Genomic DNA, 72,089 nt, shown 5'->3' on the forward strand with positions numbered 1-72,089 from the left:
GTAGGATATGCGGCGGGATACTTAGTGTCCTAGCCGTATCATACGGTAGGAAGAGATTGATCTTAATGGGAGTTCGGATGAGTTCTGAGTCTCTACACTAGAGGTATAGTAGCAGAGAACCTGCTGCTAAGAGAACTTTCCTCGCTAGTATCCCAGTCAAGGAAGAGCTTCTAACTGAATTCTGGTCCGCACCAGGTTTTGTATATTCTTTGAACTTGTTCCTCCGTAGGAACTAGGTTGGGGTCGGTATACTATGAAGGAGTTTCTTGTAACAGAAATGGTACTTCTGAAAGCTCCAACTGACTAGAAAACACTTGATTGATAGATGACAAGTGAACCTTAGTTAGTGGTTCGAAAATTGAATTAGTTCGGAATAGTTCTTCAAGGGTATCTAGGCTGAACGTAGTATCAATGACTTTACTGAAAGTGTGAATTGAACCCATGCACGTGGTAACCGATTAGAGAGCCTTGGTAACAAGGAGATCTAACAATATACTGTTAGGCGGAGACAACTTGATAGACTTCAAGATTGTCTAGGCCAATCGAGATTCGTTTTTGTAGATGGAGATTTTCTAGGAATGCTCGGACTTGGCTCATTTCGTTTATGACTACTAGGAGCAAAGTAAAGTAAGTAAAGTAGGGTAGAATCGTAAAAACAATATTATATTGTTAAGGTCTCTTCTCCGTTGCTTGATAATGTCTAAAGCTTGGAAGGCACTTCGATATTTATATTTCATGTCTGCGTGTTCGCGGACTATATCTATCTATCATACAACTATGTACTTCTTCAATTGTAATTTGCAACGTCGAGTTTTCTTCCAAGGTGCAAACACCTGTGGACCATGAAAACCATCACACACTCTTCGGTAATTACGATATTTCTTCTTAGGAAACGTACTGTCCCCAATAGTAATATACCGATTATCAGAGTCTTTAGACTTATGGCCTAGTTCTTAAGTCGAACTGAGTTGGCTCCAATTGTCTTCGCCATTGATAAAATGATCAATTTTATTCACGGCTATGATCTGCAAAGGTGGTCATTATTACAACCATTGTAGGTCGCCTGACTCCGATCCTTTGTAACTCCATACCCAACTGATAGATTTTCTCTGGATGACTTCCTATTAACTCGCAGGAAGCCACTCCACTAGACTGGTAATTAATCCCTCAGTCGGCAACCCTTGGTTGCTCTCTGGGTAGTAGGTTTCAGTAACTACTGTAGTATTGAGAATCACCCCATGACTACGATGTGTTCCGAAACCCAGTTGCAACACTCCGTGAAGTTCGTTGGCTTCTTTGGTAGTGTCTTTTTGGGGTTCTAGACTCTTCTGGTAGATGTAAATGTATTGGTCTCTAGTAGAGATTCTTTACCATTTGATACCATCTCTTTGTGCAAAATCGTCCTGTTACTTACGGCCCGTGGCAAAGGTATCATGTCTTTGGAGCCAAGTAACTCTCTGAGTAGTTGACGGAATCACTCCATTCTACTTCCCAGATCTAGCCGAAGGTCCCTTCTCATATATCCTGCGAAAAGGATCCAGTCGGACGGACGGCGGCAACGTATACTGTGTTATTCTAACTCCTTCAAATCTGTGGTAATATAGTCACAGGACGCAACTGAGATTGATATATATGATGACGCATGGGCCCTGTAAGGGAGCCGGAGGGGGGTGTTGGAGACCAGAGATTCCGATTCCAAGTGTGGTTACCCTACTTAGGGTGGTTCCTAGGTATCGGATTCTGGTATTCCTAACAATCTGGGAGTATATGAAATCTACTTAAGTATATGTAAGTTCTCCTCTACTCTGGCAATCAACTATATCTCAAAATCAGAACTTAATTGAGTAAAGCTGTGACTTTATGAGATTAAGTTTTACAATTCCTTTTTCTTCAAACTCTACTGCGGAGACTTTGAAATCTTATTATATAGGTTATCAGAAGAATTCATTTCAGTATGGTCGTAACTGCGACATCTATCTTCTCCAAGGGAGTTCCCATTACAGAAGTATTCCTCTTACTGCAGTTTCAATCTTGTGATCTCGCTTGTCAGAGGGAGCCCTCATTATAATACCAGCTTCTTCTCTACCTCTGTGAAAGAGGCCTTAATAGTAGGTGCTGTTTGAGTAGTATCCATTCTCCTAAAGATGGTATGGGGTGTGGAGGTCTTTGAGTAGATAGTGGAATTAGCACCAGATGCTACAGACAGGAAGCGGTACCATGGGGACAACCTACCTTTCAGGGTCTCAATCACCTCCTCCTACTTACTCACAATATATATTAATAAATATACTGCCTTTTTCAGCTAGTGAATCCAAGCTCAGAAGGATGCAGTCCTAGTCGGCCCATGATCATACGTTAAAAACCCATGTATCATCCAAGCCTCGATGTCCTGAATAGTGTCCTCTTCCACTTAGCTTAAGTATCAAAAGTCTGAGGAAGGTAGAGGTAATATCCTTACTGGAGAATTTAGACCGTGTACAGTGGCATATTCTAGCTGCAGGAGGGTTGTAGTCCTAGTTGGTAGAGTAATCTAGCTTAAACTTATATCCTGTGTACATGTCCTTTTCATCATACAACAGATTTGCAAGAAATAAGTGGTTGACAATGGAGCTTAATTCTGTGGATAAGGGTGATATCTTCCAAGGAGAGTGTGACCATTTTATTGGGCTGCAACAGTGCAGGAGGATGTAATGGACCAGGAGCTGGCCTTAAACATGGTGGCAGTCAGGTTGTCCTTGGCTGGAGACAGGAAGGACTTGGAAATAATCATGTGAGAGTCAGCAAGCGGGAAGGAGGAAAGGGATAGGGTGTACTCTAACCTTGGATTGGGGTGGAACAGTATTAGAAGTACAGTAGTTAACGCCTTATCTAAGCTACAGATAGTGGAACAAATCTTCTCAACTTGGCAACTACTGTAACAGGTACTCCACCTGGGAAGATAGATTCTAAGGTTGCGACTGCACCGAGATGAATTCTTATAACAAATATAATAAGATTCCAATGTCTCAGCAATTGAGTTTGAAAAAACAAAACGGTTAAACTGAATATCATTAACCCACAGCTTTACTCAATTAATTCCTGATCTCGAGAGGTAGTTGATTGTCAGAGTTGAGGAGAACTTGTATATACTTAAGTAGATTTTATATACTGTCAGTTACTCCCTATTACTACTCTGCATTCACAAGCACACAACTCCCTTGTATTGTCTAGCCAACCTCCATGGGTCGGACTAAAGATCCTCCATAGCGAACTAGACTACTTTGTAGTTTGCTAATATCTACTTGAGAGTAGTGTTTTAGCTGCTGTATCTACAATGTAACCGCAAAAGTAAAACCTCTTCATATCGTGGACATGTCAGTAGCGAGCTGTTATATCTGAGTGGATACAATACTAATTATGGAACTCTCTACACATATACACTCTGTCTTCTACAAGTATCTGCAATCTCTGAACATCTATCCAGTTCTACTCTATTCCATATTATTCGGGATAATGGTCAAGTAGCTCCCCTGTTGAACTCTTCGGAGGTTGACTACCTATAGGCGCTACCCACAGTCAACCCTTCTAGAAGTAGGTCTCATTGTGACCTCAGACTAGTGTCTCAGAGTACTTAATGATTATCTAATATTATTACACTTTCAGGGCAACTAACTTCGGTTACCTTGCTTATCGACCTCCGGTAACTACACATACTACTTCTTACTTCCAAGTAGTATTACTCCTTTAGTTGTGGTCCGCTTTGCACGAAACTACCTGGAGACTATTCTCTAGGTTTACCTCTATACCATCATATATCCTGCAGACAGCTATAGGTTAGATGGATGGCGAGAGCATATACTGAGTTACAGGAGTGTCTCCTCTTGTAGACTCTTACTAGACTTACAGGAACTCTCCCCACTGTAGTCTATGACATCAGAGACCTATAATGGAGCTGAAAGAGGATGTTAGATATCATACTTCTGAAGTATTTTCCTATATTAGTTTTGATTCAAGATCCTCCTGTTTACAAGAGTCGCCTGCCTGCTTTTTAGGGGTTTAAAGTGTTTGCCCTTCTTGTTGTTTCAGGAACCCCACTCTGGATTGCTGTTTATGCTTTCCTTGAGTATGTGAATGTTTTTTCATTGCTGCCTCATTTTTTTAATAGGCCTGATAGGATGGTCATTGATGTTTTTTCACCTGCTAGATTGTTAAATTATGTCTTTACCAGGTTCAGAACCAACCATGCCTATCCTACTAATAGTACCTCTTCTGATAACAGAACAGTATCTCCTTCTTCTTAATTTGTAGCTTATAACTACTCCTGCTTGGTTGTTGAGGAATTTAAGATTTACCCTATGGGTTCTGACTCTTTTTGCTTCATCTCCTCTAACAAATACTCAATCTTGGCTTTCTCCTTGGACATAGCCAATGACATTGGCTACATTCTTCTTAACACTCTTGGCTCCTATACCTGCTATCCCTTCAATGCTGACCCTAGGCCAGGCATGCTCAATCTTTCCTTTACTAATTCTCTCTGGGTATCCCTTACCTAGGACTGGTCTGCTGGCCTTGAGGCAACTGGCTCAGACCACCTCTTGATTTCAATCTGTTTATCCACACCTCTACTCAGACGAGTGAACTCCCACACCTACTGGGCCAGTACTGACTTGTCTGCCCTCCTTCTCCTCCTGAAGGACTTCTTCCGTCTTTTCTCTGGTTTACACACCACAGACATGCAGCTTGATAGGTGGCTGGAAAAGCACCTTTGCTCTCATACCATCTTCCTACACCATCATATACCCACCAAGAGGAGCTCTCCTTATACTAAGTTATAGTAGAACACTGCATTGTCTGATCTGTGCAGGCTTTTCCATACCTATATCACAGATATAACAGGTTTTGTGTATGACTTAATTATTAGTCATGGATTTCATACATATGACTTAGTATAAGTCATATAATTTGTTTATATTATGATTTATTATGTTTCATACCTGACTTGATTACGAGTGATGGTTCTTGCACATGTGACTCACTTGAGTCATATTGTAACCGGTACGGGTACTTGGTTATTCGTTTTGTTTTATGTTTTATTTTAAATATCACTTTAATACTTGGTTTAGTTTTATATTTTGTTTTAAGTATCGCTTTGATACTTGGTTTATTTTAAGTATTGTTTGATACTTAATTTGTTTTACTGAAGTGTATCGTTTAATACTTTGGAATAGTTTCATTTATGCTAAACATGAATAAATTTGGGTATTTAAAAGACCACCTGATTCCACAATGGAAACGGCAGACTTCAACCAACAGCATTTCAATATACTTGGTTCAATGGTTACTTTATAGTTTTCTCAGTACACTCTTGAAGCCTCCTTTAGTTCTCAGCTTTCACCTTCTTTCTGGAAGAGCAGGCCACCTACTAACTATCTTACCTATTACCGATAACATAAATAGCACGTTGCGAATACGTTATAAATATGACTTGTCTATATTCTGATTTGATATATTTTGCACATGACCCAATAATGAGCCATGGGACTGACACCTTGCATGTATACCTTATGTATACACCTTGCACATATGATTTATAATATTTTACACATGACTCAATTATGAGTTAGGAGTTTCGCGCATGTAACTTACTTGAGTCATATGACTTATTTACAAGTATTTCACAGGACTTATAGTTATAAGCCATCTGGGTTGGCATTGGCGCCAAGAGCTCTATATAAGGAGACTGGTATGCCGAGAGAAATAGACTCTTCATGCTTTGTTTTAAGTAATTTGCTTACTTTTATCTTCACTCTACCTCAGTAACATTGCTGTCATGCTTGCAATAGTCTTCTTTATTTTGGATTCTGCAGGAGATATCTTAGTTTGATTAGTAGTTCCTGGAGTCTTTAATGTTGAGTTCCATCTATATAGGTGGTTGCGTTGTGGCTACATGTTTTCGCCTCCCTATTGTTGTTTGATTCTCATGATAATTTAGCTTCAGGCCTTTACATCTTTAGTGACCGTAAACCTCTGCCGGTAAAACAATCTTCAGTTTCTCTGTCGATCATCTACCAGTAGAGTTTCAAGTTCAGGGGTTAGAGGGATAGAACATCAGTGTGAGGAGAAACACTCATGTTGTACATCGAGCCTACTCATGTTTCTTCATGAGTTTCAGAGTTCTTAGTTTCTTGTGATATAAAAATCCCTTAGGATAGAGTAATAATCTTCCTATACTTCAACATGTGATACCAACTGTATCGATACTCATAGAGGAGGGGCCTCACCAGTCCCTTCCTTTGTCTACCTATCTCTATAGTCGAAACTCTATAATGTTGTTTATAGCTATTCTCGTGATCTCTGTTCAATTGTCATCTATGGTGGTTCAGTCAGGTGTTACTGTTAGGAGGAGACAATCGAATAGACATCAGAATTATCTCGGCCAACCGAAATTTATTTCAGCAGACAGAGATTGTCTCAGAAGGCTCGAGTTCACTCATTTCGTTTATGACTACTAAGAGTGAAGTAAATTTGGTAAAGTAAAATAGAATCGTAAAACAATATTATATTGTTAAGGTCTCTTCTCCATTACTTGATAATGTCTAAAGCTTGGGAGACACTTCAATATTTATATTCTACATCTGAGTGTTCGCGGACTATATCTATTTATTATACAACTATATACCTTTCTGATTATAACTCGTAACGTTGGGTATTCTTGAAAGGTGCAAACACCTGGAGACCCTGAAAATTACTACACCCTCTTTGGTAATTACACTATAACTAACTCACAACCATGCTGTTCCCAATAGTAGTTATCCAATCCTTAGAGTCTTTAGACTTGTGGCCTAGTTCTTAAGTCGAACTAAGTTGGCTCCAATTGTCTCCGGTATTGATAAAATGATCAGTTTCATTTGCAGGTTGCATCTGTCAAGGTAGTCATAATCACAACTTTTTTTCAGGTTGTCTGACTTTAAACATTCATAACTTCTTACACAACTGATAGATATCTTTTGGAGGACTTCCTACTAATTCACAGAAAGCTATTCCACCGGATTGAAAAATATTCCCTCAGTTGGCAACCCTTGGTTTCTCTGGATAACTGGGTTTCAACTACTATTATAGTATTGAAAGTTATCCTTGTAACTACAACATGTTCTGAAACCTAGTTGCATCACTCTGTGAAGTCCAATAGCTTCTATGGTAGTGTCCCTTGGAGTTCTAGACTCTTTTAGATATTGTAGGGTAGATGTGAATATATTGGTCTCTTGCTGAGATTCTTTATCATTCAATATCATCTCTTTGTACGAAAATGTCCTGTTACTTACAGCCTATAACAAAGGTATCACATCTTTAAAGCCTACTGACTTCCTTAGTGGTTGACAGATTTACGCTGTTCTACTTCTTAGACCTAGCCGAAGGTCCTCTCTTATATATCCTGTGAATAGCATCTTGTCGGATGGACGACAGCGATGTATATCGTATTATCCTGACACCTTCAGTTCTTTGGTATTATAGTCGTAGGACGCAACTGAGATTGATATATATAATGACGTACGGGCCCGTCAGGGGGCCGGAGAGGGTGTTGCAGATCAGGCATTCCAATTCTGGGTAGAGTTACTCTACTTAGGATGACTCCTAGGTATCAGATCTCAATATTCCTAATATGAGCTTCTTCCTCTTAACGCTTCGCCCCGAATGCCTTTTTGATACATAAAATAAATATTAAAATAAAATATTAAAACATGAAATCCTCAAACATTAGCTCCTTTAGGATCTGATGAGAGCAGGGTGAAAACCCTTCTGCGTTTGCTTGGCCATGGTAGGAAAACCTTTTCTTCATAGTCCTTCCTCTACCCACCGTGGCATTTCTGAATTATCGTGGTAGAACTATTCCACCCTTTCCTTTGCATTATCCATGCCTGGTGCAGGTTCCCAGGTACTCTCATCTTTGAAACAACCTTGTCATTTAACAAAGTACCATAGTTTGTGTACCTCCTAGTAGCGACCATGTACTCTCTTTTTAATATGAGCATATCTCACTTCTCACGATTGTCTCTATTTCCCATTATAAGTCACTCTCAGTATTCTCAGGCTTCCTGGGAGGTTGTTGTCGGTCCACATGTGCCGACTCCTTGTAAGGTTCTAATAGAGATACATGGAACATTGAGTATATGTTCCATCAATCCAAAATATTGAGCTTGCAGGCACGATTTCCTCTTTTCTCTAAGATCACGAATGGTCCATGTAATCATCGACTGAGTTTCTTTGACTTCCGACATGTACGAATGATCTTTGCATTTAACATTACTTTATCCCCAATTTTGAAGTCTGGTTGTTGCTTGGCCTTCCTGTCATAGTATTTGGCCATGGCTTCTCGTGTCTGATAAAGTGACTGCCTTGCTTGTTTGTGCATCGTTCTTATTCAGTTTGCATAAAGTGTAGCTGCTGAATTTTATGTCTTCCATACCTTCATCCATTCCGTTTGTGGATGAAATCCATAGTTTGGGTAGAAAGAGGTCATTCCATGTGCATTGGTTGCTGAGTTATTGTAGGCATGTTTGGCTAGAGGTAGCAATTGGTACCAGTTATCTTGATCACAGTTGACGAAACTGTACAAGTAACCTTCCAGCACTTGGTTGGTTCGCACAGTTTGTCTGTCCGTTTGTGGGTGGTACACCGTAGATATCATTCTTTTTATGCTTAATATTTTTCACAAGAATTCTCAAAATTCTCCAGCAAACTTCGAGTCCATATTTGAGACAATTTCTGTTGGTAAGCCATGCAGCTTTCAGATTTCTTTTATAAAGGCTGTAGCCACGTCTTTTACAGTGGCTGCCCCTTCTAATCCAAAGAAGTGGGCCATTTTTGTAAACCAGTCTACTGCTACTATAATTTGAGTGCAACCTTGACTTTGGGATAACTGTATAATAAAGTCGATAGAGATTGACACCCAAGCTGCATAGGATATTGACAGCAGTTGTAGTAGACCGTACTTCGCATGTTGTGGAGATTTGTTGTATTGACAATCATCATACAACTGTACGTAATCATTTACCCAATCTGTTAGGCCTTTCCAACAAAAATCCCTCATAATTATTTCAAGGGATTTTTCTTGTCCGAAGTATTCTGCTATTTTGGCATCGTGATACTCTTCAGCTATTGTTGTATAAAGGTCCTCATTTTTTTTGGTATAAATAGTCTTTGTTTATAGTAAAGCAACTCGTCAGATAAGGTCTAGTCTTTCAGCAAAGGTTTGCCATTGTCTCGTAGTTTCTCCAACTTAGTTTTTCTTTTAAGCAATTCTTTATCTCCTGGGATGGCCTTTTGGATTTGCTCCAAAGATTCCAGATTGAATTTCTTTTATTCCTTGTAGGCTAGTATAGCACTAGTCATAAGGGTTTGTTCAGGTATTTCAGCTGTATCATACCAGTATGTATTCTGGTCTATTGATGCATGTAACTGGCTGACTATCAGTTCCAATTCCCTGATAGTAATAGCTCTTATTGCGATGTCTGTGCTGCTGAATCCTGATGAGCCTCCTTCAGTATCTTCTAGGTTGTCTATTTCTATCATTTCAGCAGTGTTAACTTTTTCTACTACCAACTGGGCAATTAGATTGCAGGATTTGATGAGACAATCTGCATCTTGATAGTTAAATAGCAATACTTTGAGTTCTCCGGTATAATCTGTATCAATTACACCGGCACTGGTAGAGATACCGCTTTTGACCGCTAATCCACTTCTTGGGACAATTCTCCCATAAGTTCCAACTGGTAGCTCAATTGCAATACGAGTCCTGACAATTAACTGTCTCCGTGCTGGTATTATATCTTCCTGTATAGCATAAAGATCATGGACTGCTGCCATCCTTGAACCTTTAGCTGGTAACCTTACTCTTATATCATACCATTTTACTCAAATCACAGAGTCCAAGTCGTTCCAACTTTCTATTTCTTGTATATCACCTGTGCTTATCTTCTCTGTTGTGCTGCTCATTATTAGGCATATTTGGATTTCTCCTTCTTCAGTTCTTGTTACTGAACTGACTTGAAAACGTTTAGGTGTCAATATCACTTGTTTACGATGTGCAGCTCCCTCCTCTGATATAACGATCCCTTTCTAGATAGTTAGTTCTTGGCGACGGGGAATGATACTTATCTTTCTGTCTTCTTCTTTCCTTGTCTTACGATAGCTCTGGGCCTCTGCCTACGTTACCGATAGTACAAGACCTTTGTCTTCTATCGGGAACGCCTATCGTAAGCTTTCTCTAACTCGTCTTGTTGAAGGACTTTTCTTGGCGTAACAATAATGTTGTAATAAAGATAAAGATCGTAAAGATGTTTTATATTCGTTAAAGCAATAAGTAGGAAAAGTACTTAGAAGTCAATCTAATTTTATTTAAACTTGTACCGCCAACACTGGCATACGACGAGCCCTCGCCGGCACAGGGATCCTGCTAACCGGTATACCACTAATCCTAAGCTAACAAAGTCTACAGTCCCGCACCTGCCATCCCCGAGTCATGCCCGCACGGAAACTAATTACAAGACCATCAAACAACCAAGCGCCCGCCCCGGTCCAAGTCCGTAGCCCCTCTGGTATGAAGCCAACCAGTACTAAGCGTAGCTGAAGCCGAGCAAAAGACCAACCCAACCAGGTTCCTTGTCCAACAAATATAAAATCACTACCACTCGGTCTAAACACCGTCCCGCAACACCTCCACCACAGTAGAAAACCAACAAAACCAAAACAAATATAAACTACAGGCGACACGATGGCAGAGAGGAGGTGACCAAGATGTCCACCTCTCGCATCTGCATGCCAGGCCGTCGACCCTATGAACCCACTTTGCCAAGTGCCTCCGGAGAGCGTAATGGTGAGGAGGACTTGTACCTGCTGCCCGTCCCCCAAAACAAACACATAAACAAAAGAAATACATAGAGGTAGTGACAGACCTAAATGGTCAGTGGGGCCTATCTCCCATCCATGGTACCTTGCCCCTGCCAGCCATACCCATTGCCAAACCAAAGAAACCAAACAATCCCCACGAAACCCAGCAGGCAAGACCCAAACAAGTCCAACCAGGTGGTCACAACCCGCTATCTGCACAGGTGGCCATCAGTCCAGCGGTCCACCGGGGAGCTTTACAGCACTCAGCAGCTTCGCCCAGCAGCCGAAGCCGGTCCGGAAACACTTAAGTAGACATCGCTTAACCTGACGCATGTCTGACCGGCGCTTGCAGGTGCCTCCCCCCCCCCAATCAGCCCCCCCCAAGCCCCACACACCAGGCGCCACAGAGCCCATCCGGCCCCCTCAGCCCCTCAGACAGATTAACTATCCGACAACCACCGGACAGCTATACCTAACCCCATCAGGCAGCTACTGGTATTGGCCGCACAAACAGAGCCCCAACCCCCAGCACCGTATAGCCGAGGGGGGCCTACCAGCCACAGCCAGGAGCCACAAAGCAGGCAGCACCAATACCCAAAGGTACCAGCACCAGCCACAGCATCCAACCTAGCCGAACCGCAATCCAACCGAGTCGGGAAAGAGTAAGCAGAGCCAGCCAAAGCCAGCCCCACAGGTCCGGCAACAGGCACGGACCGAACAATGGGCAAGAGGCATCCCCAACTGACGCGACAAGAAGGGAGAGGGCGAACAAACAGAAGCAGACAAACAGAAGATAGGCCCCACTTGCAATGGGTGAAGCCGCCAACCACAGACCACAACCGAACCACCCAAACGCACAGACAACGCGAGTGTCCGGCAGCCAATCGTTCCACACCACCCCAGGTAGCAATGAATAACCACACCAGGGGGTAAGATTTTTCAGGGTCAAAGCCATCCCCACCGTAGAAAGGAGGTGACACCTGACTGAACTACCGTATATGCCGCAAGGACAAAACTTCCAAGGAAGCGGTGATAAACAACATCGCAGGATTCCAACCATAGAAACATGTAGTAACGAGGAGGGGGGGGGCCGGCAAGGCCCCCTCCCCAGTGGATTGATGTGGCCAGTACGACGCGTTGACACTTGGGAAGGTCATCAGTCTAACCCAAGGGCGTTTTGTATCGCGAGAACTAAGGACTCCGTTAAAACCCAACAAAAGACATGAGCTGGCCCAAAGAACGACACAGGTGATCCCCCCATACACAATGTTCAATCCCCCCAATCAAACGCGAAACCTGCGAGTAGACGATAGACAGGAAGCCGTAGAAGCTTTACCGAAAGGGGCTCGTATGCGACCGTGATGAAAAGCTCGAAGTGACAGTATCGTGAGAGACCATCAAGCGACGAAACGAGAAGCAAACAAGGAGTCCACCACGCAACACCTAACAGACCTCAACACCAAAGACCCCAGGAACTACTGAGTGAACTCAGATATCTCCCCCAGAATCCAAGGCATCAAGGCCTACCATGATGGCGAAAGAAACGCTCAGGGCGAAGCGACGGCAAGGACAAGGAAAAGTACTTAGAACAAAGCGTGAAGAACCTATCTTCCTCAGCCGCATCGACCTCCTTATATAGTGTTCTTCCCGCCTTTAGTCATGTGACCTAAAGTGGTCACATGTGTGAAACCAAATCATAACAAACTAATCCTATGACCAAAGTGATCCCATGCTCAAAACCCATGACCTCATAGCGAGATCATGTACAAAACTCATAAACCAATCATAACACAATAAACAAGTCATATGACTTGACTGAGTCATATGCGCGAAACCCATGACCTCATAATGAGGTCATGTGTGAAACATAAATCATATGTGCAAGGCTTACCCGCAAGGTACCCTCGCAAGGCATACTCGTCAGGCGCACATCCCATGACTCATACTTGAGCCATGTGTGAAAGCATCACAAATCCCACACATAACAAATTATGTAACCTGAATAGGTCATATGCGCAAAACAATAACATACCTGTGACTCATAACTATGTGTCATGTGAAAACCTTTTTCATGCTAAGCCACGTTCGTAACATCTGAACGGTACTTCAACTGTCAACTGAGTGTATCAGGTTTGCCACCTCTTGTGCCTGGGTGGTAACCAATTTTGAAATTGTAATATACCAACTTCTGCACTGAACAGATTTGGCACCCACTCCAGACCTTTGAGGTGAGGAAATATTGGAGGTTTTGGTAATCGGTGTACACAGTTATTAGTTTTTCAGTTACAACCAGATATTAGCGCCATTCTTTGAATGCTTCCATTATCACTAGCAGTTCTTTGTTATAGATCTCATAATTTTGTTCCCTGGAATTTAGTTTTCAGAAGTGAAAAGCTATAGGATATAGTCCTTTCTCCACAAATTAGGAAAGAATGCAGCCTAACGCGAAGTTACTAGCATCTATTTCCACCACCATTTTTCTTTCTGGGAAGAAATGGTGTAAAATTGTGGCCGAAGTAAACCTTCTCTTAAGCTCCTGAAAAATCTTTTCCTGTTCCGAGCCCTAACGGAACCTTTTTGAATCACCTTTCAATGTTTCTGAAATTGGAACACAAATCTTTGAAAAGTTTTCTATGAAATACCGGTAGAAGTTCACAAATCCTTGGAATATTTGAACTTCCTTAACCGACGTAAATGATTTCCAGTTTAATATGGAATCCACTTTTCAGGTACTCATTGATACTCCATCGACAGCTATCATGTAGCCTAAGAATTCTACCTCTTTGACGTGGAAGAATGATTTCTTTATTGAAATTGCAAGCTTAAAATCTGCCAATCTCGGTAACACTTTTGTTACTAGCTCAGTATGTGTAATGATCCCTCCTCGCATAGTTAGTTCTTGGCAATGGGGAACAATGCTTCTCTTCTTTTACTTCTTCTTCCTTTGTCTTACGATAGTGCTAGGCCTCTACTTACGTTACCAATAGTACAAGACCTGTAATGATCCCCTTTCAGATAGTTAGTTCTTGGCGACAGGGAACAATACTTATCTTTTCCCTTTCTTTCTTTGTCTTATGATAGCTCTGGGCCTCTGCCTATGTTACCGATAGTACAGGAGCTTTGTCTTCTATCGGAAACACCTATCATAAGCTTTCTCTAACTCGTCTTCGTAACGAGCGCTTCTTGGCATAATGATAATGTTGCAATAAGGATAAAGATCATAAAGGTGTTTTATATTCGTTAAAGTAATATGTAGGAAAAGTACTTAGAAGTCAATCTAATTTTTATTTAAACTCGTACCGCCAACACTGGCATATGACGAGCCCCCGCCGGCACAGGGATACCGCTAACCGGCATACCACTAATCCTAGGCTAACTAAGTCTACGGTCCCGCACCTGCCATCCCCGAGTCATGCCCGCACGGAAACTAATTACAAGACCATCAAACAACCCAGCACCCTCCCCGGTCCAAGTCCGTAGCCCCTCTGGTATGAAGCCAACCAGCACCAAGCGTAGTCGAAGCCGAGCAAGAGACCGACCCAACCAGGTTCCTCGTCCAACAAAATTAAAACCACTACCACTCGGTCTAAACACCGTCCCGCAATCACCTCCACCACAGTAGAAAACCAACAACAAACCAAAATATAAACTACAGGCGACACAATGGCAGAGAGGAGGTGACCAACATGTCCGCCTCTCGCATCCGCATGCCAGGCCATCGACTCTATAAACCCTCTTTGCCAAGTGCCTCCGAGGAGCGTAATGGTGAGGAGGACCTGTACCCGCTGCCTGTCCCCCAAAACAAACTCATCAACAAAAAAAATACATAGAGGTGGTGACAGACCGAAAAGGTCAGTGGGGCCTATCTCCCACCCGTAGTGCCTTGCCCCTGCCAGCCATACCCACTGCCAAACCAAAGAAACCAAACAAACTTCCACAACACCCAGTACACAGAACCCAAACAAGTCCAACCAGGTGGTCGCAACCCACTATCCGCACAGGTGGCCATCAGTCCAGCGATCCACCGGGGAGCTTTACAGCACTCAGCAGCTTCGCCCAGCAGCCCAAACCGGTCCGGAAACACTTAATTAGACATCGCCCAACCTGACGCATGCCCGACCGGTACTCGCGGGTGCCTCTCCCCCCCCAATCAGCCCCTCCCAAGCCCCACACACCAGACGCCACAGAGCCCATCCAGCCCCCTCAGCCCCACAGACAGATTAACCATCCGACGGCCATAGGACAGCTTATACCCAGTCCCGCCAGGTAGCCATTGATCTTGGCCACACGAACAGAGCCCCAACCCCCAGCACCATATAGCTGAGGGGAGCCCACCAGCCACAGCCGGGAGCCACAAAGGAGGCAGTACCAACACCCGAAGGTGGTGGCACCAGCCACACCATCCAACCCAGCCGAACCAAAATCCAACCGAGTCGGGAAAGAGTAAGCAGAGCCAGCCAAAGCCAGCCCCACAGGTCCGGCAACAGGCACGGACCGAACAACAGGCAAGAGGCATCCCCAACTGACGCGACAAGAGGGGAAGGGCGAATCGAACAGAAGCAGACAAACGGAAGGTAGGCCCCACTTGCAATGGGTGAAGCCGCCAACCACAGACCACAACTGAACCACCCAGATGCACAGACAACACGAGTGCCTGGCAGCCAATCGTCCCACACCACCCCAGGCAGCAAAGAAAAACCACTCCAGGGGGTAAGGTTTTTCAGGGTCAAAGCCATCCCCACTGTAGCTAGGAGGTGACACCTGACTGAACCACCGTATATGCCACAAGGACAAAACTTCCAAGGGAACGGTGATAAACAACATCGTAGGATTCCGACCATAGAAACATAAAGTAACGAGGCAGGGAGGGGCCGGTGAGGCCCCCTCCCTTAAGGAAATGATGCGGCCGGTACGACGAGTTGATACTTGGGAAGGTCATCAGTCTAACCCAAGGGCGTTTTGTATCGCGAGAACTAAGGACTCCGTTAAAACCCAACAAAAGACATGAACTGGCCCAAAGAACGACACGGGTGATCCCCCCAAACACAATATTCAATCCCCCCAATCGAACGCGAAACCTGCGAGTAGACGATATACAGGAAGCCGTAGACATTTTACCGAAAGGGGCTCGTATGCGACCGTGATGAGTGCTCGAAGTGCCAGTATCGTGAGATAACCAGTCCAACGAAACGAGACGCAAACAAGTTATCCGCCACGCAACGCCTAACAGACCTCAACACTAAAGACCCCAGGAACTACTGAGCGAACTCAGATATCTCCCCCAGAATCAAAGGCATCAAGGCCCGCCATGATGGCGAAAGAAACGCTCGAGGCGAAGCGACGGCAAGGACGAGGAAAAGTACTTAGAACAAAGCGTGAAGAACCTATCTTCCTCGGCCGCATCGGCCTCCTTATATAGAGTTCTTCCCGCCTTTAATCATGTGACCTAAAGTGGTCACATGTGCAAAACCAAATCAAAACAAACTAGTCATGTGACCAAAGTGATCACATACTCAAAACCCATGACCTTATAGCGAGGTCATGTGCAAAACTCATAAACCAATCATAACGCAATAAACAAGTCATATGACTCGACTGAGTCATATGCACGAAGCCCATGACATCATAATGAGGTCATGTGCGAAACATAAATCATATGCGCAAGGCTTGCCCGTAAGGCACACTCGTAAGGCATACTCGTCAGGCGCATGTCCCATGACTCATACTTGAGCCATGTGCGAAAGCATCACAAATCCCACACATAACTAATCATACAACCCGAATAGGTTATATGCGTAATAACATACCTGTGACTCATAACCATGTGTCATGTGAAAACCCTTTCCTCGCTAAGCCACATTCGTGACAAGACCTTTGTCTTCTATCAGAAATGCCTATCGTAAGTTTTCTCTAACTCTTCTTCATGAAGAGCCCTCCTCGGCGTATCAATAACGTTGCAATAAAGATAAAGATCGTAAAGGTGTTTGATATTCGTTTAAAGTAATAAGTAGGAAAACTACTTAGAACAAAGCATGAAGAACCTATCTTCCTCGGCCACATCGGCCTCCTTATATAGTATTCTTCTTACCTGTAGTCATGTGACCTAAAGTGGTCACATGTGCGAAACCAAATCATAACAAACTAGTCATGTAACCAAAGTGATCACATGCTCACAACTCATGACCTCATAGCGAGGTCATGTACAAAAACTCATAAACCAATCATAACCCAATAAACAAGTCATATGACTCAACTGTGTCATGTGTATGAAACCCATGAGCTCATAACAAGGTCATGTGCAAAACATAAGTCATATGCACAAGGCTTACCTGCAAGGCACCCTCGCAAGGCATACTCGCCAGGTGCATGTCCCATGACTCATATTTGAGCCATGTGCGAAAGCATCACAAATCCCACATATAACAAATCATATGACCTGAATGAGTCATATGTGTGAAACAATAACATACCTGTGACCCATAACCGTGTGTCACATGAAAACCTCTTTTATGCTAAGCCATGTTCGTGACAGTATGTTCCTTCTCATTTTTAAAATCGATGAGAATATCGTCCAAATAACATACGACTCCTTAGTCCAAAAATTCTCAATGGACCTAATTGATCGTGTTCTGAAATGTAGCTGGAGTGTTAGCTAATCCAAATGGCATTACTTTATATTCATAATGTCCATATTGTGATCGGAAAGCTGTTTTCCATTCATAACCTTCCTTGATTCTGGTGAGGTTGTAACTATCTTTCAAATCAATTTTAGAAAAGATGCTAGCTCCTGTTACACGATCACATAGTTCTGACATTAGTGGTAGTAGATACTTATTTAGTATAGTTATCTTTTTAGATTTTGGTAGTCCACTACCTGTCGTAGTCTTCCGTCTGCTTTTAGTTTAAAGAGGATCGGAGCACCAAAGGGTAATTGACTTCTTGTGATTTTTCCTTGATGTAACATATCTTCAAGGTATTCCATAACAACTTAAGTTGTTTGCCGAATAGTTGATAGAATTGTCCCCAAGAGGGTTTTGCTTCTTCGACTAATTTAATTTTGTGGTCAAAGGATCTCCTAGGCACCAGTTTTGCTCCTATTTGTGGGAGAAATAGTTTTTTGAATTTCCAATAGTATCTTAAGAGAGAATCGAAGTTGATTTCATTAGGATCTTCTATAGTTCTAATTCTTCCTACTTGGTTCACATTTTCATCCCAAGCAACTATTTTATTGTAATCAAACATATCTACGATTCCTTCAGCTTCTTCTTTCACACAAGATTTGCATTTGTGATCTCTGAATTCCTAGTTTGTATATTCTGCAATGTTTGATAAGAGATGTTCTGAATGCTACCACCTGAAAGGGATTATCATCCCATAATCTCCTGCTGCTGTGATTTTACATACAACTTCAACTTCAGACATGTGTTTGTTTCATCCTATTTCAAGCCAAATAGGGTGTATATAAAACTTTCCTCCAGATGGAGCTGGTACTCCATCAAAGCCTTGAATATTGACTAGATTTGGTCTCCCTGTAAATGGGATTTTTAGTTCCTTTATGAGTTGTTTGTTGATTAGGAACACATTGGATCCTGAATCTCATAGTACTTGTATTTTGTAGCGTGATAGTTTGGGTTTATAATATGAATATAAGCATATCCCTTAGGACAGTTATATCTTGTAGGTTTTGGTATGCTACAAGCACATTTCTTTGAGTAAGGTGTTGAATGGTAGTTTTGTCGTTTCGACATATCTGAGGTTTTAATAACAACTGAGATGTTTGTTACCATACCTGCGCAGTTTCAACCACTTAGGTCTCCTCAGATAAACTTTGTTTCCTTTTTGTATACTGAGCAGCCTACTACTAGTCATCTTTATGCTCAGCCAAGGGGTTCCCATACCTTCCACTTTTTACTACCTGTGGAACCAATCTAGGGGATTTCTTCCATCATCCAGATATCATAGAAACAAAAGCCGGGTACATAGGGCTGGTCGACTGTCTCTTTGATAACCTTCCCAGGCTTTTTCTCTACCCTCGCTTAACCGTAGACAGTGTCCTCACTTTATCAGGCTCTGTTTGGTACCAGCTTGGCACCTAAGAAGTAGTAACTAAAGGTAAGATTTAGAGCTCTTGTACCTATTTCTCGTATAGATCGAAGATGTACTTCGCTTTTCCTTTAAATCCTTTATCTTAGTCCTACTGTCACTCCCTTCAGTATCCTTGGTGCTGTCTGTTTCCTGTCCAGGTTTTGGTCCTTATCGAAGACCTTTCAGTTTCAAGGTCACATGCCTGACTACCCTAGTGGACATGCACCAGGTCCTTAGAGACAAGCTTACAATACTCCATTGAAAGGCATAGAGGCGCCGCCAATGCATACATTGCTTTTTATTGATTACCTTAACCTTGCGGCAAGAAGGACGCGTGTACTCCCACCCAGGTCATAATTGCAAGATTGATTCCTTTGCTTCGCCGTCCCCTGTTTTGAAGTTGATTTCGACTCCTAGAGAGTATGTCTCTTCTAGACTACCCGAACACCATCATTGTTGGTACCAATGAAATGACCTAAGTTATTTCTTCGTCTTCACCTAGTTCCCAGAGGTTGTTGCTTCTTGGAACTTGAACAGTAGAAATCTTTCTAGTATGGTAAACTATAGTTGCCATTCTAGGCCATTGTGTCTTGAATGGGCAGTCGTCTGCCCTTGTTCTAGATACTTGAATTTGTCTCCAACAGGTTTTATACTCGTGGTTTTTCTTTCCGTAATGAGTGCAACAGCCTTCCCACTTTCATTCGTCAATTATTGACTAAGGAATTCCTTCATAGGCTATTTCAACATTGGTATATGTCAACATCGTAGTACCGCTAGATCTCTTTATCAGTTTCTTGGATTCCAGTTCCTGTTTCCTCTTTTTGAATAGACCTCCTTCCTTTATAAAGGATTTCTTCCTTTTTACCTTTGGTTGATTCTTATCCACAGGTTTTTTGTCTGAGAATGTTTTTACAGATTTCAAATTATTCTGGTCTGGTGGTCCTGTTCCTGCTGTTCCTCCTCATCCCTTCCTGCTTCTCAGACTGCTTTTTCCTATTCTCCATCGGTATCGTATTTGTTCAGTAAAAGTCGACATCTAATCTTGGAGGGCAACATTCTATTACATACCATATGCCAGGCTGGTCCTGTTAGTCGAGCGTGAAGATTCAGATTATGCATTTTTCCCATAAACATTTAAATGTCGTTTTTATACTTGACTAATTCCATGTCCCATATGGCTTTGGGTTCTTCTTCGAGTGGGGCGTACCAACTGGTGAACTTGTGTTCAAAGCGAGTCCATAAACTCAATTCCAGGTCTTGTTCCTCTCCATAGATACCATCTATTACATGCCAATACCATACTGCTATCGGGCTGACTTGATCTCATTTTGTCCTCCCCAGGATGTAGATGATACGTTCATAATCATCATCTCAGATCCTGGGATTTCGTTCAAAAAATAATCCAAACGTTGAGTGAACTAATAGTCAACACATTGACTGGTCTTTGCTTCAAAAAATGGGGGTGGGTCTGCTGGTTGGTTAACTGTTTAGGCCAGTGCTTCTGCAAGCACATCAACTGTTCTATGTTGTTTCGGGATTAATCCCCGTTTGCATCTGGATGGTTCTCCTCTACGTTATCCTCCATTTCCATTATCATCCCCATCATCACTCCCATCATCCAGGTCACCACTTAGTATTACAGGAGTTGGAAGTTCTTCCTCTCTCTGCTTCCTCTTACTTCGCGTAGAGATTTTTCGAGGTTTTTCCCTTTCTGCAGCATTTTCCCTTCTTCTGGGACTGACTCCAACATTGCATGCCAATCGCTTGGTTGTCCACTCTCTAGTACCTTAAGTTTTTCAAGCACTAGGGATAAGGTATCAGATATATATGTTAGATCTCTTTGAATGGTGCGGGTAAAGTCACCATAGTAGTCTGCATCTCTTTCTTGTCAGGAGGCCAGATTGGATATCAAGCTTCAAATTACTTGATTCTGTTAGGTCTGTTGTGTTCTAAACTCCTGGAAGGCTCATTCCAGAGTAAGGTCTCACTCAAGAGCTTCTCACTGCAGTTAGGTAGTTACTCTCTAATGATCCTCTCGTCATGCATCTTGTTCTGCCAATTTAGCAGCTATTTCCTTGTTGATTCTTTCTTGGATTTCTTGGACATTTGCCTCCACCACAGTGCACTGATGTAACATAACGGCTATGTCATTGTCATGTATGTCTTGTCCTTCCAGCAATCTTTGCTGTACTTCTATCAGCCCTCACGTGTTGGCTTATAAGTTACCTGACAGAGTTTCGAAGGCAATATTGGCAGTATCGATACTGGTTGAAATATTCTGCCGTATTTGACTTATGACTATTCTGACTCTAGCAGCAAGTCTTGCTAGGTCTACTGCATTTGTGTTTGGACGTGATGTAGAGAATCTTGAAATGAGAGAGAGGGCCCTAGAGGATGGTGGGGCAATAAAGATTTTACCTGCCGGTACTCCAAATGGCTTTCGGAGACCCCAGAGAAGAGAGGACAAATGACTGAGAGTTGTGGAGTGGTGATCTCCAGAGGTATCTATTGGATCTTCCGAGTACAAACTCTCACACTAGGGGACATCTCCCTTGCTCATCTGCAAGCTTCTTTTTCCGTACGAGAGCTAGAAAGCAAACGTTTTTAGAAGTTTTTTGTTTGAGTAGGATATGCTCGCATGACACATAGTGTCCTAGCTGTATCATACAGTAGGAAAAGGTAGGTAGATAGGTAGAGAGTCTTATAGAGTGTTCAGATGATTTCCAAGTCTGCAGGCTAGAGGTATAGTAGCAGAGAATCTACTACTAAGGTAGCCTTCATCACTGGTATCCCAGTCAAGGGAGAGTTTCCAAATGAATTCTGGTCCATACCAGGTTTCGTATAGTTTTTGAAATTGTTCCTCTGTGGGAACTAGGTCTGGATCGGTATACCACGAATGAGCTTCTTGTACCAGAAATGGTATCTCTGGAAGCTCGAATTGACTAGATATCACTTGACTGATTGATGGCAAGTGTACCTTAGTTGGTGGTTCAAAGATTGAATTGGTTCGGAGTAGTTCTTCAAGGGTATCTAGGCCGACCGTAATATCAATAACTTCACTGAAAATGTGAATCAAACGTATGAGCTCATAAAAAGATACAATGTAGTAACCGATTAGACCAGAGAGGCTAGAAAACAAGGAGATCTAACAATATATTGTTAGGCGGAGACAATCTGATAGAATTCAGAATTGTCTAAGCCAATTGAAATTCGTTTCAGTAGATAGAGATTGTTTAGGAGGGCTCAAGTTCACTCTTTTTGTTTATGACTACTAAGAGTGAAGTAAATTCAGTAAAGTAAAATAGACTCTTAAAACAATATTATATTGTTAAGGTTTCTTCTCCATTACTTGATAATGTCTAAAGCTTGGGAGACACTTTAATATTTATATTCTACATCTGAGTATTCACAGACTATATTTATTTATTATACAACTATGTACCTTACTAATTATAACTCATAACGTTGGATATTCTTAAAAGGTACAAATACATGAAGATCCTGAAAATTACCACACCCTCTTTGGTAATTACAATATAACTAACTCAGAACCATGCTGTTCCCAATAGTAGTTATCTGATCCTTAGAGTCTTTAGACTTGTGGCCTAGTTCTCAAGTTGAACTGAGTTGGCTCCAATTGTCTTCGGCATTGATGAAATAATCAGTTTCATTTGCTGTTTGGATCTGCGAAGGTAGTCGTGATCACAACCTTTGTACAGGCCGTCTGACTTTAAACCTCCATAACTCCTTATACAACTAATAGATATCTTCTGGAGAACTTCCTACTAATTCGCAGAAAGCTATTCCACCTGATTGACAAATATTCCCTCAGTCAGCAACTCTTGGTTGCTCTGGATAACAGGGTTTCAACCACTATTGTAGTATTGGAAGTTATTCTCATAACTATAACGTATTTCAAAACCTAGTTGCAACACTCCATGAAGTCCAATAGCATCTATGATAGTATCCCTTGAAGTTCTAGACTCTTTTAAATGTTGTAGGGTGTATGTGAATGTATTGGTCTCTTGCTGAGATCCTTTATCATTCCATGCCATCTCTTTATGCGAAAACATCCTATTACTTACAGCCAATAACAAAGGTATCACACCTTTGAAGCCTAGTAACTTCCTGAGTAGTTGATGGATTTACTCTGTTCCACTTCTCAAGCCTGGCCGAAGGTCCTCTCTCATATATTCTGCGAACAGGATTTGGATGGACAGACAGCGGTAACGTATATAGTGTTATTCTGACACCTTCAATGCTGTAGTATTATAGTCACAGGACGCAACTGAGATTGATATGTATGATGACTTGCGGGCCCTATTAGGGGGCAAGAGAGGGATGTTGGAGATCAGGGATTCTTATTCTGGGTGGTGTTACCCTACTTAGGGTGACTCCTAGGTATCAGATCCCGATATTCCTAACAGTTCTATCCTTTTTCTCCTCTTGCTAGAGAAGTTGGTCCATTCCTTAACAGGCTACGCTTAATTTCACCACTCTCTTCACTGTCAGTTAAGCTGGTAGGATCTTTTCTACTAAGTGACAATATCTCTCATAGAACTAGGGACTAGACAAGAGACTCGGCAGTATAGCATCTTCTATGTCAAGGCTAACTAGAAAGATATAAACCCATTTCCAGTAGTTTTATCACCACAATTCAGTTGACCCCTCCTGCCTTCCTTTCTTTTTGTCTTCCCTTGATTCTATTTGGTTTGTGTCCACTAGTAGCGTAACTACTGCGGAGGTGTAGTGGTAGGGCAGTAAGCAAGATCATTGAGTAGCATACCTGGAAGGATTTCTACTGCAGAGGTGGAGTTGTGAGGTCATATTCAGATAATAGTAGCATTTTATTGTTTTTGTATAGGTAACCTGTTGGTATCGGTCACCTCCTCTGCTTTAGGCTTGGGCCTGAGTCTTGCCTTATTGTCCCTAAGGATAAGTCATCCTTATTGGCATTCTTGTCAGATTTTGCTTGACATTTGGGGAAATGATGCAGGCTTGCAATGTAGGTCACAGTTGGGTTCAAACCAGAGTTCTTATAAGTAACCGATAGTATGGGCTTTCTTTACTGTTGATGGTCTTGTATTTAGCTACTGTGCAGGCAAGACACAGTTTTGTTTGAGATGTAGAACAGGAGGTTTAATTAGTTCAAGGATAGTTGTAGTCCAGTTAGCGCTAACCCTGTGCCAGTAGAGACTTGTCGTATACCAGTATTGGCGGTACAAGTATAAATAAAATTAGATTGAACCACTTAAGCTATTTCCTAACATATATCTTTATGAATACTACTTCATATTCACGCCTCACATATCACCCTTATGAGAAACCCATAATAAGTATAGTGAATAATAGTTAATGTTAGAGTACTTAAGAAAATAAAAGTATTTTCTTAAGTAACAGAAGACAACTACAAGACAGTCACTATATTGAAGAAGAAGGGAGTAATATGTATATTACTTCTACAATAATACTCATTACTTATTGCACGAATATATCTTGGAGCAATTCTTATATCTATTATCAATATATTTAGAAAGTTGAAGCATACTAAATTGAATTTCATTTCAGTACTTCTGAATTTAAGACTTTTTTTATAAAATTTTATAAATTACACTACTGTACCTGTTTCTTAAATGAGGATAACCTTATTTTACTTTCTTTATATCTTATTATAATTATCTGCACTCTCATTCTTTACCTCTTTTGTTTTTTTGTTTTTTTCTCTCTTTCTTCTATTATAATATTATACAAATAAATTAAATTCTTTAATATTATTATTTAATTATTTTTGTCAATTATTAACTAGCAACATTCTATATAAAAACTAACATGGCAAATTACCTCTTTATTATTTATGTGCAAAACCAGTAAACTTCAAGATAATCTCTAATATCTATACTGTTCTACATTAACTCCCACTACTTGACATACTAATGCAATCATAGAGTATCACTCACTGCCTGATCAGCTTACTAAGCATGCACATGAATTAACAAAGCCGTTGATTTTCAGTGTCCGGAACCATACTAGTATCATAGTTAACTTTTATATCCTCTTACTCTAGTATATTCCTTCTAATAAAGCAGGCAGCTATTTAGTCAATTTACTCACCATACTATGATAATACCTTATCTAGATCTTGAAACACCGCACCTACCATTCTTCCGGTTCGCGTATCACATTGTCGCAGTGTTATCATCCCCGTTACCACATTAGCTCGAAAAATCGAAGCATCGCCGTGCAGCGTTCTTATCTCCGTTCTGAAACAAAAACTTCCCGGAAAGCCTACAGTAGCAGTCAACAAAAATGGAACAGGAAATTGCGTTAACCGTTCTCTGCAGTGACTCACACCATCTCCCTATTCCATTTTTGTTGACTACCGGTACTAGGCTTTGCTGGGGCATAGCATGCCCCCGTGCGGAGTTTAGAACCCTGCACGGAGATGCTCAATTTTTCGAGTTAATACGGTACGCTACTAGTATCAAGGTCACTCTTCCCCCATGAAATCGCGGTTTCCCCTCACAAACCAAAAGTCCCCATGCCAATCTTCACAATTACCTGACAATAACGAACCCGAGCGACTAGAGGTCCTGTTTTTATCGTTACACAGGCACAACACACAACTGCATTCCTCGCCCGGGCCAAGCAATCCAGGCAAAATAAAGCCCTAACACAAAGGGCAAGAATGTGTAAGGCAAATTGGAAAATTGTTTCAATGCGCATCTGAGCGCCCATACCAAATTCGGACACAAAGTGTCCCGGTCCACCAGCATGCCTGGAACGGTAGCAGTAGTAAAACTAACGTCACGGCATCCGGATACCTCACACACAAATAGCCGGCCATCTCCTGGGAACCAGAATGAGATAAAGGATAAAAGTGGAAATAAAAATAAAAATGGGTTCGCTGGCAAGGGAAGGTGGAAGGACGGGAGGGGTGTGGGGGGGGGGGTACCGTGCTGTACGAATACAAGTATGTGTCAATGTTTGGTAGGTAGATGGGATAGGCAGTTGATAGTTACTGGTTTTTGCTACCGTACGAAAGTGCTTTCGCTGTCTAAAACAAGTGTGATGGGCAAGGGGGGAGGCGGGGGGAATAGATGAGATGGGGAAGAAGAAGAAGAGGAAGAGGAAGAATAAGGATCACCAACCGTCCAAAACGGAAACCTTCACTTGCCCAAATTTGACATGTCATCCAGTGAATTCTTCTTCCCCCCCCCCTTTCCTTTTTTGCATCCATCCATTCAACTCGTCCGATACCCATTTTGGAAAAAAATATCGATAGGAGAAAAGATGGTTTTATCAAAGGTCATCAATCACCAAAAATGGCAACTTACCACCATTGTACTCGACCTCGTGTATAGTCGGCGACCTCAATTCCCCCCCCCCCCCTACATGACATTCTTACCTACCTACCGGCACGAGTACTCGTACACTTCACTCAACCTTGCGGAGATTGGGTATTTTGCTGCATACAAGCGGAACTTTCAAGGCGAGTTCTCGGGGAAGGTTTATTTTTTCCTTTTTTTTTTCTTAAACCTTCCCCTCTTACCCATCCTTTCCATCCCTCCTCCTGCCCCCCACTTTCATCCCGCCTATTTCTCTTTTGTCCTCTTAGCAAGAGCTATCGAGTACAGTACGTATTTTTATTTATTTTATTTTTCTTTCAATGGTCCGCTAGAAGGCGGCGAGCAAGCAAGTACTGTGCGGGTAGATAGGAATGTATGATATGTATGTATATAATTATAGTTTGGAAGTATATAAAAAAAAGATACCGCATGTGCAGGTTTTCTTCCTATGCACAGTTTTCTCGTTTACCCTCTTCAGCTTGGGCCAGGCTCTGCAATGCATGGGGGTTTCGAGCTTAGATTACTTGAGCCTGTACCAGCAAAAACCTGAGTATCGGACGCCCACCTCCAAAAATTTATTTTGCCTTAGCCATATAGTTCAACATGTAAAGTATATGTACTGTACAGCATCTTAGAAAATATTATATATGAATGCAACATCCTTGGTATGTAACAATGTTTTGCTTACATAATTTATTTTGGCCATCATGAGGTGTTTGATATTAGTAGTTATAATTTACCCTCCACATATTTTAAAGATTGTTGCATATTATTAAAGTTTTTTTTATGTTGGAGTAGTATTAGTTCAAGTGTTGCAAATACAAAATTACCGATATCTCAAAATTTATTTGGTGGGTTACTTGGGTTGCAATGCATTTTTCTCAACACAACACAAATGGCCGATACTCAGGTTTTTGCTGGTACTGTACAGTACAGGCTCACTTTCTTTTTTATTTCTTTATGTTTTATCTTTCTCAATTGCTCACCATTTTCCCCGAAGGTAACAGGACGATTTGATTTGATACGATACGATAGACGAAGACCAATTTGTGAGTGTGTGTGTGGGGCATGGTGGAGCGCCGGTGCTGGTTAGACTGCGTTACTCTCCATCTACGATATGAAAACTACCGTTTTTGGCGATCAATCCAACGAAATTTAATGCTTGATCTTCCTATCCTGGCTTCCCCATTATGTACTGTACCTGTATGATACCTGCCTATTTTCTTATCCCTAGACCAGAATGCTGACTCGGAGCTACGATTGATTAGATTGGAATGGAGGGCGCCCGGTGCTCGATCGAAAATCCCCTAGCTGCAGGGGAGGATGAAGAGCGGAGGAAAGAAGGAAGGGGGGGGGGGCGGTGTGAGAGGGCAAAAAAAAAAAAGAGGAAAGGGAAAGGGAAAATCCCCACCACCATATAGAGACACAAAATGTGCGATATTGTATCACCAAGTCTTCCCCCGTCCCGCCCCCATCCATTCACCCGGTTCTGCCGTGATCGGGGTTGCTCTCAGACACAAGCAGCACAAAGCAGTACGAGTACTGTAAAAGCGCTGTTACTAAGGAGCAGATGAGTCTCAGGGAACATTGAATTACGATACTACGGTAGCCCGCGCACAATTCCCCACCCTCCCTTTTCTCCATCGCTTGACGCCATTTTTGACGGTTCAATATTGACTGAGATGGAGCGGGGTGTTTGAGATTTGAACTCCGCTCTCGCCCACGGGGAGGAAGGGATGTCTCTGGCTGCCGTCAAAAGGAAAAAGGAAAAAAAAGGAAAGAAGAAAAAAGGGCACGCAGCACCTTTTTTAGGAATCGCATCGTGCAGAACCAATGGCGTCTGCTTTGCTTTGCTTCGCTTTCCTTGCTTGCAGGTGGATCAGCTTGCTGTGGCACATCGTACATATCCGGGCACATACTGTACTTCATCTGAGGTGGCGAGAGCCCCCATCATTATCATCATCATCAGCAGCAGCAGCAGCAGCAGCATCAAACATCTGCATCATCATAATCACCATCAGCCGCTTTCTTTTTATATTTACTCCTCCCTTTTTTCTTCTCTTTCGCTTCTTTCTGCACTGTCCCCCCCCCTCTCATCTAGGCTTGGGCTGGCTGAAGGACGGAGGTGAGCGGAGGTGGGATGATGAAGTGGTGGTTGCAAAGGAGGCGATGGTATTTCAAGTGATGTGATTGATGGCGATGGGAGGAGGGGCTGTGCGGTTTGGTGGGCAGGCTCGGGTACAAAGTGCTGTGCCATACATGGCACATACCGGTACAGGTATCTTATCCACATTCCAATTCGGTTCGATGTTTCCCACCATTCCGTAATAATGGGAGATCCGGGAGTTGGTCAGAGATCCCGTGCCCTCGCCAATCGATCCCCTCAGCGACTATCAATATATCCGAAGTGCGGTGCCATGGGAACATTGGTCGCCTATCACAATTTACCGAACACCCCAATCCGAATGTGCGAAGCAAGATTGATGATAATAATAACCCATATTTGTAGCTATAAAGGGTAACTGATGCAATGCAGCGAATCATTGCTACAAGTCCCTGGCATGAACGGAGTGAACATTAGGAGGTCCCGGGTCTGCCGAAGCCCTTTGCCAAGGACACCAAAGTAGTTAGCATAAAAATATTCAAAAGGGTGGGGATTTAATGAAAAAGGGATATTCTTCACATCACTGGAGTAAATAAACTTTAAAATAGATAAATATTAAAAATTATTAAAAATAATGATAAATACAAAATATTAAAAATTAAAAATTATTTAAAATAATGGTAAATACAAAGAATTAAAAATTAAAAATTATCTGTAGTTCACCAGCAAGTGTGGCCTCCAGAAGCAGTAATAATAGCCTGTATTCTTTGTGGCATTGAATTGATAAAGGTTAAAAGATGCTCCTCTAAAACTCTATCCCACTCTTCCCATATTGCCTCCCCTATTTCCTCCAACCCATTTGGCCTAGAATGGCGCTTGTTTAGTTTATCCTTAAGGATAAACCAAATATTCTCAATCAGGTTGAGATCTGGAGAAGCGGGGGGCCAGTTGAGCGTCAAGATACTATACTGCTCTCTAATCTGCCAAGTATAATGTGCTCAATGAGCAGAAGCCCTGTCCTCCATGAGCCAGAGAGGACAAGCAGCCTGCTTACTCTCTCACTCCCAAAAAGGCTGGAGCACTGGGACCAAGACATTATGTACATAACATCTTGATATTATGGTGCCCCAATCCTTATCCCAGAGAACTGGATCGCATTTCTTGGCCACCAAGATTTCACCCTATACCATAATGGTATTGGATTTGGAGAACTTTGAGAGGAGACAATTATTGTAATACTCCACTCCTAGGCGCCGGGTCACCCAAACCTGACTTGTATGGCCTGATAGCCACATATAATACTCATCGGTCCAAATGACCTGGTACCAATCCTCCTCCGTCAAATCGTCGTAAGCTGTTATGTTATGAAGGCTAAGCATAGACATTTCTTTCACTTGTCGAGGAACAGCTTTTTTCGGGCAACCCTCTGGGAATAGCCTTCCATCTGAAAGGCTTTTCTGAGGGTTCTTTCAGAGGCTTGGATGCCACAAGCTGTATCGACTTCAACAAGTCGTATTTGGCAATAGGTAGTGCTCATGGTAGCTGTAGATACTAGTCAACGACATGTAGAAGTGTTAAGTGAAAATTTCCTTCCCTTGGGCTTTTTCGGGGTGGTGGGTGACTGACATATATTGTAGACAGTGCTGAGATTATGGTTCTGATCTTCGGCAATCTGTCTATAGCTCCAGCCTGCTGAATTTCACAAGGTTTAGACAGCGCATCGTTGTCTATAGGACGCCTATTCACACTTTGGGACTTCCATTTTTTCTAGATAGTATTCATGTGAATTCTGTTCATAATTTTCTCTAATTGGGAATAATTAGCTTACTGACAGTGTTTTTTTTTCTTCTTCTCATTTGGCAGTTGGTAAAAGTTTACAATATTCCACAGGATTGATACTTCTTGCTAACATGCACACCAGGAACTATTCTCCCTTTTCAATCAAATTTCCCCCTTTTTGATGACTTTTATGCTAACTACTTTTGCTATTACAGGTGTGATTCAGTATCCTTGGCAAAGGGCTTCGGCACACCCGGGATCCCCTAATGTTCACTCCGTTCATGCCAGGGACTTGTACCATATCCACGGCCTTCCCAAACCCTACGTCTTCGTATTACCTACCGTATCCCGACAGCCCGCTATGATACACTTACTCGAGCACCGTGCATGCCACCCAGGGAGCGCCGAACGCTTACGAACACCCGTAATACCGTACGAGTACTGTACACTTCTCGCTCACTCGAGTGAACAAAGGGGGAGGAGGGAGAGAGAGCATAGTACAGTACGTCCTCCATCCAGCCGTCGCCGCCTGAATTTGAGCTCTAGAGAACTCTCACCGCAAGCCATCCGTAAAATTTTACGCGCCTAATCGAATTACCGGTCAAAAATCGGGCTTTGGGCAAAATGATTGGTCCTTCGCTTTGCATCCCTTCCCCCTCCCATCGCCCACAATTCACTCCCCCTCCCATTCCTTCCTCACCGACTTTCGAATCGTGCGGATGTGAATGGCTGAACTTGTTCGTGGGAATTTACTTTATTTTATTTTTCCTCCTTTGAAGAGAGCGAATGCGAGAAGGATGGAGGGCGCAATTCAGGTGGGTAATGGCCGAGCAAAAAATATTACTAATACGGGTCCATTCGCGCAAGGGATTTGGTCATTCCATACCCTTCACTGACAGCATGTTAAAACCAATATTTCACCCGAGAACATGGCGCTCAGCGGCGGCGGAAAATCAAAGACAATAATACTTAGGAGTTGTCAAAGAAAAAAAGCGACCAGGAGAAGCTGTCGAATCCCTACCCTTGCCATCCCCAATATGACTAGCCGTTTTTCTACTCGAGTAAAGTGAGACTCGAGAAGAGAGAGGTGTCAAACAGTACCGTACTCGAGTAATAAGGGGAAAAAAAGAAAAAGAAAAGAAAAGAAAAAAAGAGGGAGTGACGCCTTCACAGGGAAGGCTACAGGCGGTTTGAGCCGCCCCTTCAGCAGGAACAAGAGCCATGATCCCGGAGATTTTACATTTCCCCTGCAGCCTCCCGACAAGAAAGTACAAGTAACTTAACAATAATAAAGATAATGAATGATGCGTCATGATCCCTAAAGCTTTCCTTCACGTCTGCCCCTTTCGTGTAATCCTTTGCCTTATTTTCTCAATTCCCCTTCATCATCCCCTCCCATTCAGTCCATCAATTCACAAGTGGGGAAGGGAAAAATGGGGGTGGCAAGGGCTTGTTCCCGGGCCAAGCCATTAATCCTTCTCCGTGAAGCTCTTCTCATCACCCTCGGTCATCATGAAGGCATGCGCCAGACGTTTCTGATCCTCCCGGGAGAAGCTCTTTTGTCTTGCATGATGGGCCGGCTTGCCACCGCCGTCCGATCCGCCCGTCTTCTCAGCAGCTTTTTCCGCAGAGAAGCCGGAGAAGCGAGCACTGTCCTGTTCGTAGTTGTGGGACGAGCGCCGAGGCAACGGGGGCATATTGGTGAATGTCTGTTGCTGCTGCTGGCCATTGTCGACTTCAGCAGCCGGGGAGGGCTCAGTCCTGTTCTCGATGATGGACTGGGAGCTCTGCGAGGAAGGTGCAACCCAGGAGTGGTGGGGTTTCTCGGTTGTGAGTTGAGACATATCGCTCTTGTCTTTCGATCGCTACTACGATACACCGTTACCAAGACGATCTTTCACTGAATAGTTTTTTCCCTTTTCCCTTTCCCTTTTCCCTCTTCCCTTTTCCCTTTTTCCGCTTCCCCGCCCCCTTTCCCTTCTCAAAAAAAAAAAAATTCTTTCCAAAGAATGACTTACTTTCGCAGTCCAAGTCCGGTGGAATATTTTCTCTCTCTTTATTTCGTCGGGGAAAAAAGTTTCAATTGAGTATCTGGGGATTCCGCTGGTGAAAGAGAGAAACGAGTCGTTGAGGAGGCGAGGAGAAAGGTGACGAAATGCGGGGGCATCTTTTAACCAAGATGGTGATGTGCGCTTGCGTGATCATCGCTGCAGCATCCCTGTTTGTGGTCTGGTTGTGGTGAGATGCTAATCATGCTATGCTTGCTCATGGGTGTGCTACAAGGGTAGTCTGTGGAAGGATCCCGATGGTGACTATGGTGGAAACGGGTGTCGGTAGCAGGGCTAACAGCCTGAAGGGAACCTCATCCAACTACGGTATTTTTTACAAGGGTTTACCACGGAGAATGAAAGAGGGGGGAGGCTCTCACTTATCAAATTGATTGGGATATTGTATTAATTTGGCTATTTGCTTATTTACCCTTGAACTGGACGTCTCGCATGAGGGATATTTTGAAGAAGTAAATTTTGTTGTATTTCGAGTTCTATTCATTAGGATTTTCTCCGGTCACGGGCATCACCTGGTATCACTCGTGTAGCCCCGTCCATTACTTAGCTTTGGAGCTCCGTGCTTTGAGACCGTCGGGCGGGGTCCGTGGTTTTTCGGATGTAGTTGCTTTGGATCGGTTGAGCAAACTATTTTGACGTAGAACTCAATCCGGAATTTGGTTTGTAAATGTGTTTTTTTTCCGCCGGGGACTGGCCTACGATTACGGGGAGAAAATCGAACTTAGTAATGAGCTAGGGGATTTATTTGGTTTCAGTAGCTGAAGCCGTGTATCAGAGCTACCTTGTACGAGTACGTCGGGGGGTTAGAAGGAGAAAAAACAAGCAATATCACGGGGCTGACTTTCGATTGGCTCAGGGAGATACGTATCTGGATTGGTCCGTGAGGATACCGGTATGTTATAAGACCCGGGATTATCATTTGGTAAGGTTCAAGGAAAGTTTCACCACCACCACGCACATACTCGAGCACCGCTCGAGTTTGACTTATAAGGGATAATTGTTTTTTCCATTCCCAAGCTCACCGTACAGCATTACTTGGCTCAAGGCCTTTCGGCGGCAAATCAGGGATGATTTTTGCTAACCTCCAAAAAAGAAACGGAAGAAAACAGCACCGAAACTCTGTAACATTTTTGAATAATTTTAAATCGTCATCGGGCAGCGGAGGGCGGAGGGCCGAGGGCCGAGAGCTATCTAGGATATGATGATAAGATAATGGTGGAGGGGTCCAAAGAAGAAAAAAAAACAAGGCGATCCTCGCTCTGTCCGTCCGTTAATCTGTTTGCTGGCTTCCGCTAGAATTTTGCAGCTTCGGCTTTGTCTAACGTTTTTTGTTGAAATGGTATCCACGAGTCCTCCTTCAGGATTCCGAAAAAGCCCTCTCTCCCTATAGATTTCCCCGTCTTTTCTTTGCCTCCACCGCCTCCCACCCAAGGTTGAGAAACACAACCCTATCGTACGATTAAGCGGAGAGCCTAGCGCTGGTCTGCTCCGGTTGGCGTGAACGAAAGTGGGTTTGTCCCGGGAAAACTGATTCACTTTGTCTCCCTCCTGGTGTATCTAAGACATTTTCTGAATGACTTTGGTCTCACTGACGGTGGAATGGATAGAGCTGAACCGAGGGGCGACAAAACGCTGGCGAAATTGGCGCGAATGGAAGAGAGAGAGAGTAAATGGGTAGGTGGATGAATGAATAAATACGAAACTTGTTTGCATTGCCGAACCTATTTTTTATTTTTTTTTGATGATCATTTTCTCGTTGCCGGATGTTGGGTTGGGGTTGGTGAGTGGGGATGAATCGGGTGGTGGTTGTGGGGAGGAAGGGAAGAAGGGAGGAAGGAGAGCTTGGTAGGTGGTAGATTGATTGACGGGAGTGATATAAAAATAAACTCCAGTTGACGGACTCCACTCCTGACAAAGCGGGTTTGTTTCTCCTTCTTTTGGTTCTCTGGGGTGCTGATGGGGTTATCGCTAGAAGCTCTGGATCATGTGGGGGTGGTTTGATTTACTGTTAGAGTTAGTGTGAACTTGACGTGCTTCTTTCTCTCCCCTCTCGGATTCCTCGCTCGAACCGGTCTTTCCCCCCACATACTCATCGCATGCCATCACATAACCTAGACAACTCCAGATCTCCTACAAGCTCCTACAAGCTTGAAATTTCGCTTTTTCTCTCTGCATCGTAAGCAGCTGGTGATCAAAGCAGTCACTGTTTTCATACAATACGTCAAGTGTCAGAGTTTTACCAGGACGCGCCGAGTTGTGACGTGGAACACATTCACCGGCGGCAACTAGGATGGCATCTCTCTCACCTTTTTCTTTTTTTCCCCTCTCCCATCTTTTATTCTCAAACAGGCTGTCTTTGGTAGCTGTCAAGCTTCCAGCGGACACGAGTCATTCACTCTGCAGAAAGCCCTGGTTGGAGGGTAGACCTTGTTATCGGCCCTGCCGTATTGGATATTCAGGAACACTGATTTCAGTGGAAGAACCTTTTTTGCGGGCGAGTTTTGTTTCCTTGTTTAATCGACTTGGATGTTTTAACGATGGAAAAAGGTGATTTGTTCGGGGCAGGAGGGGCAAGAAAGTCTAGATTGGGGGTTTGTCCTATCATGATTCATAACAAACCGTGTTGCTACTGCGTGCCACACCCTTGGAGATATGCTTGGGATGCCCTTCCAGAACAGTGCGTGCGTATGTGTATGCTCGGCATATGAGGAAAGGGGGTTCGTTGAGTGGTTAATGTTAACAGGTCTGTGAAGAGGTAGGGTTTTTTTCATAAATAATCTTCCGCTGCTTTTAAGAGAGAAAGGAAAACTAGCTGGTGGTTGAGCTCTGATGATCGCAAATCGGAGCGCTGGTAAATTCATGGGCGCTACCACAGTGGATATTTACCCATAAGACATAGTAAGCATGTGCGGGGAGGGGAAAAGTTCATCTGCACAAAATTTAGTGAGACCAGCGCTGGGAATCATATCGTCTCACTCGCCAAGTGTCAAAAAACCTGATGGTCGAGCGGACGGAATCCCAGTTAGGATAATTGGGCTATCCCCCGTCTCCCCTCCTCCGCTTCCCCTTGCTTCCCCGCTCTGTCCGTCTTGCTTGGCGGTGTCCTATTCAATAAAAGAAATCCACATCAGCTTTGGAGAAAAAGTAAAATAATGTGAAAGCAGAGACATTCTAATGTATGCTACACAGCCGCTGTGCCCACAGCAGTCCACACCCGAGACATTTTCCGCGCCCGGGTTGTGGTATCCATCGACAGGCATCGCAACAAGCACGTATGTCCTTGTTTGCCTCGTTACATTGGTGCTTGAGGGGAGGTTGCTACCTTTGAGGTGTGCTTAGTTCAAGGATATTGTATAACATTGCACTGCACTTGCTCTTCGTCCTGGGGGATCCCGGTATCTGGTCGATCAGGGAAAATGTGTGATGTACAAGTATGTCTAGATGAGCGATATCTGTCTCTCCCTTTCCCCCTCTCCCCGAATGTGTGTGTCCCATTTTTTTCCTTTTTTCCTTTTGGTCTTACTTCCACCCACTAGATCCTAGGATCGCAAGACAAAATTTGGGACGAATGAATATTTGCGGGTCGTGTCTTTCCTACACGAAAGCGTCAAGGAGTACCGGTAGCGCAACTCCTACGGTAGTGATCTGCCCATCAATTTCCCGTTCAAACAGATGCTGCATGTACTTGTATGATACGAGCTTACGCTGGGTTAGAGAATGTGCAAGCTAAGATGTAGGAATTATTATTTATTTTTTTGGGAGGGGGCGGGGAGTGGGTGGGCCGATGGGTGAGTGTACTCGAGTAGTTGTGTGGGTGGGCCAGGATATAATTTGATTTGCGAAGAATATGATAGAGGATTCTCGTGATCATTCAGGATAGCTTCCGTGATTCTACTGCCGACTGCGGGATACCCAGTTGGTAAGTATGTTCGGATCATTCACTATTTCTACTGGAAGATTATGGGGTACTGATAATAACCCTTACTCGAATACTGCTTCTATAGGAGAGACGTGGGCACAAAAGCGCTTACCTCTCTGTCGGGTTAAAACGCCGAAGGGGCTGTGTGCCCAAGCACCCATCGAGACTCGCTCGTGCATTTCCTCCGCATCACCCATGACGATAGTACTCGAGCACAGTGCTTGGCCGTAATTTTGTCAATGAAGTGGGGAGTAGAGATATGATATCGATTGGCAAGAGGGGTAGTGATACATGTTGCGGTGACGTGCCATCAAAGTTTTTGATGGGAACTCAACAGACATGTTGTGCTGTACATAGTGTTGACAAGGGCAAATCAGCTACAAGCACTTTCTGTGTATGTATCCCCCGTGTTTAAGTTCCGTTAAGCACTAATGCCCCACCAACGCTGGGATCGGGGGAGTTTCTCGCTAGGATCCTATCTGCATATGACATCCGGCATTAACGAGTGATGAGCAATGACTGTGAAAAATCATTGTTCCAAGTCCAGATGGGCCCGCGGTGGCCCGGGCGGGAGGCTTCAATACCCGTCACTCGCAGTTCATCGCTGCTGTGCTCTTCATGGCCGCTATTTTGCCAGCCCCATCTGCACTAGCACAATTCCTTAAAGATGGGGTTGGGCGTTTGCTAGGGCGCTCCTGATTTAATTTAGCGAGATTCCATGATACTATTCCCCCCCCCTCTCCCGGATTCAACTACCGTCAGCTTATGATATTCGTGTACTGTTAGCCCTATCTCAAGGGCCATCTGCCGGGAGTGAGATCTCATTGATGTTTTTGAAGTTTAATAGTGAGTGGCGTTGGTTGCTGACAGATTGGCAGGGTGCAGTTCAGTTACCGCAGGTGGCTTGCTCTGGGGGCGCACTATCATACCCGGCCAGGCAACCGCCAACCAAAAGGGATGCATGTTTTTGATTTTGCGGAATTTTTTTTTCCTCCAGTGTTTTTCCCAGGGAACCCCGTTCGGCAGCTATTCCGTCCCAAAGACCACGGCAAGGAATTAATTTGTCGAGGCTCCGTCTGCCCAAAAGCCTTCCGGCTTATCTCCTCTTAGTCCTCTTTCGTTTGCCGATACCAGTATATCACGCAGATCGTACGCAGCCACCTCTGTATGACTGGCATCCTTTCTTGGCCGCCTTGTTCTAAAATTTGATACTATGATAGAAATCTTGCGGCGTTTTATGGGACGGGATTTAAGACCATGAGGGAGGGTTCAAGGAACAAGGCGTGAGGCATGGGTGTCCCGCGCTGGGGTTGGTACGGGAGCGCGGAGATGCACACAACCAAAGGAGTGTATTGGGGAGGGGGGGTATTGTTGGGGTATATTGGGCCCTATTCTATGAGAGCCCGTGACCTTCCCTTCCCCGAGGAGAAGTGCTCTTACCCTTACTAAGGGTTCCCAATATTCTACCGTAAATTTTTGAATAATTGGACGGTGTGCTATCATTGGGTTTTCAACTCTCAACCGGGTCAAGAATATATTCTTTTTTTCTGTCCCGGGGGGGAAAGGGGCTGTTGTTTTTTGCCCCCTTTCCAGAGAAGGCAATTTTGGACTACACAGCATACCGTCCAATTGTTCAAGTCTCCACGGTATTTTTTTATTCTTTTTATTCGTTCAACTCCGCAAGATGCCGACCCGCTCGGACCTCTCCCCCCCCTTCTCCTCGATGGGCGTTTAAACACTCGGCAATCAAACACCTTATGGCGATCTACCCCCGATCCAAATCTTCGGTTTCCCCTGCGAAAAGTTTCAAGATCGATACTCTAATAGATGGACGTGCGCTAGATTGGGTTTTTTTTCTGAGCCGCGATTCAAGCATTGGTATGCATGCAGCACTTGGCCTTTATGCCCGAGTGAGACTTGGTGAGCACACTTGGTGACCAGGAGGATGGGCGGTCAATCATTGATAGAAGTATCATATCGAAGTTCTGGGCCCTTATGCTCGGCGGAGGCAATAGGCCCTAATGGCATTGGTTGATTAATTGTCGGCTCAACTGTGATACTTTACGGGGGAGGAATGGAATGGAAATAAGTGCTAAGGGTGCAGTGAATGAGGGAAGGACAGGGTCTGTGGAGCATAGTGGCTCTGGCCCAAGGATAGGGGTGAGAGGTGAAATATCTCTGGGGGATTGTTTTCTGATTCTCCTAATTTGGTCTTTGGAGAGAAGCTGCTACTGTTGGCTGGGTCGGTGTGGTTGGTGCCCGTTGCGCCGATGTAGGGGTAGGAATCTGGTGACTTGGGCAGGAGTTGAGATTTCTAGTACTGGGATCACAGTCCGTTCTAGCGTCGTGAGGATTGGTATCCCTTTGCAGTCTGGTTGGTCGAGGTTTATTTGCACTCCCTATCCTCTGTGTGGGTAGTCGCAGTGCCAGAATCTCGCGACTCTGGAATAGACGGTACTAGGCTTTCCAAGCGGTAGTTTTTACGTGTTTGCGGGAGGAGGTTCTCCAGAATTGGGTGTGGATAATGAACATATCTTAGATGTGTGATGGTATCATACCAAGACTAGATTTACTGGAGTATGAAGTTCAAGGTGCAGTGAAGTCAAAAATGTGTGTCCGTTAACACGTGAGTCTAATATACAACAGTTAAAATGGGTGAATGATTGTATACCCCGCCAGCTCCTTCTTGCCTAATAGCATGCTGGGATCAAGTTAGGTTGGGAGCACTCTTAATCTGTGTGGGAAATTTTGCGGGTATTGACCGGAGGGAGACCAAAATTTCTTGATGCATAAAGTAGTCTCGCTAGAGCTCATTGTAAGGAACTTAATTGACGTCAAGTTATAGCTCGGAGTATCTATATATCTAGTATCCTCAGCGGAAGTAGTCTTGTAGACGCCAAGAAAATGAAAGGACGAGGTAAGGACCCCAAAATAGGTAACTTATTTATTCTTTATAACTCGGTCTCTCAACCTCCCTTGTCGTCACCGCCGGGCACATTTCAGTTGATATGCGCAACAACTTTGGAACCGAATAACTAATACACACCAATTTAGATAGAGTGTCGAAGCCATTTGCCAGAAAACAGCATTGATAGTAACCACTTATAAACAAGCTATATTCCTAAAAGCTACCATCTCTAGAGGTGTTGGGATGTAATGAGATCAAAATGTAATTCTCCCAAGCATGGTGTGACGCAGCAGTTGATTGGAGTAGGAGATTTTTCATTTAGGTGAGTATATTCCGTCTAACCCCCTTCTTTGACAACGGCACTAGCACTTCCACCCAGTGGGCAGTCAGCTATGAACTCTGCGAGGATTTTCTCTAGGGTGATGAATCCATTTTCTAGCTCCCTCGCCTTATTAGTGCTCCCACTATAAATCCTCCAGGGCGCCCCTCGAGGATGGGTATTAGGGGACACTCGTCTTGCACCAAACACTAATGTGAGGTGACCTGCACGGACCAGTTTATTGTCTCCTACGAGCCCAGTTGGCTCGGGTCCTTTTTCTATATAATAGTGTGGAATGGGAGAGTTAGATATGCGGCGTTTGGGAATGGGATGAATGGTGCGGAGTGCTCAGGGACGAGAATAGGAATTAGGCCGGTTTTCTTTGATCTTTATTCGGTTTCTCGCCCCCCTTTTCCCCCGCTTCAGGGTACGTATGAAGCCCAGAACCCGTTCTCCGCCCCGCACTACTGGTTTTGTCAGGTGGGCGAGTGATGGGAGGTGACTTTCGGCAAACCATGGCTCGGGTCCCAAGCGGCCCATCTCATCGGCCCATCCCCGAGTGAGGTGGGTCCCCTCCCGCTTGTAAGCAATTAAACAACCAGTTCTTCGACTATTCTAGCGAGTTGCTGCGAGGTTTTTATAAGGTTGAGCCCGCAAACCGCTCCCTAGTTACTCCCAGCCTAAGTTAGATAATATAGCAGATAGCGAGAAAGTATAAAATACGATGTTTAAAGGGCTTGAAAAAAAAAAAAACTGTAGACATTATCTAAGCCGCCTGAAAGAAGTGCACTTATATTCGCATCGAATAAATACATCTTTCCTCCTATCAGGCACACATCCTAGGGGAGGTTGCTATTCTAGAGAGACGAGCCCGGACGCTAGGATATCAAATTTATTCCCAGACCAGATCGTTACCGTAGAATCACCTACTCTAGCTAGGTAGGTTAGCTCTCTTACTTATAGCAATACAGTACTAGATCGATCTACCTCGAAATGCCAATGCGGTCCATCGACCGCCGCCGTATCTGATAGTGTTAGATTATCCCCATATCACCCCAGTACTCTATTTCCCCATTCCATAAATCATGCCAGGGTTTTTCGGCCAAGCAATTTTTGCGAACAAAGAACCGGGTGACCCGGAGCCCCCATCCTCTTAGTAACCAACTTAGGTACATAATGGAACATATGACGCCACGGCATGAAGAATTGGGATCGGGAATCCGGATTCCTGTCTCCTTTGTTTCACTAAAATCTAGTATAAAATGTTGTGATACAGCAGGTGGCACCATCTCGGAATAGATCAGATAGACGTCCCAGGAGGGAATACGGAGGATCCCTAGTAGTATCGTGACTTGCTGCATAGCTCAGGTATTAACCCACCGCTCTACTGCTCGATAACCATGGCTCCCTCTAATCGTACAGTTCATTGTTTCCGAACGACACCAGTCTCTTCACATTGTCTCACTCGCTCTACTTTTTTTCCTGAGGCTGGAGGTCGGGTGTGGGAAGTGAGAGATCGAAGAGAACGTAGCCACCGAGGAACATCGGAAGATAGAGGGTGTTGCAGATTAGCAGTAAAGAGAGTTGGTTTCCATTGTCCTCCTATTGCCACATGTCTCACAGGCAGCATTACTTATACCGATAGAAGACTGCCTATGGACAGCAATGAGCCTAGAGGCTCCGATCTAAACATACTTCTGTCACGTTGAAGGAATACTTCCAACACGCAGGAAGTCTAGAGTCGAGTAGTAAACAGTCCAAGAACCGATTCTGCACAGCACAGTGTCAGTTTCGCCAGCTTGGAATACTTGCTCTATCTCCTCGATGGTATTATGTTGGCTAAGTCAGGTCTGGTGTTTGCTGACCTAACTACAGCAAATTCCCTGGCTTACCGCTTTCTAACATAGATATCATACTCATCCCAAAAATAAAAACCGGGGAGCGCACTTTGTTATTTGACAAAAAAGAACGCCACAGAGTTATCCCAAGAGGGAGGTTGAAAGCGAGGTCTTGCTGGGAGTCGAACCCAGATTACGGGAATCAGAATCCCGGGTGCTAGCCATTACACTACAAAACCGCTAGGGGGCTAAAGGGCATATAAGTGACAAGTATCTCGGGAGAGTTAATTTGGGCTCAAGGAAAGATTCCCGGTCTAAGATGTTTTGGTATCATACGCCGAAAATGGTTGGTTAGAAGGTTGGATTGATGGGTTGTTTAGTGCACAGCGGCCGTTAGGGAAATTACTGCATAAGGATGCTATTTTTTAGGTACTCAATCATTTGGGATATTTTGTAGCTGTAAGTTCTAAGCGTATACCTGTATTGTAGCAGATAAAATTCATTGTCGGCAAAGTATCATATAATGCCGTATTTTAATTGGCTAGGGCAAATGGCATTAGGATATAGAAATTTTGGTTAGGGAATAAAGCAGGATATATCTAAGAGGGAGGGATCTGGATGAAGATACCAACGCTCACGGTAGGATGAGATCGATACTTGTGTTGGCGATTCTTAGTAGCGTTGTTGTTTCAGGACAAATTTCGGAACGCCTGCGCACTTGTCAGCATGGCATCCTCCACTGCCAAGATACAGTTCGCTCAACACCATCCACAATCACTCTAGATCCCTCTTGACACAAACTACTCGAGTAAACAAACAATCGATCAAGAAGCTCCAAAACCACCACTATGAGCAGAAATCCACCACAATCCTCGAAATCACCGGTACATCCACTTTACAACGTAACCTACACAATCCACCGTCTATCCCCTCTACACAAATTCCCTCCGAGATCAGACTTCAAGTCGCACGCCCGATCCCTTCAACAAATCCTGCGCGGTGACGTCCTTCGTGGAGTACGCATTGCGCTCGGCAACGAAGATGAGGCACTGGGGCGAGCAGGTCAGTTAAAAGCCGTGACATGGGAGGCGCTACCTCGCTGGCAAACGTTTAGCGAAGATGACGAGGAGGAAGCGGCGGTGGAAGAAGCAGGCCCCGGAGTAATAATCGAGATGCGGTATGAGAAGATGTCATACACATCTCTATTGTTGCCATCGCCTTCAGAAGCTACTGGGTTAGAAGCTGAGAGCCAAGAGTTTACCAAGCTCCCGTTACTTTTAACACGCCTACCCAAATCCCTCCGGGATACGCTGATTAGCTACCTCTCCACACGATTCGACACCCTCCCACTACCATTGGCACTCCCATCGTCACTATTACAAGGGTCGGTGGAATTCTACTTCTCACATACCTATAGTCCGCCGAAGGACGTACAGATATCTTTCGCTACGCCTACCACCACTCTCAAAACAGTCACCATAACTATCCCCCGGGACGATATTGCTGAGTTCTGTGCCCGCGGGAAGCAACTTCCTGGGGGGGGATTCTACGCGGCATTGAAGCATTATCTTCGAGGAGCTATGGCATTGGACATCACATCTTTGGCGATTGCTAAGGTGGCGTGTGGGGGCTTTGTCTTAGGTGGGGGAACTGGTGGAAAAATCAAGATTTTTCCACCGAGGGATGTGGGGGAGCATGAGGCAGTGAAGAATCTAATCCAAGAGCTTGTCAAGGTAGCAGATACGTGAGGAAGAGGACCAGGATTTCTAGTCCACGATGCAACATATTGGCGTACGGGTCATGTGATGTTTTTTAATATGAATCGCCCGAGCGATTGTACTTCTTTTACTGTACCAACGTATCACATGGGTAGCACTTAATTTTGTGGCGAGGTACCATATATACCGGGAATTTCTTTTTTAAGGGTCATACGGATATTTGGTGCCGTATTTCGCTCAGCGCACAAAGGTTTCATATAGATGCAAATGTTGGGCGGTTTGGGTAGGTTCTATAATTTTCCGGCTTGTTTCTAGTATGAACCACGAACTCGAATTAGATCAGGGCCGATTTTGTGGAGTCCCTACCCAAATCAAATATGGAATTTCAACTCACCCCAGCCCAACCGTAGACCGAAAAATAATAGGTAAGGCGGATGCGTGGAGTCGACCAAAAAAAAAAAAAAAAAAGGCACTTCAAGGTCTTGCTGGGGATCGAACCCAGATTGCGGGAAATTTGGTAGAAGCGGTGTTTCCAACGACTAGTCAAAATCCCGAGTGCTAGCCATTACACTACAAAACCATTACATGAGTTTAAAAGTAGAATATTTAACCACATTTTCACAGCGAAGGAAACGCCTATCATAGTAGACTAGTTAAGTGTTTGCAGAAATCACAATTAATTACCCATGACTAACATGCTCCGTATAAATTACCACCGCTATTTACATTCCTAATAAACAGTTGTTTCCAATATGCGGCTAAGCCCGTCGTTGTAAAGCACAGGAAACGCTTCGTATAATAATTTCCTTACTAGAAAGGGTACTCGTACTGTATGACAGCTTGGCCAATACTACAGTATTTTCACGATTAACCCATGCACTCGAGTATCTCGCTACAAGTCACTCAAGCGCCTCCGGTCGTAATCAGCTGGACGTGCAGGAGTTTTTGAGCGCTTTGAATGACTTCAGTCTTGGAAAATCTTTGCCATTGCCATCTCACCCAGTTAATGACCTCTTTATTGGTTAGAGGGTTTTTGAAAGTCCCGCGACGTTAGCCCGGGCCAGTCCATTACTCTTGAATGTTTACGCATTTATACCGGCTTGGAACGGACCAAGTGGGACTCTTCTACGCTTATTCACATGGAGAGGTCCTTTTGAGCTTTGCGTCAATAGTTTGGGCCCAAATTCTAGATACTAGTCCAGTCGGCAAGGTATCGAAAAACTAGTTCTCGTGCTTGCCGCGGTGCAGGGGGAAGGATAACAGCCGTTGATATGAGTTATCTTATACAGCTCTGATGGGAAATGCTCTACATTTTTCCTCCCACCCACTCAAGTGAAGAAGACAATTTCCAAGAGAGATCTTCTGATTCTTATATCATTTCTGGCATTGTGGGAAGGGATTAATGCGTGGTCGCTCGATGACTGTGATGCCTAGTATGACAATCTATTCCTATTGTCTGTCATTCACACATACTATCATAATAATATTATGGTATTTTTATTTTAGCTCGTCCACCCTCAAGAAATGCCATGGGATCTGCGGGCTGGCAAACAGGACCCCAGCTATGATATATTTTTTTCCCAACCGGAAATTCCAAGAATAAGTGAGAGAAAAACTCAACTTTTGTAGTGTAGACTATCGCAGGCCTAATTAGGGCCCCCTCCCTCTCAAAAATAGGCTCAGCATTGTCACCCCATCATTACTCCGCACTCGCTCCTCCATTCCGAAAAATCTGCGAATAAATAAATACACCCCCCCCGCAAAACGAAACCGAGTCAAGTATATCCTATCTGTGGCAGATTGCTTGCCCCCTCCTAGAGAAGGGCATTTCATTATCTACAAGCATGACAGGGGTCTATTTCCACCCGGGCTTATCATCACGAAATGTGGTTCGGGTTTGTGCTACGGGAGGTGCTATGATAACTTACCCACGACTCCGGTTTGCTCTGTCACTTCCTATAATGGAATCGTATCGCTCATCCTCGGGCTTTTTTGCTGGCAAGATGTACCGGCAAAGCGTGGCTGGGGGAAGGAGGCTGTGCTTTTGCTGTGTTTTTGGCCCGCCTTCGAGAGAAGGGAACTTTGGACTTTATAGAACACGGTTCAGTTATTCGAGTTTCTACGGTATGGTACATCCAACTCAGTTGTCTTGGATGATAATAAGAAGTCCTATTATCCCGACGACTGAAAGGACTTACCAACAAGCCAAGTATCAGCCCGTGCCAGCCAGAAAACAGCCGAGCAGGCAATAGCTACGTTGGTTCATGTTTGGAGAGGGTTTCCACAGGAATCGATTAGGAAGTGTTGTCAAAGCTTTCATGAAAAGCTTAACACATGTATTGTCGATGGTGGGAATAATAACCCTGACGGATAATATCTTGTATTTAGTATGAGAACACCATCCAGGTTTCTCGTTTTTACACTTACGGAATTTAGGCAGCCATTGTTACCGGTTGGTTTTAAAGCGCCCTTTTCTTTACCCTTTCACTGTCGCCGCAACTATGTCTATTTGACGAATTTTATTGGCAAAAACGGCGGAGGGCGAGCAATACCGATAGGGTGTGACATCGCAAACCGGCGCGGTGACTCAGGGGAGTTTAGATGGCCAAAAGTAGAGGGTTATTTCAAATTATAATACTCGAGTATATCTAGGCCCTCAGTTAAGGGCTTTACTCGACTAACAAACCCCGTTATCGATAAATAAATAAAGTTAGGGAAGAAACAACGTGATTTTAATCATAATCGAACATCTGTTGTCTGACCTGTCGCAATTGGAAATCATAAAAAGGCTGTTTGAAATCACAAGTCTGTGCACCCCCTTAAGTCTGAGGTTTCTATGATATGATAGCAAGACGTAGCGAGGCGAATCTAACCAACCCAGACCCCAATATCAGCTTGTCTACTTGTATTGTATGATATGACCGCATTAAGTGACTTGATTAAAACAGGACACTGTCGCCCCCCCGCCCCCATTGTACTATAGTGAATACAAACCCCCCCCCGCAAGGCAAATTCGAGAAAGATGTCATACCGGGATTTCATACTCACTGAATGATTCAGATTCCTTCCAAAAGTGGAAAATACCCCACAGGGGATATCCCTTGTTGGGATCACCAGAACTCACTCGGGAGTGGAGCCAATTTGCTTTGTCGGTGACATGTTCCTAGTTGTTTCCTAGGTTTCTTGGTTTTGCTTTTTCTATGCGTTTCCTTACGGATTTTATCCCATAAGCTGTCGAGACATTCCGGTCCATTTTAAAATCTGTAACACTAGCCTATTGAGGAATAGTCTTGAGCACCTTCTTGACCTCATCTCATCCAGCAATAACACGGCCAGGACAGGAAAACCTCGCAGCCAATATCAAAATGCCACCAAAGCGGAAAGCTCTTGCAGATATTCCACTCAATGCAGCGGACTCGGCGAGTAGTTCAACTCATCCTTTGAAAAGGCAACGAATACAGCAAAAGCAAGCTACCAGCTTGCCGATAACTCCTACTCCTTTTCTACAAGAAAAAAGGTCACCATTGAAGCAGCGCGCCCATGCCTAGTCACTTCCTTCCCTTCCCCAATTCCAGCTGTTCAACTCCCCTTATCCAGAGCACTCCTCAGAGGTATAATCCTGCTTCTGCATAGAGTGTATTTGTAAAAGCTAAATCCAATAGTAGGCCTTGTGTAACGATCCCTCCCTGGATAGTTAGTTCTTGGCGACGGGGAATGATACTTCTCGTTTCTGTCTCTTTCTTCCTTCGTCTTACGATAGCTCTAGGCCTCTGCCTACGTTACCGATAGTACAAGACCTTTGTCTTCTATCGGGAATGCCTATCGTAAGCTTTCTCTAACTCGTCTTCATGGAGAACCTTCCTTGGCGTAACAATAACGTCACAGTAAAGATAAAGATCGTAAAGGTGTTTTATATTTGTTAAAGTAATAAGTAGGAAAAGTACTTAGAACAAAGCGTGAAGAACCTATCCTCCTCGGCCGCATCGGCCTCCTTATATAGTGTTCTTCCGCCCATAGTCATGTGACCTAAAGTGGTCACATGTGTGAAACAAAATCATAACAAACTAATCATGTGACCAACATGGTCACATGTTCAAACCCCATGACCTCATAGCGAGGTCATGTGCGAAAAACTCATAAACTAATCATAATGCAATAAACAAGTCATATGACTTGACCGAGTCATATGTGCAAAACATAAATCATATGCATAAGGCTTACCCGCAAGGCATACTCACAAGGTACACTCGCAAGGCACACTTGCCCTATGTACGTCCCATGACTCATATTTGAGCCATGTGCGAAAGCATCACAAATCCCACACATAACAAATCATATGACCCGAATGAGTCATATGTGTGAAACAATAACGTACCTGTGACTCATAACTATGCATCACGTGAAAACACTTTCCTCGCTAAGCCACGTTCGTGACACCTTGGTACCAGTAGAGTGCGAGCATGATCCATATACTTTATTTTCACTCTTTTTTACTGATAAAACTTTTGTGGAGCTGGCCGCCAATACAAATAAGTATGCGGAGATGAAGCAGAAGGAAGTAGGAGAACAGCAAGGGGTAAAGAAGGCAAGACCACAAGGGAAGTCGGTTTTTAAAACGAGTAGCCAAGGATCCCGGCAATGGTTTGCGACTTCTGCTGGTGAGCTGAAGGTCTGGTTTGGATTGACAGTTAAGATGGGCCTCCACTGAGAACCATTTAATGCTCTTCATTGGTCCAAGGAAGCAAGGAATGGTTGGCGAAAGACTTCACTACATCCTGTACTCCGCCACCGCTATCTCTCAGTACCCCGCCACTATAGAGTCCCTAAAAATTCCATGTCTCTCACGTGATACCAGCAGATCAAGCAGTATTTTCATGTTTCAGATCCCACAATTGAACTCGATCGAAAAAACTGGTATAAAAAGCTTAGCCCATTGGCAGACCAACTCTGGGAGAGGTTTCAACAATACTTTCTTCCTGGAACCAAGGTGGCGATAGATGAAATGATGGTTAAGTTCTGTGGACGAAGTCTACATACTCTAAAGGTCAAGAACAAGCCAATCAAACAGGGCTATAAGATATTTGCCCTCTGCTCTCATGGCTACACATACGGGTTTCTCTGGTATTCAGTCTCACAGGGCATTGCTGAACTGGTGAAATTGGACCACCTAACCCCGACTGCCTCTGGTGTCTTTCAGCTTGCTAAGCTCTTACCAGAGAGAAAGAGATGGAATTTAGTACTGGATAATTACTTTACTAATGTGCCTCTCTTTCAAGAGCTACTAAAGGTTGAAGTTGATGCAGCGGATACCACAAAAGTAGACGCACAAGGCTTTCCACCTTGTTTAAAAATTGAGAAATCAGAAGCAAAAAAGGTTCTACCTTGGGGCTACTTAAGTGGCACAGTGGTAGAAAATACATGCTGCTTAGTCTGGCAGGATAATAATTCTGTTCTTTTTATGACCACCTATCACGAGATAGATACCACGGTTGAGCGAATTCGCTGTCGGCCTAAAAAAACAAGCACAAACGCAGCAATGGTACGAAGAATCTTTAGTGACGAGCCTCGGAAGGCACTACCCATTCCCACCTTTATTAACGACTACAACTATCATATGGGAAGTGTGGACATTGCTGATCAGCTGCGTAGCTATTACTGTACTCAGCAGAGAGCCTCCCGCAATTGGTATCCTCTATTCTATTGGCTTTTAGACACATCTATCATCAATTCCTATCATCTGCTCAAAACTCTCTACCCTCACAACAAGGTGCGAAGTCAACACTACCTCTTCTGTGAACAGCTGGCCAATAGACTCATCGATATTGGCTTATCGGAGACCTTAGACTCGGATATAGTTGAGCCATTACCACCGCTCCACTCTTCAGATTCTGCTCCTACCGCACCCAAGCCACCCACCCTGAGCCAAAACTACAGCTTTTTGCCTTCTTTCTCACCCATGGTCAATCAATCTCACCCGTCTCCTACGCCCAGTCAAACACCCCAGTCCTCATCAGCCAGTCGGCATACCCAGACCCAGGCGACTGCAGTAGACTCAGAGCGTATACTCTACATTTCTGCTCAGTCAAAACTTCCTGTACTCGTCAACTTCCCTCCCCGGCCGAGCCACTTTTATGACCAACAGCCAACCTATACTCACTGTGTATTATGTAGATGGAAAAAAGTAACCGGAAGTGGTTTGAAGGTTCGGTCAGTAAATAAATGCTGTCGGGAGTGTAATCTTTCCTTATGTTATGAATGTTTTGTCGCATCTCACTGTAAATAGCCTTCTCTGTTTTATATCATGTGACACTACACCTTACTCAAATAGGCTAGTGTTACAGATTTTAAACTGGACCGGAATGTCTCGACAGCTTATGGGATAGCACGTATGGAGGCTGTATAAGGTAGTTCAGAACCCACTCAAACCCGCTACCAAAAAGAGGGGGCCAAATGGGCAAGAGATGGCGAGAGGAGACTCACAATGGTGTCAGGATGTTTATACCAACACGATGGGAGAGGTACATACACTGCAGGTTATCGTTTTAGAAGTTATTTTTGTTATATAAGAGCTCCAATCCTCCCAAAATCCGAATGCCCAAGAGATATAGCTACCGAGCCACCCAACATATTATCCATCGCTTTCCTCTCCATCCCTATCTCGAGCCATAGCAAAATCACAAACTTAGTTATGATGCACCTAGAATTCCACCAACATCCTCTAATTCAGGGCTGGAAAAACCTCTTGACAACACAGCGGCCATTTTGTGATGTATAGATCTACTTCTCGTTTTAGTTTGCTCTTTGAGAGGTAACCAGAATAAATGTCCGAAGGAGGGTGCGGTTAACGCGCCACCGAGATCCTTTTTTCCCATTCGGTCAGTGCATTATCCATCCGAGGGGCTTCTTTGGCTCTAGGGATGCTGCCCTGTGGTGGTGTGACACATTTTTGGCAATTTGCAGTCAAGAGGTATCATACAATGAATACGGCAGATGCAAGTGAACGATTGTGGGTAATAGAAGGACCTCTTTTGTCGTGTCCTTGGACTAATGAAAGATCCATCCGGTATTCTCCTCCAATACTCGAGGTGAGATCGGTTTGGCATCTTTAATAATGCTGCCTTTTATGAAATCATACCGAATGAAACATCCGTACAATGTTCATAAACATATTCTGAACTATAGGCCGCCATCCAAGATGTTAATAATTAGTTCGCCACTCAGATCTATACTGTGCAGGTCACAATCACTCGAAGGGTGGATCAGGAGGGGGGAAAGCCAAACCTTAAGTTAAGCGTCGTGCGCGCGGTGGACTACTCGTATATCCAGATGTCTACAGAGACTCCCTGCCCAAACAATAGAACCCTGACGAAATTCCGGCAAACCCAGGCCCTGTATCATAGCTCTGGCGCCAAAAAAAAACCTTTTAACAAAGACCGGCAACCTGCTGCAAATATCGTACTCCACACGCATTAAGTGCGCCCGAGTACCAGTCTCGGGTTTCCCTCGCCGCCCGAGTACGATAAGGGTGTGGACACGTAAAAAAGTTCCGTGGGACCGATGTCCTAAACACACAGGGATACGATTTCCTGTCACGGCACGAGCCTTGGCATAGGTTACCGGATAGTTTTATGATATACCGGTATACTAGGTTAGACGTTCAGGAAGGACTCCGTCTCCGGCAGTAAGAAAACCTGGGTCGAGAATTCAAGGCCAACCACCAGCCAGCGCTTAAAGTACGGCGCTCTTCCGTACCGGTACTGTACAGTACCCCAATGGAGCACGGGAACACCACGTCTCAAGAGCTTCAAAAAGAATTAGCTAGGCTCCCAGTGCCTCTTCAAATTCGATAGTATTTGAAAGCTCGGCTATTGGGGAAATGGACACCAAAGCGCCCTGTCCGACCCAAGTACTGTACAGTACTGTACAGTACACCAATACTGCCCCGTCCCTCTGTCGACCTGCCGTGCCACCTTCAATGCGGTCAGACATTCGGCTGGACGCATGCATGCAATAACTTTTATTTCATTCTTCTATTTCATTTTCCTCCGACCGCGGCGCTACAGTATTGCTCTTTGGGGTACCCCGCGGTGCCAAGCAAGGCTGATAGGCAGCGCGATTACAAGTAGACCAGGATAGACTCGGGCAAGCTATGTTGAGATGGTAAAGGGTGTTTTGCTACGATAAGGGATTGGTGATATGACACTGCTGAAATTGTTACCCACAGAGGCTATCATATTGTATGAGGAGCTTTCTCTCGGTCCCCACCTGAGCAATTGCCGTGGAGTGGGCTTTGTTATGGGTATAGTATCCCCCCACTTTAACTTAACTCGGAGCGTGAACGATCGGATCTTCCCACTACCGTACCGACCACGATCATGTTCCACAACGCCCAAAGCAGCCATATTATTTGAAGACCCGGACTTCTAGACGAACCTGATGTTCGGGACATTCATCTTTATCCAAATATAAATTATTATTTTTAAACCCCCCTCTGTCTCTGTTTTTTCGCGTGGGCGTCAAAACCCGTCCCGAGAAGGAGAATTTTCGGAGCAAGAAAATAGATGAAACAACTCTAATTCCGCCACACGGATGACCTGCAGCGAAGGATACCAGCAGGGTTTAACTGTAGTTCCAGGAGCGTTGAGGCTCCGAAACGAAGGCTAATCTCTTGGACTCGGCTAGGCGCTTTTCCTTGAACCAACCACCCCTGGTCAAACGGTTGAGACGAGTAAGGATCCATGAATGAACCCCCCCTCCCATTACATTACAATACAGTACAATACAAGTACCGGTTACCGCAATACACTGTTCATCGTACCATAATTTACGGCTGTCTGACTAAATTAAGCAATGCGAGAGATCCCACCGTTTTATATCCCGTAGCCAACCATGGTACGATATGGACGGCAATGCTTTCCGCTCACTTCATTAATTGTCGCATGATTGCCCAGTCTGGGCGGGCATGGCCATCGTTTAGATGAAGAGCTGTTTGCAAGGTAATTTGCCTAGTTGCTGGAAGTGACGGTCAATAAGTAACTTTTGTTTCCCACTCTTCTTTCTAATCCCCAGTGCATCCGTGATCCACCACTCCGCCTTCAAGTGTAGTCCTATTCTGTTCGTTTCAGCACTGTGTGCTCTTTTATTTTATTTTATTTCCCTTCTTTCTGCACTTTATCCTCTCACGTTCACCCCTGGTCCGGGTATTATTATCATTATTATTATTATTCATACGGGTTCATTACTCCACACTCATTCCTTAAACCCAAAGAATAAGATCCTATGATGCAATAACCATTTTCCAACCATATTGATCGAATAAAAAAAAAAATAGAAAAATAAAAAAATAAAGATGGATAGACCGATCAGCCCACCAACCCTCGAAACCATAGCTCGAACAATAGACGAATTCTCCTTCATATTTCCCGGTCTCCCGCTGCGATTGCCACCGTCGGTGAAGCAACGACATTACCGGGCAATGAATGACAGCCACCACTTGCCAACGGGTCTCAGCAATGGCTACCCTTCCCCCTCCCGGCGAAGAGATCACGTCTTCCAATCCTTTGAGAGGAAGGATAAACCTCCTCTTCCTCTTCCTCCTTCTCCTCCACAACATTACCTTCGAGAGGGCAGGCCAGAGGAAGCAGAGCCCGCAACTCCACAGCACATCCACTACGATCCCGATCGCGGCACGATACCACCAAAGTCTTGCAGCAGCAGCACCGAGTCGGGGATTCCACCGCCGATCGAAACGGAAAGCAAAGGACACCCTCTCCCCCCGTACACAGATACCCCGACAACCCCAAAGCTGGAGATGACGAACCACCTTCGCCATGTCCACCACCCACCAACGACGAAGAAGCGATGCCAACTGCCAAAGGACTACACCAAGCTCCCACACTTCCACCCCCCGCGATTCTCCAGACGGCTAAGAGACCTAATAGCTGAGCGTCGACCGCCTATGAGATTGCACCTCCTCCCCGTCTTGCGAAAACCAACGCAAGACGAGGAGAAGGGTCACGTCACCGACTCATATTGGATCATCACCTCCCCCGACGTTGAAGCTGCGCAGGAAAAGCCCCGGCGGTTCTGGAAGGCCATGGACAGGAGAACTTTATCACTGATCATTTTTGCGGTACTGTTTGGCGGGGTTATCATGTTGGCGTTTGTTGGGGTATTTGGGCGGTCTCGATGAGAGGATGGCCACGGCACTTTACAAGGGCGAAAATGCATACCGGTAGGTTAGAAGAGGGGGATTCGCACTGCATTACTTTACGGAGTTTGCTTTATTTGTTTGCTTATTTCATTTTACTTTTTTACATATCGAGTCTCGCTTTCGGGAATCGCAGCGGGTCAGCGCGGGAAAGGAAATGCGAAGGGAGGGATTGTGTATATAAGGTATCTTTCGGCGGGGCGTTTAAAAAAAAGTATGAGGATACGGGCATGGTACAGGCATGATACAGGCACACTCGGATTACAACACTTTTTTACACGCCATAGTCTGCATAACAGCAAGGCTCCCCTCTGTGCGTCCCCACCAAAACAGCTCCTTCTCGCAGTATACTTATACACCCGCATCCGCAAAGCTCCCATACCGGTACCCTTTCAAGTACTCAGTAAGAGACAAAATGCGGCAAGAGTTTTAAAAATCCCTCGAGAAATCCGAAAAGAGCCATCTAACTTAGCAGGCTCTGGTTGGTTCGTTATCATAATACGGTAGGTATTTTTCTCGGGGTACAATGAAGGATACGAGAGCATTACGAGTGCGGTTGCACCCATGTCATGCTGAGCATGTGTTGGTTTCATAATACATCACTCGGCGTTCATATCCCTCTGCCCCGCCCCCCACGCACAGAAGGCAAAGTGTTACAAACAGGTCTGAGGTTTGCCGAGCCCGAGGTGGGGCCATTCGCGCTGTGTTATGACACCGTAAGAGCCGAAATATGATTACCGGTAATTGAGAATGACGCCAGGACGTCCGGAATTTCGAGAAAAACATGCGAGAATATCCTTCAGTCCACAGTTGGGACGAGTACAAAAGAAAAACGCAACAGACCTTACTAGGAGAGGCAAACTCTAACGTCCTAACGAGATTCTCAAATATCCTACTCGAGTAGCTCTTACGACACCAAATTATGCCAAGGTGGACGGTATCTTTTACTTGTAGTAGTTCTGAGGGTCGGATCCGCCCACAGTCGTGGGGCTTGACCAATTACCTTTGCCCACCGGTATTTGCTTAAAATGTGGCGATTTGGGGGGTCCTCTTGTCCTCTGGTTGGCTCGGCTGCCCTTACCTCTGATCCCACTTTTACCAAGAGATGGGGGTAGTTATCCCTGGGAGGAGAGTGCAGCAAGGTATCGTACCGGTATGATACAGGAGGGAGGGTTCAAAGTTCCCGATGCACCGACAAACCAAGCGCCGCATCTCTCAACTACGGAACCGACTTTCAAGTTGCCAACCAAGGCATACCTTCCAGGCCACAATCACCCAAGTACTTGTACTAGTTCGAAAAACAAGCGCTAAAAACCTCCTTTCTTATGAAGAAAGCGCACCTCGAACCGGCCGCTGCATCAAAACTTACTGCACTTCCCTACCGGTACTAGTAGTCCAACCACAACATTGTATCGCACAGAACCGGGAACCGGTAACACACTTCCACCGCTGCCACTGGCAGAAGTACCGTACATAGCACGGGTATGATGTCCGGTCCGGTTATAGGTGTGATAAGCCCTCGTTCTGTTGGCGTCGGCATTGATGCCTCTGACAACGGCGGGGCTCTTTGTCGGGTTGTAGAGATACGGTAGCAGATGGCAGGCAGGCACACTGACAGCCTGGCATAGATGCATGAATACCCACAGCTCTGTATCCTTTTAAACATGGCTTGTCGTATCCACAACGTCCACCTCATCGGATGCCCAAATATGAGCAAAATATCGAAAGGAATAATAACGCCTGACAAGTCTTGGCCATATCAACCTAGCAGACCTACCAGTATCGTGTCCCTAAGTAGTGTGACAAGAATATCAAGGCAACCGTATTGGAGTTGCACAAAGCGGGAAATCGCTAATAAGTGCAGATCAGAACTTTCGAACGAAGCCTCTCCCCACAGAGTCGAGTCGAGGAGATTATTGGCTGGAGGTTTCGTACTACCACCAGCCATGACAAGTACTTGTATCACTGCGGAGAAACCAAGGCCTGCAGTACTGGCCACTGCACAAAAACACCATACCCCAGCGCCGGCACACTGGCAGGCGTCAGGTTCTGCTTGCACGGCACCAGGACACTGTTCATAACCACGCAGGTAGGCCCCGGGCCGTGGTGGACAAGGCAGGGCAAGGCTGCGCTTGTATCATACTGGACCAGTTAACAATCCGAAGGGAACCGTATGGTAAACCAGCTGAAAAACCCACATTAATCGTGCCGCTACCAAATCGGACGTCCGAAGCCATAGATCCTCAGCTGTACGATAGCAAAAACACAACTGAAGCGAGGGGAGACAACATAAACTTACGGGTTTTCCCATTACCATACTATTGTAAGGCCTTTCATTTGTTCTCCACATCCCATGGTATCATACTCGTGTCATTGCCAGGCGCCCTCCCGAGTCGAAGCCCTCCTATCCGCCAAGTGGCGTCTGAGCCGCCACCAAACTATAAAACTAGCCACCTCTTCGTCAGAGTGGCAACCATCATCCCCTCCTCGAAAATACGAACACAGAAGTGACAGAACACACTCCACAAATCCACCCGCTAAACCGACAAACCCTATCAGCCTCCCTAACTAACACCTAAGAGCGATTGATTTTTCTTCTCGGGAAATTAAAATCGCCCGGGGGTACACCGTGGAATTCTATTCGTCGAGGTTAGAAAAAAAATATTTTGGGTGGGCACGGTCAATAGACAGGGTCTGAGCGGATTGCGACCTCATCACTCACGACCGGACCTGGAAGTTCAACTCGACATTCCAGCACGATCATGAACCGTGCTCGAAAGCGTGAGTTAGAAACGCTCGAGTGAAAACACTCAAACGGAGAAACACTCTAGCTAACTACTAGTCCCGTGTAGGTGAGCTACGAGAGCTCAACAAACTCGCTTGGGATGAGCGGAAAGGTATCGATACCTCATGTGCAATTTTCTTTGCTCCTCCCTCCCCAAAACTGACCAATTGTACATACAGACGTCTTCAAGACTGCAGCATCGCTCGACTCGACCCTGAAAAAGAACACGGGGGTTATCAAACGGCTACGCTCATCTCTTGACTCATACCAAGTCCTCCTCAAAGAGATACAAACAGTTGCGTTAGAAAAGTACCTGCCGGAGGTCATAGCAGCCGTCTACGAGGGGCTTTTGAAAACTAAGACCGCTTCAGAAATCGCAGCGGCGGTTGAGGTAGTGTCTGCCTTGCACCAGAGATTCCAGAAGGATTTCACGCCACAGTTTACCTTCACACTTGCTAGAGGACTTGCAACTCCGAGGCCAGATGCGTTGAAGGGGCTGAGCCCTGAGCAGAAGGAGCGGGAGGAGAAGGAGAGGTTCGCTAGGCAAAGGGTTTTATTGAGAGTCGGAGTGGAGTTGTACCTGGTTGGCGTTGTGCGGAGTGTGCAGGATGCCGTCAGTGTGGATGATGGTATAGCTGCCAAGGGCACTAGTGGTGGTGCCAAACCTCCCAGTACCATGAGCGGGAAGGATGCAGCGAAGAAGAAGGACGGAGACGCGGAACTGGAACCTTTTCCACTTGAAGTTTTGAAGGATTTACTGAATAGGGATAGAGATCACCTTAATCTCCCACTGGTCGTGCTTTTTGTTAAAAATTTCCCTTACGATATACTAGGGGTTAGGCCGAGGAACCTAACGAGGAAGAATGTGGAGGAGGATGGTGCTACATCCGCAGAGAAGCCGGCCAACGGCGAATCAACGAACACCGATGTCAATGGGATGCCCCCACCCGATTCTACGGATCCTCCATTACTCTCTTCAGAACTCCAGCAACGATTCAAATACATTCTTGCTCGCTACTTAGAGTCTGTTAAGACCCATATCGTCCGGCAGCATAAACACCTCCAAGCACAATCCGCACGCAACGCAGAGGCTTATGTAAAATCTGGGGAGATATTTGAAGATCGTCAGGCAAATTATGAAAAGTTGGTCAGGACGCAAGAGAAATTTATTGCCAACGCTCAGGTTGTCGCGGATGTTCTAGGAGTGGAGATGCCAGATCTGCCCGAGGAAAAGGACGGGGCTGAGGCAAACGGGGATAGTATTATCCGGGAGGGTGGCAGTATGTTTACTTCACGAGAAGATGGTAACAGATTTGGCATCTGGGAAGATGACGATCAGAGGCGGTTTTACGAAGATCTAATTGATTTGAAGACCAGAGGTGTTCCAGCGGTTCTCTTGGAGGATGGAAAGAAGAAGAAGACCGAGGGTGAGGCAAAAGTGGAAGAAGTCAAGGTTGGCGGGGAGAAGAAGCCTGCCGAGGAGGACAATGCCGCTGATGACGATTCCGCCGGTGACCTGAAGGATACCGACCCGCCGTCACCCACAGATGAGAGCAACGCTGGGAATGATGAATCCACCAGCACTACCATAGCGAATAAGACGATTGGTGCTAAGGTGGACGCCCTACTTGTACGCCTCCCTGAGCTCACTAATCGGGATCTCATCGACCAAGCAGCCTTTGAATTCTGCTTCCTAAACTCGAAAGCCTCTCGGAATCGTCTTCTCAAAGTTCTGCAAGAAGTTCCCCGTGGCCGCCAAGACCTCCTACCTTATTATGCGAGATTGATTGCTACCTTAAACAAGTGTCTCCCCGATATAGGAAAGGGTATGGTTGAGTATCTTGATAGGGAATTTCGATCCCTACAGCGCCGTAAAGATAAAGAACTATCTGAAGTTCGTTCCAGAAACGTCCGTTATCTTTCCGAGCTGACAAAGTTCGGAGTCGTCCCTCAGCACATAATCTTTCATTGTTTAAGGGTAGCCCTAGAGGACTTCCACAAAATCGATATTGATGTCCTTTGTAACACCCTCGAAAACTGTGGGAAATACTTGCTCCGAAGCCCAGAGACTAGTGGTCGGATGACTACCTTCCTGGAAACCTTAAAGAGGAAGAAGGACGGTGTTCAGTATCTTGGGCCCCAGGAACGCGTTGCGATAGAGAATGCGTTTTACTACGTTAATCCTCCCGAGCGACCGGCCATCGCACAGAAGGAGCGCAGCGTAATGGAGTTGTTTGTCAGAAAGCTTATCTATCTCGACTTAACAAAGCGGAATTATGTCAAGATCCTGAAACAGCTAAGGAAACTCCACTGGGATGACAAAGAAGTGGTTTCACTTCTATTCAAAGTTTTCACAAAAATCTGGAGGGTAAGATACAATAATGTCCATATCCTCGCTATTTTGGTTGGGGCACTCGGGCGATACCACCAGGATTTTGCATACACCGTTATCGATGAGGTGCTTGAGCAGATCTCCCTTGGCTTGGAGCAGAATAACTTCAAGCACAACCAGCGGAGGATAGCGCAGGTCAAATACCTTGGGGAATTGTATAACTACAAGCTCGTTGATTCGCCAGTGATCTTTGATGCACTCTACAGGATCGTCACTTTTGGCCATGAAGGCGGTACTCCCAGACCGGGTAAGATTTGTCCACTAGATATGCCGGACGACTTTTTCAGGATTAGGCTAGTTTGTACATTGCTTGATGTCTGCGGCATGTGCTTCGATAAGGGGAGTGCGAAAAAGAAGCTGGACTTCTTTCTGACCTTCTTCCAAGTACTAAACCCCCTCGTGGTACTCGAAATTGGCTAGCTAATATACTTTTGATAGTACTATACATTTACGAAGGATGCTTTGTCAATGGACATTGAGTTTATTATTCAAGATACCTTTACTCAGATCCGACCTGCCTGGAGTCTATACACCTCCCTTGAAGAGGCCGGGAAAGCTTTCGAGGAGGCTGTACAGAAGACCTATAAGCCAGATGAAGAGAACAAGAGCATTGGCGACCAGGATGAGGCCGATGAGGCCGAGTCAATATCTGATGGCGAGCGGCGCCAGTATCAGGATGAGGAACATTCCGACGAAGGAGAAGAAGATGAACCCCCCGCCCCGGCCATTGCTCCCGAACAGCCCGAGGAGTCCGAAGAGGATACCTCGAGCGAAGACGAAGAAGAGATTATTTTCAAGCTGGACGAGGGGGAGAGAGATCCTGAGGCAGAAGCAGAGTTTGATCGTGAACTTGCCAAACTAATGCAGGAGAGTATTGACGCAAGAAAGTTCGAGCGGAAGCCCCTATTCGACGTCCCCTTGCCAATCAAGCGTGGGGGTAGTACATTAAGTAGAGAAGCTACTTTCGACAGCGACATTGGCGATAACCTGGCGGCTAGTAGCCCCCCGCCTTCGGGTGGTGGCATGATGGCATTTAGCTTATTAACCAAGAAAGGTAACAGGCAACAGACCAAAGTCGTTGAGCTACCAAGTGATAGTAGTCTAGCAATGGCAATGAGAAACACTCAAGAGGCAGAGCGAGCCGAGAAGATGAAGATCAAGGAATTGGTCATGAGTTATGACCGCATGGAAGAGACTTCTGAGATTGAATGTGAGTAGTTATATTACCCCACCCCAATCTATGACGAAATCCTACTGACTTGGCGGTATAGCCTTGGAACGCCACGCAGTAGCAAACTGTGTACATCTCAAGTATGAGAAGGGTTCTGGCAGAAGCGCCCAACGCGGTCGCAAACTGTCTCTTAGCGATGTAAACTGGTATGAGTCCAATAACAGTTCCTCAAAAGACACACCTATCCCGTCCCATCGCCATAGGGTGAAGGGGAATTTGCCACCGCCATCAAACCAGACCCAAAATGCGTCTGAGCAGAGTGGTCGAATTCCCCATCCCCCTAGAAGCGAGTGGCCGCCGCTTCCTCCTTCTATTACTGTCGCTTCCATTACCACTCCTACCCTCCGCCCTACTTCCTCTTACACTAGTGGGCGCCGTAAGAATCATTTATTCTAACCATAACAGGACATAAATCTCCACATCATTGCAAACCCGGAGATGGATCGAGAAAGTTATCATCAACGTTATCTTGTCGAACTACAGAACAGAATGTCAGTGGTTCTTTTCAAACAAAAACCATTCAACAAGATGTTGGCCGAAATCGATGGTGTGCCTCTTTTTTTCAAGAAGAAATCCCAGATTTTTAGGGGCGGGATGAATATGCTGGCTTGCTTGCTTACTCGACCCCTTCATTTGGGAGTGTTTTGTTTGTGGGGAGGAGAGACGGTGGGATTGGTAGAGTCAGGAAGGTGCCTATTGGATGGGGGTGGGTGGGTATAAGAGAGAGAGCGAACGGGAGGGGGTTGCTTTTTAAGTGAAATTGGCAGTGTCGGGACCTTACAGTAGCTAGTATATAGCGGTTGTTGTGGGTCACGGTATTACCTGTGCCCGGATTCATTTCTAGACATATCTAAAAGGGTATTTTAGATATAGCGAGTGGGTGCGGCTCTTCGCCACTAGCCAACCGACTAATCAACCAACCAAGCCCCAACCAATATGTGGGTGTATTCATGAGCGGTTATTGCGGGGTTGAGGAATACTGTCGCTAGATTTGGTTGGCTTGCCTCACTCACTTGCTCGCTGAGGGAGACTTTCACTGCTAGTACATACCCACCTGTAAGCAGCTGCTACGATAGCTATAACAGTGCCAGCCAATAAAACAATCCATAAATGGAGAATGAAAACCCCTCCCATCCCCCCCTTCAAGTGCACAGCAGTGTATACCGAATGTATTGATTATACCATCGCATCACATAACCCCTCACCACCCCATATCAAAAACCCCCGACGCCACCTAATCCCCGCTGGTACCCCCCACAAGCCTAATTCAACCCACTCCTCCCCCCTCTCTCAGCCCTCAACTCCTCCATCTTCTTAACCCGACGCATAAACTCCTCATACTGACACTTTTCATACGAATGACGCTCATCCTATCCGCCGATTTTTTTGATTTTTTTCATTAGCCCCTCCATCCATCCATTGACCCTCCTCCCGGCCCCGCCCCACCCATTCCGCCGTAGGAAAAGATAAACGTACCTCGCATTTCCACGGCATGTAAAACTCCTCATACCGACAGCGATTCAGCGGGATCAGTAGACCCGCGCACTTATCACGGTAGGCGAGCGGGAGGCGGGCGGCGGACATTTCCTCATGTGTTACTGCCGTCTGTTAGCTATGGACCATAAATGGGTGGGTGGGTAGGGGAGGAAGGGGGAGGGACGTTGAGCGGGGGTGCTTGGTGTTGTTATTGCCATTGTTTGGATCGATTGATTGATTGGTCTTTTGAGGAATTGGTCCGAGTTGGTTGTTTGGTTGGTTGGTCGGTCGGTGACGTTTGGGGCGGTGATGGATGTTGCGGAAGTATCATAAATTAACGTATCATACCTAGTGGGGGATTTGCATGCCTCAGCTGACTAATCTCTTGGCAGTGAGTGATGCATAAAGCCTCACTCGGTATACGCGTCTGTTTTTGTTTTTGTTCCAAGGCGCTGGTTTGAACGCATGGTCCAGAGTGAAGGAGGTTTAAGGCTGGCGCGCTTCTGGGTTACGGTATGATACAGTCCGCGGTATCATGGCATTGTAAAAAAAATAAAAATTCTAAGGGTTTCGATTGGACTGCTCAGTGCGCTCGAGTCAATTGAGAAACCTTGTTTCTGACGATTCATTTCCACATTTTCAGACAATCTTTCTTGAAGGCTGCACTCACACTCGGGGGAGAAGGTATCACACCCGTATCAAGAATTCTATCATACATACCGTAATCCTTCTTCCCTCCCTCCTTTGCTTCTCGCAACTCGTGTCGGGCACCCGCTCCTGCCTCCCGGCGCACCCCATGCCGAAAATTCTCGCCTGCACATCGAATTACTTGTTCCAGGCTACAGAGCATCGTACAGCTATACTAGGATAGAGATCCGGGGCCATTGCACGACGTTCAAGTACTGCTATGGCCACTTCGTTTGGGTTTATGGAGTGTTCATTGGGTTTGGGATTTCCTTATATACATGTTTGTCCGGTCTGCCACTACTTTTGGTCGGCTAATCACTTGCATATGTCGTTTCACCAAGCTTCAGCAACTGAGTATTTTATTATTCATTGTCTAACTCTCCGATTAAACCGATGCTTCCCCCGGTGCCCCTCTCTCGACCGCGCGAATTTCATCTTTAGTGCATCCCATAAAGGCCCAGAAAGCTCTATTCACATTGGGGGCGGGCCCTGTCGCAGTACCTGTCCCTTGCAGATACTCAGTGTTGTACCCGGAATCCTCGAACGCGTCGATGAACTCCGTAAAAAGAGCATAGAACTTTTTACTGCCAACTTGGGTTGTGCTTGCTTTGACCCCAGCATGAATGCTTAGCAAAGTAAGGGTTTCTTCGTGGGCTGTACACATGTTAGCACTTATATGTAATCAAGTAAAGTTCCTAGGCAAAAGTGCTCGTGAATTTGCTTGGTCAGACATCCCATTTTCGTGAACACCTTTGCTTAGGAACTGTAAGTTTAAAAAGAACTTGAAAGGATTACTTACTGATTGACCAAATGACATGTGGGACGTAGCCATATAATTGTTTGAAAATGACAACGTCGGTTCTCCCACCTCCATTCCGATACAACTCCGCGTCCATTGCTGCATCTCCACCGTGTGCTGCGGCGCTTCCCTGGGTGATTTTCTTCTTTTGGTGGGGGGTGATTTCCGGATTGCACTTGTCACGATAGTACGAGTCGATGAACTGGTTACGGATTTTTCGATAGGAGCATAACGACAATGAGAGATTGTGCACCTTTTTTTCAAGTGATGAAATTCTAGCACCCTGAACGGCGAGAAGAGCGTCCTGCTTGGCGATACTAGCGTCCTGCTGGACGAACTTTTGTTTCATGACCTGTATCTCCCGGGGGAGAGCAGCAGGAGAGAGGCCGCGTTGGTTTCCAACCACCGGGTTTGGGTTGTATTCGACTGATATTTCATCGCCTCCCGGCGCAACATTAATCGCTTTTTTCGCGTTGGAAATCATGACAGCATCTTCGGCTATTTCTGTGGTTGTGACAATGACGGCTTTGCATTCGTCATCGTTGTCGTCCCACATACTGATGGACGTTGGCGGTGCTTCCTGCTCTCCGCTTGGCCCACCCACATGCCTTCTCATGTAGTCCTGAAGACTCTCTATCATCACTCCCTTCGTGCCCGTCAGTATCCCCCTTTCAACACACAACAACTCGAGTTCTGCAGCTTTCAGCTGATCAAGCCTCATCTCTTCCAATGGCATACTGGCAGGTGCTCTTTTCGGCGGCATAGTGGTGTTTTTTCTTTCTTGTGGTGGTGGGTTGGTTTGATCGGAGGGTTTAGTGAGGGAGGTGGGGGTTTGCGTGTCGGAGGGTTGGGCCTGGTTTATACGTTGCCACAAGCTAGGTCTTGGCGCGTTGCCTCTACCAAGTACTCGTATCCGGCAATAAGTATCTGAAAACCGGGGGCATAAGACCAGGGGGATGGCCAGGGTATGACAGGGATTGTGGAAGGGATTAACTAGTATGTGTTTTGCTGTCCGGTAGGATATCAGAGGTCAAAGTAAAGATATTGAGTCCTATTAAACGTAACGTGAGAATAGGAGGTAGAGAATTGTATGTGAAATCAAATACCTGCTTTACATCATGATACAAAAAAGTACCAAAATGCCAGTCAAGACCCACAAGACATCCTACAAGCAGAGATGCACCATCCAAGGTCTTTGATTCGAGGCAAAGTGGACTTATGAACAGATTGCTGATAGTCAAAATGTCAGTATTGAAACCGCCTGGAATATTTGCCATGCTCCTGTGACTCCTAAAAAGAGAAAGGGTCATCCGGAGAAGCTTGATATACTGATAAGACATCGATTAATTCAAACTGCAACCCTCAATGCTGAAAATAGACAAAAACAGATACTCAAGATTGCTGAAATCTGTGGTATTCAAGCCTCTGAACGCATACTACAGAAAGCCTGGAAGAAGGAGGGTTATTGTAACATGTTCACAAGATGCTAATCACGTTATAGGTAAAGGGTATGATAGTTGGGAGGTGGCCTGCTCTTCCAGAGAGGAGGCGAGAGCTGAGAACTAAAGGAGGCTTCAAGGGTGTACTGGGGAACAAAGAAGTAACCGTTCAACTAAGTATATTGAAATACTATCTGTTGAAGTCTGCCTTTTCTTATCGTAGAAATAGCCGGTCTTTAAATACACAAATCTGTTCATGTCTAGCATGAACGAATTTAATCAAAGGTATTAATTGATACACTTTGGTGAAACTTCTTAAGTATCAAAGCGATACTTAAACCAAACATAAAACAAAACCAAGTATCAAACGATACTTAAAACAAACCAAGTATCAAAGCGATACTTAAAACAAAACATAAAACAAAACCAAGTATCAAACGATACTTAAAACAAACCAAGTATTAAAGCGATACTTAAAACAAACCAAGTATCAAAGCGATACTTAAAACAAAACATAAAACAAAACCAAGTATCAAACGATACTTAAAACAAACCAAGTATCAAAGCGATACTTAAAAAAAAATATAAAACAAAACCAAGTATCAAACGATACTTAAAACAAACCAAGTATCAAAGCGATACTTAAAACAAAATATAAAACAAAACCAAGTATCAAACGATACTTAAAACAAACCAAGTATCAAAGCGATACTTAAAACAAAACATAAAACAAAACCAAGTATCAAACGATACTTAAAACAAACCAAGTATCAAAGCGATACTTAAAACAAAACATAAAACAAAACCAAGTATCAAACGATACTTAAAACAAACCAAGTATCAAAGCTGTAACGTGTTCGCAAGGTGCTAATCACGTTATCGGTAATAGATACGATAGTTGGCAGGTGGCCTGCTCTTCCAGAGAGGAGTCGAGAGCTGAGAACTAAAGGAGGCTTCGAGGGTGTACTGGGGAACAAAGAAGTAACTGTTCAACCAAGTATATTGAAATACTGTCTGTCGAAGTCTGCCTCTTCTATCGTAGAAACAGGCGGTCTTTAAATACACAAATCTGTTCATGTCTAGCATGAACGAAACTAATCAAAGGTATCAATTGATACTCTTTGGTAAAACTCTTTAAGTATCAAAGCGATACTTAAAACAAAACATAAAACAAAATCAAGTATCAAAGTGATACTTAAAACAAACCAAGTATCAAAGCGATACTTAAAACAAAACATAAAACAAAACCAAGTATCAAAGCGATACTTAAAACAAACCAAGTATCCAAGCGATACTTAAAACAAACCAAGTATCAAAGCGATACTTGAAACAAAACATAAAACAAAACCAATAACCAAGTACCCGTACCGGTTACAAAAGCGATACTTAAAACAAAACAAGTATCAAAGTGATTGTAACGATCCCTTTCTAGATAGTTGGTTCTTGGCGATGGGGAACAATACTTGTCTTTCTGTCTTCTTCTTTCCTTGCCTTACAATAGCTCTAGGCCTATGCCTATGTTACCGATAGTACAAGACCTTTGTCTTCTATCGGGAACGCCTATCGTAAGCTTTCTCTAACTTGTCTTCTTGAAAGACTTCCTTGGCGTAATGATAACGTTGCAATAAAGATAAAGATCGTAAAGGTGTTTTATATTCGTTAAAGTAATAAGTAGGAAAAGTACTTAGAATTCAATCTAATTTTATTTATACTAGTACCACCGACACTGGCACACGACCAGTCTCCGCCACGCCCCGTAAAACAAATCGATCTAAAATACACACTACCGCGGACTATTCCGCCTCGCAATCACTCCCCCCAAACATAAATCCCAAAAAAAAACACTACCTAAATGGGCTCACAGGCGCTCGCAGCAACTAGTACTGTCCTGGATTAAGGCGTCTTCCCACCTCGCTACCCAGCCACCGTCTCATACCCTCACCCCTATCCGCCTCCAACACAATCTGTCCCACATACTCAACAAAGGAAACATATAGTCTATCCCAACACCCTTCTGTCCTTTTATAGTGCAGTCCCAGGTCCACATATCCCTCGGCCAGAACCAACCCACAAAATGAACAGCGCTCCTCTTTCAACAACCCTTTTGTCTTAGCCCACCGCTAAACCACCGATGTCCGAGTTGCGAGGTCCAGCTCGTCCCATTGCTGGTGCCGAGAATGTCAAAACCAATCGTGACACGTTTGTAAACAGCGGGACTTTTTCTCAAAGTGTTGGTGAAGGTGACTCGTTTCTGGGTGGCCGTCGCCGAAATCGCAGTCCCACAGCAGGGACAATCACAGCGTCGCTGGTCGGGCAAGAAAAACCACTTCTTCGGCATGGTTACCAACCCCGGTAGAACGCATCCACTGCCATCGTGTTTCTTCTCACACCTGGTGCAGGTCGTGGGGTCTGCTACCGTCGCCAACTGACCACTTCTTTCCACCATCAGTGTGCCGTCAAAGGGGTTACCTGCCACTACCAATTCCCCATCCACCGTCTCAACATGTCGGGGAATTCCTAGGCCTAACCACCTGTGGCTCATCCACCAGGACTTCCACCGCAGTATCGTCGAATCCTTGTACAAGTCCTCATCAGCGGGCGGCCCTATAGCATAGAGGAGGTACTCAGTCCAGTGGTATCTATCATCCTTCCCTGCACAGCTGTCATGCCCGACCAAACCGGTCCCGCTGCGAATTCTCAGTAAAACATAGGAGTCCATACGGGTGAGGCCTCGGAGATGTCGAGGTGCCCTAAGTTCACGAGCATAATACCCGTGTCCCTCCCTGTCGTGCCATGAACCCCACTCTGCTTTTCGCAATTCTCAGGCCAATGCCACATGCCCGATCTCAAAGCTTACCCCTTCCCAACTCAGTGGCTGCAATGGGCGCCCCACGCAGGCCTTAGCCTTTTTGTCTACCGTCTCATTGCCGTCAATGCCCATGTGTCCCGGAACCCAGCTAATGTTGACATGGCTGAACTCATTAAACAATGGGGCCATAATTTCCCACATTTCAGCCGAATCTCCTTCTGGAAACATCCCATCTACCAGGGTGAGGGCGGGCACACAGTCCAGAAACACATGGACCGGGCGCCTCTTGGCCATCATTCGAGCATATCGGAGTGCACAAACAACTGCAAACAGCGCGCATTCAACAATGCTCCAAGACGGGGGAACCGAGCACCCGTCGACACAGGTCAGGGCTCCTTTTTCAAATATTGCCCATGCCACACCAGCCCCTTCAGAGGACTTGGACCCGTCTGTGTATATAACCACATCTGAGGACTTGCAGAGATCTGTGTACAGCGAATGGTGGCGTGCAGCCATCACCGCCTTGTCCTTCCCAATCGTAATCGTGGGGCGGCAGGTGAGTTCCTTGTCCGAGTTCTGCCGGTGTGCCACCATCCCTTCCTGCTTCCAGTCATGCCGTATCTCACCGAACCACGGGTGTTGATCACAGTACCGGTAGTTAATAAATCGGCTGTAGCACCTCCTCTGCAGATACCTCCCTTGGATGGCAACAGGTGGTGTTCCGAACTCAGCCAGCACTATATTGTTTGCCAGCCTCATGGGGGTCCGGAAGACTGATCGGAGGCAGTCATTGACGTGGACCTGAATCTGTTTCATATACGACCCATGGTCGGTTACAAATTCAAGCCTGTAATACACGGTTGGAAGATATGCTGCTTGCACCAAGCGGTAAGTCTCCCATGCCCCAAGCCCTCCAACACTCCCAAACCTCCTTCCCAATGCCGAAATTCTTCTCCTAACACCCAACCCCCTTTCCAACCAATACTTTACATGAGAAGAAAAATTAAAAAATACATTGAACCTATACCCAAGAACCCGTAAATCCTCAGAAGGCAAAACCATTTCTCCCAACAATTCCATTCCCCCCCACGCCCTGTCCCCAAACCCGATCCACTGGGTCTTGAGGGCACTAAACCCCATCCCCCTAGCCCTTGCTATGCGATCGCAGTCTGCAAAAATTTCACCCGCATGGTACTGGGCAGCGTTGCAAGACTCTGCAGCCACCATGATGACCCCGTCATCAACATTTGAGATCACCAATTGTTGGACCCCAGGGGAGTAGCGCATTCGCGGTGTGAATATGTCCGCCACGTAGGCCCCGAAGAGAAAGAGAGAGAGAGGTGAGCCCTGAGGCACCCCTTTGCTGACATAGTAGGCTTTAGAGACGCATCAATTAAACCGGAAGCGAATTGACCGGCAGGACGTCCATCTTCGCACCCACTGACACAGGTTCAATGGGCACCCCCTGGCGACCAGGAAGTCTGACAGAAGGTCAATATCAATGTTATCGAATCCTCCTTCAACGTCCATGGACAAGATCAGTCGTTTATAGCCCTCATTATGCCATAGGAACTCAAAGACCACTGCCATGGCGTCATGAACCCCCCTCTTCCGGCGAGAACCAAACTGTGTTTCCCCCAGGTCAAGACACCTGGCCAGTCTCAGTAAAACCACGCGTTCTGCAACCTTTGCAGGTGTCGGGAGGAGGTGTATTATTCTCCATAACTTGACGACGTCGTATCTGGGTTTGTCAATCTTTGGTATGAGCACTACCTCTGCCCGATGCCAATCCGGAATACTGTGACGTAACCCATAGTCGACCAACCTCCTCAAGGTTGCCGTATCCCTTCGCTTCCAAAACCTTATAAATGGATACCCAATATCATCTTCTCCTGGGCCTGTGTTCGTAAGGGACCTAGCGAGGGCGATCTCTATTTCTTGGGCACTGTTCATATTAATTACGGAGTCCTACCAAGGAGCAGGACTGCCAGGGGATAGCTGTTGTGTGATCAGGTCACTGATGTCGGAATGTGTCGTGGCGTAGGACCCATCTGGCCTAGTCATGGAGGGAAGCGTCCGCTTGGCTTCCAATTTTCGTGCTAGCCGAAAAATGTCCGGGTCCTGGCTCTCAGCTATTTTGGCCCTGATGTGTTCGAACCTGGCCCTGAATAGGCAAGCCCGGTAAACACTCCTGACCAGCTTGTAGTCCTCCGTCTGCTCCGTCTTGCGCTTGGAGTATCGTCGTAGCCGAGTCACATCCAGCCTCATTGTTTCCAACTCTGGTGTCTACCACTCGCACCGACCTCTGCCAATGGATGCCCGTGGGAGTGCGTGCACCACACGCTTCACACCTTCTCACAGCTTCTCATCTTCTACCTCCTTGAGGACGTCCAGTTGTTTCCCGACTGTTTCCCAGACTGCTTTTTTCCAAGCCGGTCTCCGACGCATAACATTGTCAGGGAGGTCCACCTTCAACTTAAGGGCTTGAGCACTGTGCTCACAGCCAGCGGTGTCCATGTATCGATGTCGGACATATGGCGCCCTGTGTAGGCATAGGTCGATTCTGGAAATGTCTCGAAAGGTTGGCACTGTCGGCGGTACCATATTCATATCCCGAGCCGGTGCCGTGAACCACTGTTTCAGCCACCGTCCTCCTGTATTGTTATGGTCTGCGTTGGGATCCCAGTCTTGATGTCTGGCATTGAAGTCTCCAAACGCGATGTCAGGTTCCCCAAGCTCATCCAACCATTGAAAAAACTGGTCCTTGGTATAGCCGGGTCGAAAATAAACTCCACTGAGTACCTTCTTTGCCCCTTTTTCCCAATACCCAATCTGAGCACTGCCTTCCCCGAGCCTAACCACCTCAAACAACCCACAAATGTGGGACCGAACAAACACCTCAACACCTGACCCCTTAACAAAGGAAAACAAATCCCACACATCAACATCCACTGGTACATGCTGTCCCTCTCGATCAACAGGAGGTTCAATAATAAAAAACAAATCAACAAAGGAAAGCACATCAAACGCCAGCGCCCGATTCCGACTACTCCTCCCCACGTTTAATGCTAATGTCGTAATAAGTATTAAAAGGGGGCTTCAACTGATCCACTCGGGCCACAAGGGCCCGAGGCATAAGCGGAGCCAGTATCCAGATCCCGGGCAATCCAGCTTGTTTCCTCATCACAGGGCTTGGTGGCGGCACCACCCTTAGTTTTTAAAATTCCACGTGCCGGGGAGGGGGAAGGCCGTTCCGGTTCCTTACCCTTGGCTTTTTCCGACTTATGGCGGGGGAGTCTCCTCTTCCTCATCACTGCTAATTTCGACCAGCCTGGGTGTCGGGGATCTTCCACGACTTCAGCTTTTTCTCCTCTTCTTCCTTTCTACCCTCTTACCCTGCGGCACCAGTTCCTTGACCTGTTCCTTCGCGGGCGTGATCGGTGTGGCCTTTCCCTGTCCAGCAGGCGAGGAAGGTGGAGTCGGGGAAGATGATTTGATACCTGGGCATCGTTCGTACCCCGTGAAGTGGTCCATTCAGTCACACAACCAGCACTGTCTCCTGGTATGTCCACAGGCCTGGCCCACCCCTCTGGGACAAGCCAGTTTGCTGCACATGTGTTCTCGAGAAAAGTGCTCTCCGAAGCAGAATCGGCACTGATGGGGGCGGCCACATGTCGCTTCAAAGTGGCCGGTTTCCAGGCACTTACCACATACCTTGGGGGGCGATGCTCTTCAAAGATTCTGACATTGCGGGCTCCTCCTCGCAACCAAATCTTTCCCTCCGTTAGTCTTTCCTTGATGGCCTCATTATTTTCCACTATGAAGCGTGTAACCGGTACGGGTACTTGGTTATTGGTTTTGTTTTATGTTTTGTTTTAAGTATCGCTTTGATACTTGGTTTGTTTTAAGTATCGTTTGATACTTGGTTTTGTTTTATGTTTTGTTTTAAGTATCGCTTTGATACTTGGTTTGTTTTAAGTATCGTTTGATACTTGGTTTTGTTTTATGTTTTGTTTTAAGTATCGCTTTGATACTTGGTTTGTTTTAAGTATCGTTTGATACTTGGTTTTGTTTTATGTTTTGTTTTAAGTATCGCTTTGATACTTGGTTTGTTTTAAGTATCGTTTGATACTTGGTTTTGATTTATGTTTTGTTTTAAGTATCGCTTTGATACTTGGTTTTGTTTTATGTTTTGTTTTAAGTATCGCTTTGATACTTGGTTTGTTTTAAGTATCGTTTGATACTTGGTTTTGTTTTATGTTTTGTTTTAAGTATCGCTTTGATACTTGGTTTGTTTTAAGTATCGTTTGATACTTGGTTTTGTTTTATGTTTTGTTTTAAGTATCGCTTTGATACTTGGTTTGTTTTAAGTATCGTTTGATACTTGGTTTTGTTTTATGTTTTGTTTTAAGTATCGCTTTGATACTTGGTTTGTTTTAAGTATCGTTTGATACTTGGTTTTGTTTTATGTTTTGTTTTAAGTATCGCTTTGATACTTGGTTTGTTTTAAGTATCGTTTGATACTTGGTTTTGTTTTATGTTTTGTTTTAAGTATCGCTTTGATACTTGGTTTGTGTTAAGTATCGTTTGATACTTGGTTTTGTTTTATGTTTTGTTTTAAGTATCGCTTTGATACTTGGTTTGTTTTAAGTATCGTTTGATACTTGGTTTTGTTTTATGTTTTGTTTTAAGTATCGCTTTGATACTTAAAGAGTTTTACCAAAGAGTATCAATTGATACCCTTGATTAGTTTCGTTCATGCTAGACATGAACAGATTTGTGTATTTAAAGACCGCCTGTTTCTACCATAGAAAAGGCAGACTTCGACAGACAGTATTTCAATATACTTGGTTGAACGGTTACTTCTTTGTTCCTCAGTACGCCCTCGAAGCCTCCTTTAGTTCTCAGCTCTCGCCTCCTCTCTGGATGAGCAGGCCACCTGCCAACTATCGTATCCATTATCGATAACGTGATTAGCACCTTGCGAACACGTTACATTTTTTTAACCTCAGCAAGTGGTTAAGAACCTGTCCCCGGATTTAGGCCTGATCAACCTATCGATATCCACCTCAGAACGCTAGCGGAGAGAAGCGGCAGAATCTCAGTATATTTGGCTTCATCTCAAACCCAAGATAGAGTCTTTGACGACCAGGAGTGGGAAGCAAATCCCACGGCAAGACCTTACTAGGAAGAAACAACCCCGGCGCTCTGCTAAAGAGCCTGGCGATCCGGCAAACACGGAAGATACACAACCTCCAGGAGACTTCCCTTCTACTCCAGCAAAGAAGCCTTTCTTTGAACTCCCAAACGACC

General features: G+C 45.0%; 3 protein-coding genes; 2 read left to right on the forward strand and 1 right to left on the reverse strand.

Moving 5' to 3' along the window:
• Nucleotides 1-31,058: 31,058 nt before the first annotated feature.
• Nucleotides 31,059-32,347, reverse strand: GSTUM_00005914001 (uncharacterized protein; the record flags this gene model as incomplete). XM_002837997.2 has 3 exons in its annotated part: nucleotides 31,059-32,048; nucleotides 32,199-32,232; nucleotides 32,302-32,347. The coding sequence occupies 3 exons, from the start codon at nucleotides 32,345-32,347 to the stop codon at nucleotides 31,691-31,693; spliced, it is 438 nt and encodes a 145-aa protein (XP_002838043.1). The 3' UTR covers nucleotides 31,059-31,690.
• Nucleotides 32,348-36,171: 3,824 nt separating this feature from the next.
• On the forward strand, nucleotides 36,172-37,628 carry GSTUM_00005916001 (uncharacterized protein; the record flags this gene model as incomplete). XM_002837998.2 has 3 exons in its annotated part: nucleotides 36,172-36,978; nucleotides 37,044-37,314; nucleotides 37,386-37,628. The coding sequence occupies one exon, from the start codon at nucleotides 36,172-36,174 to the stop codon at nucleotides 36,394-36,396; it is 225 nt and encodes a 74-aa protein (XP_002838044.1). The 3' UTR covers nucleotides 36,397-36,978; nucleotides 37,044-37,314; nucleotides 37,386-37,628.
• A 4,418-nt stretch (nucleotides 37,629-42,046) lies between these two features.
• On the forward strand, nucleotides 42,047-43,024 carry GSTUM_00005917001 (uncharacterized protein). XM_002837999.2 has 1 exon: nucleotides 42,047-43,024. The coding sequence occupies exon 1, from the start codon at nucleotides 42,079-42,081 to the stop codon at nucleotides 42,976-42,978; it is 900 nt and encodes a 299-aa protein (XP_002838045.1). The 5' UTR covers nucleotides 42,047-42,078; the 3' UTR covers nucleotides 42,979-43,024.
• The last annotated feature ends 29,065 nt before the right edge of the window (nucleotides 43,025-72,089 follow it).

This window comes from Tuber melanosporum, assembly GCF_000151645.1.
Source record: "Tuber melanosporum whole genome shotgun sequence assembly, scaffold_21, strain Mel28".
In the NCBI taxonomy this organism is placed as follows: domain Eukaryota; kingdom Fungi; phylum Ascomycota; class Pezizomycetes; order Pezizales; family Tuberaceae; genus Tuber; species Tuber melanosporum.

Excerpts from the sequence above, each read along its gene's own strand:
- GSTUM_00005917001 (XM_002837999.2), top strand. The coding sequence starts at position 42,079 with ATGAGCAGAAATCCACCACAATCCTCGAAATCACCGGTACATCCACTT.